The sequence below is a fragment of the Mycetomoellerius zeteki genome, unplaced genomic scaffold (genome assembly GCF_001594055.1).
Source record: "Mycetomoellerius zeteki isolate Tzet28-1 unplaced genomic scaffold, Tzet1.0 scaffold188, whole genome shotgun sequence".
Taxonomy (NCBI): Eukaryota; Metazoa; Arthropoda; class Insecta; order Hymenoptera; family Formicidae; genus Mycetomoellerius; species Mycetomoellerius zeteki.
In genome coordinates this window covers 655,171-727,259 of record NW_017256836.1, presented here as the reverse complement: position 1 = coordinate 727,259, position 72,089 = coordinate 655,171, and the positions used below count along the sequence as shown (strand labels likewise).

The following is a 72,089-nucleotide window of genomic DNA, read 5'->3' as shown; positions in this document are numbered from 1 at the left end:
TAATTAAATAAATTAATTTAGATTAAAAATTTTAATTAAAATATTTATAAAAATTAAAAAAAAAATTAAAAGATATTATAATTTATATAATTTAATAGAGGAGGGGAAACACGTGCGCATACAATGTATATATGAATAAAATCAAAATCACGTTCTTTACTATAATTAAGAAATAGAATATAAAAAAATATATAGATAGTATAAAAAAAATTAATGGGTACATTATGCGCGTCGGCAGCTTAGTATTTTTGAAAAATAATGAAAAATGATATATTTGTAATATAAACAAGACGCAAAAAAAATGCCTCCTGTGAGGTTTGAACTCACGACCCCTGGTTTACGAGACCAGTGCTCTACCACTGAGCTAAAGAGGCTTCAGATTGTTCTTCTCTTAGAAAGCCATAAACCTTTTCTTCATAAGCTAACAAAAATTGCAATAAAAGTAATTTTTGAAAAGATAATTTGATCTAAAAATGCGAAACTACATTAAAAAAATTTTTTCGATAATTTGTTTGCATATTTATCGATAGCTTCAAAAACACTATGTTATTGTTTTATTTTTGCTTTTCTTTTCTTTCTTTCTTTGTATATTAAAACTAAATTAGCATTGTAACAAAAGATTAGCAATAATTGAATTTTATAAAAGAATACATTTCTTAAAATTATTAAGTACGTATGATTCATGTAGAGATAAAAATGAAAGGATTCGCATCTTTAAAGTAAAATCGAAATGTAAAAGTTGATTTTGAAACAAAAGGAGGATAATATTTCTTCCAACGAACTTGATGGATCCGGGCTCCTATAGATCCTCCTGGACTTTAAACTCTAGATTACGATCTCGATAAATCGTCGTAAAATCAGACAGTCCGGGTGAAAAATTTCGTATCCCGAATCAAGATTATCGAGTTGGCGCCGGACATGTTTCGCGCGAAATGCAATCTCCAGGGATTTTCCTCAAGGCCTGACGACTCGCGACGAAGATAAAGCACCGGAAGACGATAAAAGGACTATCGCTCGCGTGCCAGCGGAAACTGTGTTCCCGCCCTCGGCTACGCAAGTCTAGCCCCAAATAAAAGGATGAAATCTCGGCTCTCCATTTATGTCTTCGCCGCGTTTAATTGCGCAAATCCAATTTTATTCTTTGTCGGAAACATCCTCGCGCAGCTTCGCAACGCTATCGTTGTTGTGGTTATTGTGTGAAGCAGCGTGTGAAACCGGAAGTATTTAAAATCAGATTAATTTTGTGTATTATTCCGAAGTAAAGGCGGTGTCTCCACGGTGTTTGCTCTTGAAATAAAATACATCTTTCTAATTGTCTCGGAATAAAATCTTATTGAATCTTCGTTAATTCATTGTGCGCGAGTTACGTACATGCATGTGCATCCCATATATTTGCATAAAGATGAAGTGTTCTTCGATAATATTGTTGCTATTCGCTTTCTTCGGCCACATTATTTGCTCTTGGCAGGTGCAGAGTAAGCAGAAATAATTAAAATAACACGTATTCTTAATTTTAAAAAATTAAAATTTGTATAAAATATATAGGACGAAACAATAAAGCGATATTGTGACTTGCAATGAACATAATAGTTTTTTCCTATAAAATCACATTAGAAAAAATTTTTTTTGTTTTTTAGCAAAACTGTTAAGTTGCAGCATTTCTTAACAGTAATCAAATATTTTATTTATATAACACAAATAATTTAGTTGCTTTTGCGAATTTTTTGCTTTATAAATAATAAAGTATTTGTTTATACCAACAAAATACATACTAAACTGTTTAGTTGGTATAAACAAATATTTTTGTTTATTTATGAAAGAGAAAAATGGCTATAAAACAGAAAAATATATTTTACAGACGCAACTAAATTTTTTGTTGTATAAATAAATTATTTGGTTGCTGTTAAAACATGCTTCAATTTAATAGTTTTATTCAAGGTATTTTTTCCTAGTATAATAACGGGTTGTTTCTTTACAATAATTATTAACGTCCACAAGAGAAATTGATTTTATCGGAGAAAATTATTGTTATATGCTCGAGGTTGAAATGTCATTGCTTTCATACTCGCATGATAAATTTAAAGGCAAATGCATTTAATAATAATAAATTATAGTAATAAATAAATAATAATAATGAATAACTAACTCAATAAATAATTACGCTAATATATAACGTATATTATTTCATTATTATTATGACATGTTTGTTTTAGTACAGAAAATTGTTTTATTAGAAAAATTAATAAGAAGTATTATACTTGATTGGCAGTATATTATAAAATCATACCAGTATTATATAACTATACATTTTTATTTTTGCCATTTACTATATCTTATATTATTATTAATCTTGTTACATTAAAGAATGTTGGAGTTTTATAAAATAATAACCTGAAATATTTTTACATCCCGGCAAAAAAGTGTAAATTATTGTAAAATATGTTTTTATACAACAGATATTGTTTAATATATTTTTTCTTTTTTAATAACTAGTTTTTATGAACATTAAATATACATTTCTATCAAAAACACGCAATTAAAAAACGTCGTATTAATTAAAATCTTTATTTTTTAGAAATACTGTCATAATTAGTTACTTAACATGTTTTAATATTTGTTTAGTATCTATTTACTTTTTTCAGGAAATTGAAGATTAAATTCATATTTATAATGTTTCCAAATACTGTTTAGGAAGAAATTAATAATATACAATACGTGGTAAATAATAGTGATTTCAATTAGGATATAAAAACACTCGCAGACCTATTCTGTAATTCTTAACGTAAATTTCATTACTATTCGGCGAGTTTCATTCAAGACGGCAAAGCGGCTATGCATGCTTACCGAGCGATTGAATATGATTGGTTGGATCTATAAGTAACAATCAATTATGTTTATTTGCTCGGCGAGCTGGCTAGCCGCTTTGTCAACTTGAACGCGCCTATTATTACGCAGTTGTGTAGCTCTTTTACTATGATAAAAAAACTACGCAGCAGCGTTATAACGATAACGAAACTTGCATTAAGAGTTACAGAATAGGCCTGCAGGGGTGATTTTTATGTAAAGAAGAAATCAGGTGATTATATTCTTGGATTAACGGTATTTCGTAATAATAATTCTTTTTCAGGAGGATGTCCCATGATACGATTGAACAATGGAAGAATTCGCATTCGAGGTCGAGGTAGAGTCGCGAGGTTTAATTGTTTCGAAGGATTCACTCTTGTGGGCAACAAATATTCCACGTGCGTACGTGGGCAATGGGACACATCTGTCCCCGTGTGTGTGAGTAAGTAAAATTTAATGCAAGAATAACTGACGAAATTGTTAACCAAATAATGCTAACGGATTTTGTAACGCGACGTACGTGCTTGTCTGCAATACTTCTTGATCGATCGTCTTTCTTAAAATAGTTTAATTTCCAATAATTTAATGTCTAGGTGTGCAGAAATTCTCTTAACAAGTTCTCTGATACTATATACAAATATTTTGATTAGAATATGATAAAATAAAACACGTCTGTACAGCAATGTACAATAATACAAAAGTGTGACAAAATTATTACACTGTAACGGTTTGCACCATTAATATATTTTAATCAGTTTTAATGAAGGAATTATTGATAACAGTAAATATTAAATGCAACGCGTTTTTTAAATTTTAAATAAGCTAACATGATTAATAGATTTGATTTATTTTTTGGTATTTAGACGCGGAATGCCCTGTACCATCAGCGCCTAGTCACTCAATTATAATACAAAAATTGAATGGTGGAATATTAATGTTCTTCTGTGAACCTGGTTACTTCCTGATTGGCAACCCTGAAATTTATTGCGACGGACGTCAATGGAATGGAACAATTCCTTATTGTCGAAGTACTGCAATAAAGAATTAATTTTATTTAATTATTATTGCTTTGCTTGCTTAATCAATGCATTGTACTCTACAATAAAGGTAAAGAACATAAGTGATTTAGAAAAATTAGCAGCAAAAAAATAATTACTTATAAAAACATATAAGCCTTGCAAATTTGCAAAGTAAAAGGAGAATGACAGCGGTATTGGCGCGAAAACAAGCAATAACGGATATTATGCAATAAGATTTATAAATTAATTTATTCTCTGAGAAAATGAAAGAAATAACAAAAACGTTTCGACATTACTTAGTCTTCAATGTAATAAAATAATAAAGTGTGACAAGGAGAATTAAAAGGATTTTAAACCGTAATTTAAAATGAAAGAAGCATAAATTGAAAATGCAGAAAACACTATGTCAAAAAAATAAAGAAAATTAAAATAAAGAAGATAAGAGATTATCAAAGACTAGATACGAAAACAATAAATTATAAGGTATAATAATTATTTATCAATGTCAAACAATAATTTAGTGTATTTTTTGAAGATCAATGTTACAAAAATTGGTTGATAACAAATTCGTCGATCAAAGTCGAGAATTCTGTTAAGTTCAAAGATAAGATATAAAAGTCCGATAGATTGTTAAAAGTGTAAAGTTAAAAGTTAAAGATTAAGTTTAAAATGGGTAAAAAGAAAGAGAAATAAAATTTAAGAATTAAAAATTGAATAAGAATAAATAATAAAAAAAGAAAATAGAAAAATTAAATTTGATGTTTTAATTAACTAAAAGTATCTATAAAATAGTATAAGTTTAAACAAGTAAGAGAGTCAATTAGGATTAAAAACTAACGAACATTGATATAAAAAGTGTCAAGAACTTTACATGTTCTCTTAATATTAATAAGTTACTTATATTAATAATAATACTCGGGGATGATTTAATTATTATTACTGAGAAGCTTATGTCACGCTTGCTCAATTTGCAATATATATTTACTTTTACATAATTGCATGTAAAGCTTTTTTCTTTTTTTCCTTTTCAGCTTTTCCTTTACTTAATTTTAATTAAAATTTTTATAACTTTTTTTGCTTTGTGATGATAACATCACAAGTTTTATTCGCGTTAATGCAATTTTTGTGATAATCTATGGTAAGAGGCGAACGCATCCGCGCCGACACAATGCGATTTTGAAAGCCCGGATCTTTGTTGGTGGGAACAAGACCCACAACACGATTTTGATTGGAAACGTCATAACTTTGAGACACCGAGTTTGCACATCGGTACTGGTCCGACTCATGATCATACTCTAGGAGCTGGAAATGATGGTACGTGTCTTCCAATGATTTCAAATAATTTCAATGTTTCATTGGAATACTAGATTATAAATTGCGCAGAAAGGAAATAAGTTGTTTTTCTAATTATTGCTCATACTCGACAATTTCAGGACATTATCTTTATATTGAGGCATCCGGACGATTGATAAACGATACAGCGAGAATCATATCTCCCCTGTACAATTCTTCATTGACTAATTCAGGATGCTTCTCATTCTGGTAAATAATATATAATGTAAAATAAATCCTTTCGATTTATAAGTTTTTATACAACTTTAATTACTTTCTTTGGATTTTTTTAAAAAAAAAAGCATTCCTATTATAAATTTAATAAATGAAATTTTTTTAATTTTAAAACATTCCTATTACAATTTTAATAAATAAAATTTATGAATAAATTTATTAAATTAAAATGAAATAAAATAAAATAAAGTTAATAGAGAAATGTAACATACTCATTGTGAAAATTTTTATATTTAGCCTATATCATATAAAAATGAGGGATTTATATAATGTATAATGTAGCTTACATATTTCATTTATTAATATTTTACAAATTGTTTCGATAGGTATCATATGTACGGTGCCACAATTGGCTCATTGAATATATATTTCAAGCAAGAGGATACTACGCCACGATTGATATTCACCAAAAGTGGAAATCAAGGAAACCAATGGTTCCATGGCATTTCCGAATTACCAAAAGCTAACGCCAGCTTTCAGGTATATATATGAAATAATTGTTTCTTAAATAATTAAATTGTGTCTTTGATCATTGTGTTTTTTTAATACAATGTTGCATCATAATTAAAATACATTAAAAGAAAATCAGAAATTCTTGTTCCATTATACATTTTAAATGTTTAAATTCGATTTATTTGCTTCGTTAATACATAAACATATAATTATAATTTCAGTATTAACTTCGAATTAAAAAAAATTAAACGTTCTTTACAGATTATCGTAGAAGGAGTGCGAGGTATCACTTATGTGAGCGATATCGCAATAGACGATGTCGCTATTTTACAAGGAGACGATTGTATTGTTAAAAACGATTCTGTCAATGTAACTGTAAGCGATGAGGGTAAATTTTTATTAAAATTTATTTACTGAAAATTGGACATTGATGGATTTTTGTGATAGAGTAATTGCAAGCATTATATAGATTTATTTGACAAAATTTTTTAAAAATATTTGCAAAAAGTAATGTGCAAATTAAATTTTTTTAAATTAATTTCACGTACAATATTTGGAACATATTGCAGTTTGAAGATCACTGTCAACTCCAAACGTCGCAATTTTATTTCAACGATTACCTTGCAGTAAAATAAAATATACAGGGTATTAAATATTTGAACAAATTTTGTAGATATTCTTTTTAACAATATAATATTAATTTTCAGAGAAATATGATATTAATATTCCAGATAAAATCATCATTTCCGTTAAAATTTTTTTTGACAATGTGACAGTAATTTTTATGTATATATAGAAATGTAATATTAATTTCTATGGACATTAATATATATTTTTTATGGAAATTAATATTACATATCTAGAAATTAATGTTATTGTCAAAAAATTATGTATAATAAGGAAAAATAGACTTCATAAATATCTATTCTGAAAAATCTGTTTCAGATCAAATCGAAATAGTTAATGCGCAACAAACCTGTCGAGACAGATGCGTTTCGTCAGAAAGCATTATTCCTTCTACTCCGCCATTTGGACCGGAGAGTTGCCTTTGCACGATCGATTGTGCGGAACGCTCTATTTGCTGCCCAGATTATGCTGAATATTGCATACTGGGTAACTGTTTACTATTTTAATATAGGATCCTCAATGTAGGATGTTTTGATAGGATATGCTTATTGAAATCCTTTGACCAAATTATGTAAAATCACAATAACGCTGAATTCCATATATTGTATATCATTCAATTTTGCAACATTTCTATGATTGGAATCTTAATTATGATTGCAGGATATAGTACAATACTCGACAATATCACAACAGGATCACCCAGTGCAGCGACGGTTGCACCGGTGAAGAATTCCACTCTGACAGGATTTCCTATAAATCCGAAGGATGATATTGACCCAGGTATGTTCAACTTGACGACATCGACAACATCGACGACAACGCTAAGACCTAACACCACAACGACAACGCGAAGACCTACGATCACAACGCCTCAGATGAAGCCTCAAACCAAGAAACCGACCACACGGAGAACAACACCTGCGAAACTAACGCAGCAGACGGAAACGAAAGAAACACCTTTCGTACCCCAGATAAAAACTTCGACAACGAAATACATAGACCTTCAAGATCGATCTGGTATATTTATTTCATTATGTATAGAGAAAGTAAGAAATATTTTATTTGATATTAAATCGCGATGGGACATTTTGATCTAGTTTAGTTCTTGAAGAAAGTTCGAAGTGAGTTAAAAAGTTAAAATATAGACTTATCAATTTTGAAAAATTGCATCACAAATTTATAATGTATCTATACCTGTTAAACCTATACCTGTTAAATATCGACTGACCTTTTTCTTGATGTATATAACTATTGGCTGACAATTCGAAAGAAAAAATGCAAGATTTTTAACACAAATAATACAAACTAATTTAATTTATTTTAAAAAAACTTTAATTATTTATACAGTAATTAATTTGATGATTTAAAATAGCAATTCAATAATCATTTTTGTTGTTAAGATTATGCTGACTGCTCTCTTATGTTATTGACGATGAGAAAAATTTGCAGATTTACATACTGTGGAACAAAATCCAGAAAAGGTGAAACAGGGTAGAGGCATCGAAATACTGGAAATCGTCGCTGCAGTGGGTGCAACTTTGGTCGTGCTTTGTGTGGCACTTGCGACTGTGATTATTGTTATCAGAAGGAGGAAAACTTATAAAAGAGGAGCGAGCGGATCGGCGCTCTCGGAAGACAGCGATGTCCGTTTCTTAACATCAGACGAAATCCTTGACTTTAATTTAGCCCGACCTACTGATAACGATGAAATGTAGCTTTACATTATCAAAATTTCTCCTTTAAATGGAGTTAAATTAAATTGATTCTTTAATTAAATAATTGATTAACAAATTGATTAAGCGAATGGAGTCAGAAAACTTGACGAGCGAAACACAATCGCAGCTGTATTATTTCTATTAATCTTTATCATCCGATCCTTTTATCATTTCCATTAATGGATTCAAACATTTTTATATCGAGGAAACTACATAGTTCCTTGAAATGTTAAAGTTATGTATATTTTTATGACTATCTCAAAAACAAGAAAATTTATGCTAAAACTTAATTTTTGCTCTAATAAGAATAATAAATATTATTGCGAATTTATTATTAAATAATATAGAAGATTTTCCAAAAAGTTAAGATATTAATGTATATACAATTTTAACATTTTGCATATGAAGAAAATAGGAAATTATTATATTTAACCTTTGTAATTATTATTCGATATAAAATTATTATTCATTATTAATAAAAAATAAATTATTTTACAAAATTCAAGATTATTTTCATTTAATTTCTTTTATAACTTTAAAATTATTTTAATTCAATATCAATGCATTGTCATTTTTTTATGCATTTAAGTCACATTTCCTAATTATTTACTTTTACATATTTTTTCTGAAATTCACAATTTCAGCACAGTGTGACCTAATTCTTCGATGATGGAGGTAGCATCCGACAGATTAACCGATAGCATCATTGTGCAACGTTCTATTTGGGAAGTTAAACACGCACCTGGGATTGCTGTCGGACGCATCGATTGATTTCACTCTGCGAGTACGTCATTGCCAAAATATGTATGCCGAGTCACGTAATTTCAATAGCATGTCTAGACAAATGGTAACTAGACAAGTGAACGAATTAAGTTTAGATGCTTAAATAGTTATATTACATATTCCATGTGAGGTGCGAGTAATCGGCATGTATTCACTTCGAAGGGAGGATCTTAATTTATAGTTTCTCGAGAAGAAGAGTTTTTTTAATTAAGCATATTCTTTGTAAAAAAAAAACACCACGAATATCAGCCTGATGAATTATTTATGAAGCCACCTCTGTAATCGCGGCATGTGAAGTTTTTGTGGTGAACTATACAGGTTTGCGGATGGCGCGAAATGTCGCTTTTCTCTCAGGAGAGAGTACCGAGGAAGAATACAAAGTGAAAAGTGAATATCGAATTTAGTACGTGCGTGGTCGATTTGCTGCATGGCGCAGTTTCGATCGCGTTTCACATTTTGATGTGAAACGTGTACATACAAAGACATTGTGATTTGAACTTTTATATTTATTTTACGAAGTATTTTATGCGAGTATAAAAAAAAATATGAAATTCTTTTTAAAAGAGAATGATGTATTTCTACAGGCTATTTTAAAATTCCCACATATCTATATTTAGTCATTAAACCTTTAAATCACGACCTCGACATAAAACCTCGACATTAAAATTTCTTCAAATTTATTTTAAATGAATAAAAGAGAATATTTTTTTATTTAAGAGCATAAAAAAGTTTGGAATTGTTTATTTTTTCATCACTTGTAATTTCACATTACACTGGATGTTTTTTTAGAAATAAAATCCGAATTAATTCCTAAGGTTCCATATATTAATATAGTTAAAAAATATTTTCTAATTTCTGTTATTTTGATAATTGTATTAATATTAAATATTACGTTCAACATCGATATAAAATTAAATTTAATAGAGTTTAATTAAATACAATTTAATTATATTAAATTTTATATTAAAAAATACCAAAATTTATATTAATATTAATATTAAATAAAATATTAGAATTACACTAGATCTATTGCGCGGGATTATAAATTGCAATAAACAACATATTTATTTATCGAAATGTAATTCAGTGGACAGCAAAAATGATGAACTTTGTCCCGACAAGCTGTCTATACTTCTGGCATGCGGAAGGGTCTCTTATTAAAGGGCGAACTGAATTTCCATTTCCATGCTAATCTCCTCGCACAAATGGCCTGTCAGTTTCCACAGTGAGACTTGCGAGACGTGAAGGCACGTCTTTTACTACGAATAGCGTTGGGGTTGAGCGATGCCGCCCTTAGCGGGGGATGAGCGGGGCTTTGAAAAAATATTGGAAATACGTCGCCCGCACCTCGCGATGGCCTTTGCCAGTGAAATTTCGCGCCTGTTTCACGTCTGCTTGCGAAAGCTCGCTCTTACTCTCGGACACTTTCTACGTCGATTACCGAATAGCGCCGTGTGTCATCTCTCACCGTTCCCACCAATCCTCTGTCCAGGATTAGATTTAGGATTTAAGTCCATGTGATGGAGAGAAGAAATGTTTTTTCAAAAATCAAAACTTTCCTTTATTTTAAAATATAAATATAATTAAACAATTTTAATAAATTAATATAATTTAATTTATGAAATGGGATGAGCAAGGAATAAAGAATAAAAGATCTAAAAATCAAATAAAACCCGTTAATAAGAGCCAGCGCGGATATTGGTGAGCAGTTAAATTTTATTACAACTGGGGGATCAACTTTTACAATTCGCAAAATAAATCCGTTGTGAAGTGTAAAAGTTGATTCTGCAGTTATAATAGAATTTAACTGAGCATCAATATCCGCGCTGGCTCTTTATTGGCGGTTTTTTTTAGATTTATTCTTACTTTCTATTTGTTAAAGAATAAAATGTATTGATAATCATGAAGAACGCGATATTTTCCAGAGAAAAAATTAATATTAATCAATATAATTAACTATTAGATAAACACTAATTGATTTGTTAAAACGTACATGTAATTATTTTATTAATTATTACAATTATTGCAATTAATTGCACATTGTGAACTCGAGAACCTAGAAGAGAGGTCTCATTATTTTTATATTTATTATTTTTTTCGTAAATTATTTTTCCTTATTAAGTCTTCATTGTTACGAGAAGAATATTCACATCAGTTTTACTGCACAACAAGATATCCTTATAGTGCTGTAATACCTAAATACGCCAGCTGTATATCGATGATCGCTGCTTGGATTGTCGTTGTTCGTAATGTTAGATTATGATCGCGGCGATGGGCGCGGATTGGGTTTCATTGTTATTCGCTCATCGTCGATCGCATTTCGCGTACTTGTGTGCGTCTGTGGCCGCGTGCGTGCCAATGATTACGCGTATGTATCAGATCGCAACGTAACAAGGCGCGATTACGTGCGGCGGAAGCACGTGTATCGTTGAAAGACGCACCACGTGGGGTACACACGCCACAAAGGAAGGATGAAAAATTCGTTGCGCAGTCTCTCGCTTTCTCCCTGTCTCCTCTCGCGTGCCTCTCTCACTCTCTCTCTCTCTCTCTCTTTCTTTCAATTCTTTCCTCCATCGTTCTACTTGTTGCAGTCGACAGTGCATTATCTGCTTTTCACGTCGCAGGATTGATAAATCGAAGCGACGTCCGCATCATGTTCCTATTACCTCTCCACTTTTTTTTCACTTCCTCGAATTCGTCTCTCTATGCGGTTCTGCCAAGTTCTGTCTATATAAGTCTCATCCAGAGATCTAGATCGCTAATAATAGATTACTCTTTCATGATACTTTTCCTAAGTTCGAAAGCGGAAGAAAACCTTGAACAGGTTTTCTGGAGAAATTGCAATTGTAAACTATTGGCGAACGCCAAATATGATGTTTTAGGAAAGAAGCGTCGTCGCATTATGGAAACATGGTAGAAATCAGAAAATTCGAATATTGCAATGTAAAAGTAATGATTTTAGATATATTTATATAATATAATTAATCTTTTAGTATGCCCAGTTGATTGAGAAGTCCATTTACCATGAACTTCATATGCCTAGCAAAAAAATATCGTAACTCGTGTTTTATTTCCCCAATGAAAAATTTGTTCTTCTTGGATAAAATATAAAGTCAGAAAATATTAAAGTAAGGAAAAGAATTAAAATAACGTTTTGATTGTAGAGATATCTTTTCGGAGCAAATTAATTACACCAGATCAATCTCTTTCCTTATTTAAAGCAAAGCAAACTGAAGAGATTTATAAAGTTCCCACGGAACTTCCACTCAACATGGCACAGGATTGAGCTGTCGCTGTAGTGACGCATGCAATAATACTTCCCGGGTGTCACAATATGGTTAATCGTCCTAAAGCCGATGTTAAGCCGCCCATTCAGGATGCTATGGAAGGGGAGGTGGCTTCAGAATTGCTCTTATACTAGCTGCAAACAGTAGCGAGGTAGGCGAGTCGGTATAAAATCGAACGATTCCTCGATCAGTCACAGTATTCGAACTTGTCTTCCCGGTGTATCGTCATCGTGATCTTTACCACATTGTTGTATTGAAACACAAGGTAAGCGAAACCAGTTCCTAGTATTAAACAGGATCTTGGGGAAAGTACGCGAAATTCTTTGCACGCTTTCCTTGTCGCTTCCTTGTCGATCGCAATTCTGATTTCGATAGCAAGAGACAACACGTAACGCGCTCAGACAAATAAAACAAGTTTATGTTTTAATAAAATTAAACATATCTCAGTGTTACATCCGAAGAGACGCGTAGTATAATTCGTTTATAAGCGAATTAGAACTTATTTCAAATTAAATTATTTAATTTTAAATGTGATCTATTTTTTAAATTAAAATTAATGTAAAGTAAAATTAGAATTAAATTTTTGTTATATGCCACTTAGAATACGTGCATGTACGTTTGTGTTAATTATTTAAGAATAAAAATTTTGTTTATTATTATAAACTAAATTATAAATTAATGTTAGATGTTAGCACTTTGCGAATGCTGTTATATCACTTGGAAAAATTGATGGTAAATATGATATCGATATAAAATATTTGCTTTTTAACAGAGATGTATCACACTATTGTTACCACCATTGCCACTGTTTGTTGTTTCCTCGTATTGAGAGCAACGGCAGAAGAGATTGTCCAACAGAATCAACAATCTCTGGACCTCGGAAATGTCGCTATCGAAGATCAGGTCGATGGTGGCGCGATACTCACCAGGGAAAAGAGAACATTGTTCTTGAAAAAGAAGCTGTTCGGCGCTGGTCTTCTTGGTTTCGGTCTTGGAGTCGCAAAAGGGTAACAAATTTATAATTTATATTCTTTCTCGTTTTGTTTCATTTTTATTTTATTGCTCTTGATTATTAATAAAGATTCCAATTTTACAAAAAAGCAAGATATATATTTCAATAACATATTTCAGCATATTATATGTAATATATTTCACACAAATATAACATAGAGTTACTGAAAAAATTTTGTTCATTTTTGGTCCAATGAATGATCGTTAATCAATGTCTGACTTAATGTAGTTAATTTATTGATACAATAACTGGATTCATTTATACAACTATATATTTATTCTTGCAATGAATTCTAGTAATAGTTTTATAATCTAAATCATTATGAGAATTCATTGGACCAATTTTCATTATTTTTTCATAATTCAATGAATATTTTATTGTATTTACATACAGTTTTGGCTCAGTGTAAGAGAAATAGAGTTTTATTATTTTCTTTTTAACGCTAAAATTCATTCTTGATGTACCGACGTATAAAATAAATGTTAACACAACCTCAAATTAACTTTATTTTTATGCGTAATGCAATGAATGCTTTTCTTAATATTTCTTATTTCATTTTCAGTTACAAAGCTGGTTACTATAATACACCGGAAGTGCATCACGTTTACCTTTCGCCACCAGAGAAGTATGTGGAATTCGTCGAGAAACCCATTTACATAGAGAGAATTGTCCCAAAACCTATTTATAAACCGCATGCAGAGTATGCTGCGCCAATCTGGTCGCAACCAGACCCACCCTACGGGTAAGGGAAACCAGTCGCTAATCTCTTCTGTTCTTTCTAATAATTGTGTGGTATAAAATATGATCTCTATTGTATTACAGTTTAGTTCATATTTTGTGACAGTGAAAATAAAATTTTATATTTAGAGGTATATATTAACGTTTAGAAAAATTCAACACTAAAATTATTTCTATTTACTCAACAAACATTAAAAACATAATAAATATTAAATAAATTGCTTAGATATTACGATAATTATTGGAAAGTCGGTTATTATTCTCGATTATTCTTAGAAAGTCTAACACTTTTTCTGATTTTTCTTTGTAGTTCCTGGTAAATTCGGAATGCAATTCGCATTTACAGCGTATAACAACGTACCAGTCTGATCTCCTTGTTATACCTCGAAATTCTAGGAGCAGCTAATAATTACGGGTGCATTATGTTGAGTCTCAGTCAGGTTACCCAACTTTAAATATAAGGATAATAATAAGAATATCTAGCGGTAGTAATCAGAGAGATTGTTATTTTTGTTACCGACGTTACAGATTAAATAAATTACAGCCTGTAAATATCTCAAATGTTATTATTAAAACTATGTACTCCTCCTATTTCTGCTAAAAAAAAATACAAATATAAAAATCCAAAACAAATATAGAAAACATTATTTTTAATTCAAAATTTTTTCTGGTACAATATTTTTAGATTTTTTAATGTGGTTTATCTACACTTTAATAAAAAAAAAATATTTTGTTGAATTAATAAATGATCCCAATCAGAATTTGGATAATGATAAACAGAATTTCTGATTATGATAATCAGAAATTCTGTTCGGTCTCACTAAAATGTCATTCTTGTTGAATGCTTTTATTGATTTAATAAGAATATTTTTTTAATGTATATGTATGTATAATGAATATAATTAATATTTAATTATATATTTTTATCGTTAAATTTTACTTTATTTTATGAGAATTTCATTTTGAATTATGTTTCGTAAATTAGAAAAATGCACAACGCTGTGATCGACTGTGTTTTCCGACAATAAATTATTAAAGGAAAAGGATTGCTGTTATATATACGCAAGAGATATAACGAACAGTTTTACGGCCGTATGATTATCTTTATTGCCGAAGATGTTACCGAGTAACATTGAAGTATTAATAACGAGTATATAATCGCACGATGCGTCTGAAATATACAAATATCCAATCGTCTTCGATCGATCGCTACGCTAGGTATTTAGATATTCTTTTGATAACATCTTTTAACATGTAACATTCATACGTGTATAATTAAGTTCTCTTCTATTCACACAGTCAGATACAGATGTGAAAACAATGGCCAGTAGCGTAGCGAATATTCTGCAATTTTAAGTACTCAACAGAGAAACATAAGTTCGTATTGATCTGTTAAATGTACTTATTAATATTAGAATATGAGAATGCACAATTTGTCCTTCGACGATTTGAGCCACTTGTGATGTGATTGCAGTTTATATGTTTTATTTTTCTAATGTATTTATCATTTAGAAAAGGATTCTATTAGTCATATTGAACAGATTAATTCAGTATCTTGTTTGTTAATAAATTATAATTAGTTTGCAAAAAATGTGTAGAGAAATTAAGCGTTCTAATGTTACGTGCCGTCATTTAATTATCTAGTGGGCATAAGTGCATATTTGCTACGCCACAAATGATAACAAATGATCATTATAATTCAAATTAACCGACAAGCATCCTGAAAAATGTAAGGTATTAACTCTTTGCGCTTCCCAATTTCATTTTACTTTAATTTGGTTTTAACAATTTTATTATTTTTAATTTTTACCGTTTTATAATAATGACATGAATAAATAGAGTTAAACGATATATTAGATTAAAATTCCTAAGAAAGATACAGTAAATAGTAAGAGTCCTGCTCTTTGATAATTAAAAATTTTAACAAAATTAATTAGAATTTTTATTGACCGTTTAACCCTTTATTTATTCATTATTAATATATATATTATCTATATTTAATTTTCTTGTTATGTTTTGTATTCTGATTGTTATATATTGCACATCTTACGCTATTAAACTTCTTAAAGTGGAAGTAAGTTGGAAGAAAATGTTAAAAGTCAAAATATTTCTGGGTGGAAATTATTAAATATCGAGTGGAAGTGCAAAGAGAATAAAAATTGGATAACAAAGAATTCATCGAGTATTTTCAAAAAGTATACTATCTGTTTGTGTGGAATTCGAGGATGCCTGTAGCATGGAACGCGAATCGCTTCGAAGTACGAACTACTTATATTTATATTTCTAACATTAGTGGGCTACATGACTACATGAATTACATCGAGGTACGTATATCCGTTGAGTACGCGAACCACGTGTACATGTTTTGCGCACGTGTTCCGAGCTAAGGAATATTTATGAACCCAATCTTTTTATTCGCGAGAGCATTATGCGAAACTGTCAAAAGTTCTTTCTCTCGCGCGAACTACGGACAGCCATCGAAAGTGATCGGATAACTATTGTTACGGTGACGTTAAAAAATGTGATTATATCCTTTAACGATTGTCGTCCAGATTAGCACCGACTGCGTCGAAGCTGATTTAGAAAAGATCGGATAGTATTCTACCCCGAATGAACAAGAAAACTCGTCGAGAAGCTAATCAGGCTCGATGAGCGTATTTGATTCGAGACTCATAAACCGCGGATAAAAGAGGAATCCTTTATCGTCCAACGAATCCTCTTTTGATTCGGGAAAATGGTTCATAAAATTCTAACTTGTTTACCATTTCGCTTCGATGAATAATATTCGTGTGGAATACGCAACGCGTCTGTTTCGCTCCTTTTTCGCACATTTATTATTGTAAATGGAGAATATAGTGAAAAGTTGTAAACAACATCGTATACGTATTTGGTATTTGAATTGGTATGGATACAGAATTGTTGAAACTGCCATGTAAAGCGGCGCTGGTATAACACTAGATTGAATCTCGAGATAGGCAAGCAGATACAGAGTTGTGATAGTTTCGTGAGCCGTTTAAAGAATTTAGAAAGATACATTACCACGATGCTCGCGCATTCAAATTTTGTTTGTCGAAAGGTGAAATCAATTATCACTAGAAGCTAAGCTACCTAACAAAACAGACGAAGCTAAAAATATGAACCTTGACACGTATGTAAAGATGGGCGTGGATGTGAAGTACTAATTACATCTTTACATAATTATTCAAATAATCATCCGATACATTCTTCAAATATGTCGGATTTGCGAATGGACATCGATGTTAGGGCAACTGCTTTAAGAAACGGACGAAATTTAATGGACGACATGATGTTCACGGTAGAGCTGTAAATATTTGAGTATTATTATTATCCGGATAAGCAGTATTATCCGGATATTTCCCGAGTATATTTAAATATGGAATTCTAGTTTTTGAAGTGGCTAACCACATTCGTTTTTCGGTTATTCTACAAGCGAATATATGAGAGAATTCAGGTACATGCAAAACATGAATTTGCTTTACAGCTCTGCTTTAAAGAAACTAGTCAGAGGAATAATCCGATTCTGGCGTGATTGTTAGAAATGATACCAAAGCGAGAGATTAGCGCAATGGAGATTGTCGTTCGCGATAAAAGGGTGGCTTTCCTTCCTCTCTGTTATCAGCCATTCGTGCCTGAGAATCGTATTCATCGTCGTCAAGCTTCCTAATTTTCTTAATCTATTTTCGTTTAATTTATTACTGCAATTTATATTCTTTAAACGACGTTAAATCGACCGTGACAAAGCGACTATAATACATTGAGGAAGATTTAAAAAGTATACATTTTGAATATTTAATTATGTCTTTATTATGATTTCTTCGTCTCTTTATTATGTATTGTCAAACGTTAAAAAGTTTAAATGTATTGTTGGCATATTTTAATTCAATACATAAATCTTTTGTATTGAAAGAACGACCTTTTTGTTGAAATAAAAATGGGTTTCTTCTAATATTTACATAATTATAAAAAATGTTTGTTTCACGCAAATTGACACAACCGTTAGAAAATTGTTAAAAACAAAGAACAATGTTACGCTTTTATAAGAACTTTGTGTGGTCGAATTGTTTTGTTCACAACGCTATAAGATCAAAGCAATTTAGAAGTTACATTCAAATGGAGGTGTAGAAATCAATAAACAATTTGAAGCTTTATCGAACAACTCCCATTTCGACAATAAAGTACATCCCTTAGTCACAGCACGTCATTCGAGAAACCGATCGAAGTATCGTCTATTATGATCACTGGGAGATCTCCGGATGTTTACGTCGCACTCCGTCATCCGTGTGCTTGACACGACATTACCAACGTTTATGATCATAAAGTGAGAACCCGTGCCGCGTAGCAATTTCACTTGGCGCGAGAACGTACAAGAAAGTTCTTCTCGTCACCGATCTCGTTTCTATGTCACTCGTGACTCGCCGCAAGATTGATTTTCGTTCGTCGACCGCAAGATTTTCTAAAGCGATGAATCAGGAAAGCCAGTTGAATAATTCCGTTCTGTCATAATTCTTGTAATTACATTGGCTCCAGAGAATCCTTAACGCAAGTGATTAAAAGATATTGTAACTATCTAAGTCTTACAATGACGTATAGATGTATAGATGTATAGATATATATATAGATTGTCCCAAAACACTAATGTCATTAATACATATCACACAACTTATTTAAATGATTAAGCTTTAAATTACAAATATAAACTGTATCTTTTTATCAAATTTTAAGTTAACTTAAATTTAATGTAGAAATTTGATCTAAAAGTTGGTCATAAAAATAATTAATAATAAATGTTACAAAGTTGCTAGAAAGGAATAGTACTTAATCGATTCTTTATGGAAAAAAATTATCCTATTTATTTAAAGGATTTTTAATTTAAAATATTCAAAAATATTTTACTTTTTAAATGTTAAATTTACAAAATAAAACAGAAAAAAATAGGTTTTATTATAAAAATAATTATACTTTATCTGCTTGCATGTAAAATTTTTATTTAAATATGGATAAAGTCTTTATTTATTCATGACTGAATTATCCATTTTTTGCACACAACGCTCACGCTTTAAGAGAATAATGTTTTTCGTTAATCCATTCGCTATTACAAAATCCACCGAAGACCGTGAAAACCTACATCGAAGATTTCATCATGAAATTATTAGGCCGGAAATAACAACAATATTAATCACATTTATATTTACATACCTGCTGATCGACGAAGTACTTCTCTATTGCCATAATTGAGAGATGATAGTTAATTACTTCCTATGTAACTTTCCTATGTAACTTTCTTTCTCGATTGACATTATAGTCCATCGTGAGTTTCGATCGAAATATAATTATTACATAAAGACTATGGTCCGTATTCAGAACGCGCTTTTATCGATAAGAGCGCGCTTTTGTCTCCGAATTGCTATAATATGCGTAAAGTATAGCATGTTAGCGCGCTAACATCGTTGTACGCGCGTTCTGAATACGGGCCTATATACAATATATGTGTGTGTGTATGTACGAGAGCAATATATTCAACGGCTCTTTCTTGAAGAATAATTTTTATATCGAGATATATTTAGCAAAAAATTATAAACGTCTGATTAATTAATTAAATACTTTTCCTTTTGTATATAATTATCTTGCTATCTGTCTTGCCTTTATTAGTCTAAGATCCAGATTTAAGTTTATGAAATTGGAACTTTCTTATATCTTCCACAAAATACGTGGAATGATTTTCTAACATTAAAATTCCACTCAGTAAAATCGATTTTAGATTTTCGCTTTAGGGCAGATCTGTCCAATTTGAGTTCCGGATCCAAAATGCAAAGCTATCGACGTAAAAAAATTCAATGTGGATAAAATTTGGAGAACTGTAAAGTGTTGATACTCATCTGAGTGACGCTTATCAACACTTTATAGTTCCTAAAATCTTACTCACATTGAATTTGTAGCTTTGCGTTTTGACTCCGGAGCTCAAATTGGGCAGGTCTGCTTTAAGGAGATGTTTTAGGGATACATCTAGCGAAGGTATACGCTCGTTGACGACTGTGGGAGAGAGGACAAGTTTTCATTTTTGCAAGGTAAAAAACGATTATTCTTACGCAGTATTGTGAAAAACCTGAAAACACGAGAAGTACATTACTTGTTTAAGATTTCGACGTTCTATTAAAGGAATCAAGTTATATCTAGTTCATAAATTTAGACATAAAAATTTAATGGAACCTCTTGGACATCCAAGATATTCAGAATTCTGAATACTGCATACCATTTGAACGTTCGATAAATGTCTAATATAGATGTCTAAGAGGATCCGTTAAATATCTACTATCTGGGCTACTAATAATTCAGCATCGAGGATCGTAGATGCATGACAGCGTCGTTGAGCGGAAGTTATCGATGAAACATGTTATCGTTATCGTTGAAGCATGTAAAATTGATAGATATATACAGACACGTTGGAGAAAAGAGCAGATTACTCATAAGTTCTAGGGAGTTTTTCTTTGCACCAACGATTATTTGTAAACAACATATGCCTAAACCATTAAATCTCTATCTCGGATTGCATTCGTTCGATCCCCTGCCTGCGGGTATTATCAAACATCAATACAATGTACATATAGATCAGAATACGGAGCAGCAACAAGTCACAGCAATCGTATCCTATTACGCATTCTCGTAGAAAGGTATGGATCCTCAAAGATAAATTATTGCGATCAAATTTCCAAATCAACATTTCTTTCTCGATCGTCAAGGGTCGGTGTCGTCAACATTGACTAACTTCTAATTTCAATTTAACCGAGATCTCTTGTTTTTCTCTAGAAATAGAGACCTATAGTTATAAAACTGTATTTCAATCTTTCGTTTATATGACTTTTTGTCAATTAATCGTAAAAGCGATTCTTTGCGTGTCATCCACATGAATCGTTTGCTGCTCCAAATGTGATACGTTCGTACGCGATGAACGTCGTATTATGTTCGGTTTTCTACTTGTAAAACTTTTCTCAACAGGTATTTTAACGTAACGATAGGGACTCGACGGAAAGGGATACGGAAGCAGCGTGACGATAATTTTGAAGGAGGGGCTTAGGAGTGGCCGGTGGCACTTCCTCGATTCTCTCCAAGTCGTTGGCCGCGCCCGCGCTATTTTGCTTGTAGAGGCGAGGAGTTGACCTCGGCGGGAGCTGCTCCGGGATTATGGACACCGGTTCATCCGGACGGTCCAGGCTGAATTGCCTCTTGAGCATTCGGCATCCGGGGCCTTTCGCTGAAATCAGAAAAAGTAATGTGATCTGTTAGGGACGCAAGATCAACGTCAATTGCAAATCCCATATATTTTTATAATATTAGAAATAGTACAATTCAATATTTTTTCAATAAAAAGTAATAATCTAAATGCAGATAAAGGTATACATATATACAGAGTGTTCAGCGTAACGGTAGAAATATACGTATTTATGCACCTAGAGAGCTGGGATGCCACCAAATATTTGATCTAGCGTGAACAATACTCTAAAATTACTGCGAGACCTTTCATTAAACAATGATCGGAAGTACTTTCGGTCTATGTAAGATTGTGCATAACAATTATTATGTCGTAAAGCTAATCTCTGCGAATGAGAAGTTTCCTAATGTGTACAAAGAGCAGCACAGTCGAGACGGAGTGTAATTGTAAAAATATCTTAAATTGACATACGGGAAAGATAGCGATGTTGTATGTATGTGTATATATATATATATATATACATACATATATGTATATATATATAAATTTATTAAATCTCATTTATACCTATATAAATAATTCAATCACCAAAATTAAAGTCAGATATCTTGAAATATCTTTTCTTCATATGTTTTGAGACTTTCATCTTACAACTAAAAATTCTCAAATTCAGAAGACAACATTTATTAATCAATCATTGAGTTTGATTTCGAATGAATAATTAATTTTCAGACTTCAAGTTTCCAAAAATAAAGAATTAATAAAAGATTCTCAAATTTCTTAACACCTACCGTGATACTCGTTGGGCGACAGACATCTGTAATGATTGTACGGTGTACTGAGATCGTTCTCATCAATGCATCCAGGAGCGAAGCGACGATGCCTGGTCAGTGGCTGTCGATACGCTGCCGAGCTTGCGATCGACGTAAGTGAGCTGGTAGAGGCACCGAGGAGAACCGTGGGCGGATCAGCACTAGACACCGAGGATGATACGCCGAGGGAAGCCTGGTTGTCGCTGGACGTGCTCTTGGTCATGCCGCTATGAATCGCTTCGCTCGTTCTCGTCACTGTGTCCTGCTTGCCCTGTAACACCTCGCTGAAGTCGTTGGCGGACTTCAAAGAATAGCTCGGCAGTAACGTGCGTTCGTCGTGTACGGACACGGCGACTTTCCTAGTGCTGGCCTCCTCGAAAGACGCGGCTCGACTACTGCCAGTAGTGACTCCGCTGCTGACGGACTCCTGGCGGTCGGGTTTGACTTCATCAGGGCTCGTCGGTTCTTCGTGCGTCTCGTCCTGCGACGGGATTACCGGTAGCTGGGGGCACGCCAAGGTACCAACTCCGTTCTGGTGGCTGTCCAGCATGAGATTTTCGTCGAGCCTTCAGAAAATTCAGGAAATTCAGAGGGAAATGTATGAACCGCTGGACAGAATAGTCACTGTAAGCTATTTCTTACATTTTGAAGAACGAAAAATAAAAGATAGAAGATACGTTTGTGAAAATTTAATAAATTTAAAATGTAATTTTTATTACAGTTTTTATGGTTCTGTATAGGAGAAAAGAACTCAAATTTTATGTCATCCCGAAGTACTAGTATATGAAAATTGGTATACATCGAAAGTTTATGTTACTTCTGTATACCGCTATTTTCCGCCGAACGGTTCATATGCTGGAATGCAGGATGTTGAGAATTTTTCGCGTAAATTGACATTTCGATGCAAACGGCATTTTGACGCTGGTGGACCCAGATGTTTCGTATGGGTGTTTATTCATGAACGTGGCGCCGCGCCGTTTTAGTGCCGGTATCGCTCGTGGAGAGCTGACAGAAATGGGAAAGTTATAAAAGTGATTATAGCTACATCCGAGGAATGATATGATTACATCACGGAAGGACAGACTTAACTTTAGGCGATGAAGGATTAAACTTCTAGTAAGGGCCTGAGAAGCAACTTTTACAGTAATTGACATTTTGACGTAAACGTCGTTTTGATGGTGATGGTCTCTGGTATATGTTTATTCATGCGCTGCATTTTTACATTCTCATTTTAGTTTACGTTGCTTGTTAACTGACTCATAAAAATTTGTGCTGAATCGTTTTTATAAAAATTTCGAGTTTTTTAAGATGATAAAAAATTTAATAAATAATTATGGTGGAAGATATTAGGCAAATAATACTGAAATTAATATCAAAGCTTTCGTTACATTAGTGTGTTTATCATGAAAAAATATTTATCTAACGTGAAGCAATAATATGATGGATCTGAATGTTGAATAATTTATATGAAAGTCTACTCACCCATGGTTCTCCCTAAGTGTGGCAGCAGAATAACAACAGATAAAAGCATTAAATATCTGGAAATGAAATGATGCAAATAAAATTGTATGAAAAATGCGCGAAGAGAGAAAATGGAAATAAATGGAACGTCTTTTTATCAAATTTACTCATGGCACGCATTCAAATTATTATGACGCATTATTAAATAAATAACGAATTCAATTAATTTAATTTGTGATGCATTTTAAATAGTATTTTGCTATATAAATATGCATTTCAGTTATATTTAATTTTATAAAATATGTCCATTTATATACAATTATATATAAGATTGTATATAATTTTATATAATTTTATATAAAACATTTTTTTCCCGGGGAACAATTAAATTTTCGCGTCCATTTGAAATTAATTACAGATAAAACTTCTTTTTTTATCACTTGTACATAAATTATAACAGGAGTAAATTATTTAATTTCTTCTCCGCTTTACATCATCGTGCGAAACATAAAACTTCCTTGAATTTTGTGAGATAGTTATTTTTCTTAGATTCGCGGTTGAAAGGTTACACGTCAGATCGGAAACACCCTGCATAATATAAACGTTAATTTTCAGAATACCAGACTTTTCTACCTTATACGCTTATACGCTTGTACGCACGTTACGGAGTAGGTCACTTTTTGCTCCCGGGTGTTATAAAAGAATAGTTAACGTACGGGAGAGAAAACTTTGTTATATCACTTTCGCGAGTACGTCGAACAATTATAAGTAATAAAATATGAGGTAAAAGTCGCGCGGTTGTTGGGAGGATCTTAACGCACATAAAGTACGGGTAACCTGCAACGCGTAACTCATTGTTACATAATTAAAAACTCTCGAGCGCGTTCCTTGGTGTTCTCTGACACTTAATCAAAGGAATACGTGCTAACTTTGTTGATTAAATTCGATCCTTTTTTTTCATGATACCTAGCGCGATATACTTCGTAAGCTGAAGGTACCCGGGAACTTATTTGGAATACCTTCGTCACGTTACATTTCGAGCGTGATAAAAGAAAGAGATAACATCACGAAAGGGAAAAGACTTATCGCAATAAATTGAATTTAACAAGGCCTGCCGGATACACGTAAAACGTTAAATCACGTCCCGAGTACTTTTAGATGACCCGGGCTTGTAGGAACTTGAGGCGTGCTGTTGAGTGGGATAGGACATGCTGGTGGGGTGGGAATTCGGAAAATGTTTCCGATGGAATGGCTTACCTAAGGGGTGGCGGCTTGGGGAGCTCCTTGTCGAAACCCTGCTTGCCGAGAAGCCAGTAGGTCGGCATCTTGCCTTTACCCTTGACATCGGTGGGCCCGCGGTATTCGATGTGGTATCCACCAACCTGCGTTAATCGATCCCTTGTTGCCTGGCTTAGATGAATACGCCACGGCGCCCCAGTCGATTCCATCCTCGACGCGGTATTCACGGTGTCACCGAACAAGCAATAACGCGGCATTGTTAAACCTACTACGCCGGCACAGCACGGCCCTAACAAGGAGGAAAAGTGAATTCCTTTCTTTAATATTTCGACTGAGGAACATGAAAACGTTTTCACGATAAAAGAAATGCTGATTAAAAAATGCATATCATTCGGATTTGCTTTGTCAGCACTGATTTGATCAGCGTAATGTTTAGAGACAATATAAATCTACAAGTAAGAAAATTCAATCGATAATTTATTGAAACTTGTTTCCATCGCAAAATTGTCAAAGTTAAATTTAATTAAGAGTTAATTGATTAAATATTAATTAAAACAAAAAAATAAAAGTCAATTAAAACAATAAGACCTTAATTGTGATCATAATGAATTATAGTATATCAGCTTTTTAACAGTCAAAAAAGGGTTGAAAATAAAATAAAAGTGTCTAAGATAGAAATTCTATCTTCCGATTATTCTACTTTTAACGATTATGAAATGATTACGAAATGATAAAATTAAGTATAGAAATTATTTAATTATCTAACCCGTATGAAGACCAATGCGTAATCTAAGCGGAGTGTCCGGAAGGTGTTTTAACTTGAACTTTCCACTCTGATGTAACAGGTCAAGCGCCATGGTTGCTACTTGAGTTGCATGATCAGGTATTCTTACTGGGCAACCGCCTACAACCATGTAGGCATCCCCGATAGTTTCCACCTAATCGAATATGCATTCTATAATATCGGAATCCGACAATCTTCTGACAAAATAATTTCTTAACTTTAAAAAAATTGAAGTTTTGGAAAAGTAATATCCAAGTACAATTTTTATTTAAAACATATTTTTTCCTGATAAAATTATGTTTAATATTTTATCATTTTACATTGTGTAATGTATTCTCTTGCACATATAATTACGCTATTTTATCTTCATATTAAAAGAATTATTTATAAATAAACTTGTCGAAAAACGATATGACTACAACATTCATTCATTACGATTACCTTGTAAACCGTGTACGCATTAATCGTGTCGTCGAAGCAAGTATACAGATCATTGAGAAGATCAACCACTTGAAAAGGCGTCGAACGCGCGGATATCGTTGTGAAGCCAACGATGTCCGAGAAGTAAATGGTAACTTCGCGAAACTCTTCAGGATCGACAGGCATGCCGAGCTTCAGTTTTTCGGCGACCAAACTAGAAATATCGAGACAATTACACTAATTTTCTAAAAACATTAAAATTAAATCAATTTGTCAATTAAAAAAATTTTGAACGAATCATTAATTTTGCAAAAATTTGTCAATTTTCAGTTCTAATTCTTAAGCAATTGAGAAATGAATTATTAAAATTTAATATCAACAATAATTGTATCCAACCAATTCTGACAACATTATTTTTATAAAATAATAAAATTTTTGGACGTTTCCATTGTTTACCTAGGTAACATTCTATTCAATAATTGCTCAGTCTTTTTTTTCTCCATGTCAAGCTGTTCCGTACGCTCACGAATAAGTTCTTCCAGATTGTTCGAGTACTTCTCGAGCATTTGAAACATCGTGTCCACGAAGTTTACTTTTCTGAAAATAAAATGCGATGTCTAACAACAATATCTTTTCAATTATTATCAAAATATAACTTGTTTTGTTAAGTTACATGACATTAAAAGCTAAAAAATAGATATTTTTTTTAAATTGATAAAAATCTGTTTTCTAAATATATATAATAAATCAATTATTTAGTTACTTATTATTTAGTTGCTGAGGTTTATATTGGCGCAAGTAAAAATTTGTAACTAATATTATTAAAAATGAAATCTTTATCTAATCGGAACTAAAATTATATTCAGTTTTATTGAATTGTGATTAGATCTGCGAGAATTGGATTTTGACAGCACAGCTTTTGACTGGTCGAAGTTATATCGAATACTTCCATTCGAAAGACACAAGGCATAGTGCCTCAAGGAAGTATGGTCGAATACCGATTTTACCTCCCATGATTTAGCTTCTTGAAGAGGTCATGTACGTCATCAAAATCGGGCCTCATTTCAGCGGTTTCTGCCCAGCACTGTCGCATAATGTTTATGGCTTCTGGTGGTGCAGCGCCTTTGCTGACTGATGGTCTTATCAGGGGTGGTGGCTTCATTACTTTCTCGATTATATCTGCGAGACAGGTGAAATGCCTAATATTTCAGTCCTCAAACATAGTGACTGTAAAGCGTCAGAATTTCAAATCGCTAACAATCGACTGCACGGTTGCAAGATTTCAAAGAGTTCCACGTTTGTGAAATAATTCTTAAATAATCAATATCGATAAATTAGCGGATACATATTTAATTTGCAGCAAAATCTGAGTTCTAATTTGCCATTAATTATTTTATCGAAAAACGATACGTGCGAAGAATTGATTTATTCTTAATTCATTTCTCATTCATTTATTACAATTCTATTTTTTCGATAAATATAATTTACGTAAATGTAATATGAGACGTTTGCGGAGTAATTATCGTATTAAGTATCATTTGCATCCTGACCTTTCAAATCAATAATTTATTACGATTAGAAATAATTGATAGAAAGATATAAATACATTTTTCCCGATCTATCTTATTATTTCAGATTTGAAATAATAGAAAAAATGGATCTTCATGTATCTTCAAAAGTTTGTTAACATTTAAGTATAATAAATGCTCACAACACAAAGAATAAAATTTCATTTTTATAGTTATATTTTTTAATTGCATGTATAGAGTTAAATTTACTCTCTCAATTCTTTGGAGCGAAATCTCACTCTAAATAAGAGTGAAAATTAAGCCAGTTTTGAAAAGAGTAGCTCAATTTTCATTCTTTAAGAGAGTGAGATACTTTAAGTTTCAGAGATTACGTTTATAGTTATGTCATTATGAGATAAAGGAACGTAAATGAATTTTAAGCTTTCTGAAACGTAAATGGATTTTAAGCTTTCTGGACAACACTTTTCAGTTCCTTTCCTAGAATAAGCTTTTTAAAATAACTATACGTGAGGTGCTGTGACCATCTACTTACACATCGCACACACATTACCTTCCGGAGATAGGGCGAGCATACAAAATGGTTCTCCGCGTACAACGACTTCTTGCATGATAATTCCGAAACTGTAAACATCTCCCGGCTGGGTTCCCTTTTTCTGTAAATTCGGATGCCTAAGCAATTCCGGCGCGGTCCATAACAGATCTATTCAACAGTAAGCCGATAATCATTAACAAAATTAATAGCGGCTCGCTAATGTTAATTTTATTTTAATTCTATTTTCACTCCCCTGCTATAATCCTACCTTCTAAAGTAATGCGAAACCCTGATTCTCGGTCTGAATATTAGTATAAAGCATGCAGTTTAACTTTTAATTAGTGAAACTTTATAACTTAAGTATCTCAAATAGTATCTCGAAATTCTAAACAGCGCGCAAACACTTAAATAATAGCGTCTTGATGAGTGCGAAATGCAATCTTCATTCAATTCAGAAAGTAAATCTAAAGATAAATTTATAATAATATGATATTCTTGAGGGACTGTAAAAGATATTACAACCTTTTTTGTTTATCCAAGTTTTAATTAAAATTTTCCATGTTACGAAAAATCACATTGAATATACAAGAAGAATACACATGAAAAAGGTATAATGAGTTAAAACAGAAGTCGAAGCATAGCAAGCTTACCTCGAGCTGTTTTCACTGGCGGTACTATATTCTGAGCTTCATAAAATGCAGGCAGACCGTAATCGGTAACTTTTAAGACCCATCTCGCATCGATCACGCAATTTCGCGACGTGAGATAGCCGTGGACGCGTATTGGAGTGCTGTGAAGATATTTCATACCCTGAAGCAAACAAGCCATCCAAAATTATCATAGTTTCGGAGTATACACAGAATCAAAATTATCATAGTTTTGGAATGTACCCAGAATCAATTTTAAGTTCGAAACTCTTGAAATTATTAACTTATCATCGAAATAAAAATTTAAAACCTTATTTGACCATTTTATATAATACAATAATTTTAACATTTTTAAAATTGTACACGTGTTGAACATTCAATGTTCTATTTTAATCTTTATATTATTCTTATTATATATATATATTAATTAAAAATAAAATGGCAATGAAATATATATAAATGTATCCTTCAAAATTTTTCGGTTAATTCTAATCTTTTTGATTTCTCGGAATCTTCTTGGCAATACTTATATTTAACGTATCATGTTCCAGATTGTACTTACCCGTACAAGATCGGTAAGTAAGGATAATCTGAAGGACCAGTCGAGTTTAATCTCATCCTGGACAAGTACGTCCTCCAGGGAGCCCCTCGAGCAGTACTCCGATACTAGACAGGGTCTCGTAGGTTCGTTAAGGCATCCAATCAGAGGATTGAGGTTCTCGTGTCGCAGTCCGTGGATCTGCTCAAAAGTAGAAACGTGGAAGTGGAGAGAAACTTGATCGAATCTAACTCAGAGGAATGAATAAAAGGATGTGCGCCTTTACCGTGACCAGCACGTCCATGGCCTTGCTCTTCAGTTCGAACGTACCTTGAAAGGGCAGCTCCTTCAATTGAACCAAGTCACCCTATCAGAAATCAAAACGGATTGTTAACTCGAGCATTAATATATATAACATTATATCCATTGAATCTTGTAACATATTGACTTATATCACCCAGAGAAAAAAGAGTTTGACATTGAAATAATCGAAGATTAGCTCGCAGCTGTTGTAACGTGTTTTAATATTGTCTTATCAATCTTCATTAGGTTTAAAAGGTTCTTATCGCTCCGATCGTATTCCAAAACTTACGGCATTAATCAGTGTCACCGTATGACTGATGTCTATTACGCATGAAAATAAATATCGATATGTGTCTCGAGAATATATATTCTTAGCGTTGTCGGATAATATCGTGCATCATGTTAAGCAGAAAATTCTCGGAAGTGATCAAGGGTGAAATTGTTTGCAAGGGTGAAGGTATACAATGTAGAATACCGATAACGCCTTGAAAGTAGATATATGGGACATCCCAAGACTTCTTTTTCCCCACTGATTCTCGTTCTAATCTCTTTTTATATACACACAGGAACGGTATAAAATTGGACACTAGAAAATATTGGTGAACTATTTTCACGATCTTTCATCGCACTCCTCGTGTCGCTCCTCATAAATTATATTAGTTAGTAGATCCTAACTAGATCAACACGGGAACTCGTTCAACAAAGATTAAAATCTGTAGCCAAGATAAAATCGAGATAAAGAGGATCGAAGATGTAGCGTTCGAGTTTTGCAGACGAGGAGGACGCGAAGTGTATCCGGGCGTGATTGTTAAATGGCACATCGTGTTACATACATATACTCACGTTATATCTAGCGCGAGGATCCTTGAAGAAGGTATGCCTCGGCATGTTCCCGCCGCTGGCCTGCAGGTATGGCCTCAGCGAGTTCACGCTTCCGAGCTGGAGCAGATCCGGTTTCTCGACTTCCGGCCCGCCAAACTCCTGCAACTGCTGCAGCCAGCAGCACAGCATCGCCTCGATGCCTTCGTCTACCTGAGAACACGCACGAGTCGTATGTGATAAAGTGCGTCTTATCGTGGAAGTCACTTGAATGCAAAGTAAGATGCAAAGTAATAGATTCGAGCATATAGAGAATATTTACCGAAATCTCAACTCCGCGTAGTCTTTGACACAAAAAAAAAAAACTGTACCTAAGTATAGAAACGAGAAATCGAAGCTAGGTAATATAATACTTTACATGCTTAAATAAGCTATGCAGAATGCTATGTAAAGCACTCATCGTTTTTGTTTTATGCTTTACAAATATCTCTTTTATGTACATTTTTTATAGTAATTTGTGAATATAAATTTTTTTCTTTGAGAAAAATCACGTTCTATAAGAAATATGAAATTCACATCATTCTTTTATGTCAAGCATGTAGTCGTTGAATAGAGTCCAAATTATAAAAAAATATCACTTTTTAAAGTGAAGATTACGAGTATTCATAACGTTTAATGTACTAGTGTATAGAGGTGCTTAAAGTCCGCTCAGCGGTTCAATTAAGTCGTGTGAACTGGTGCCACGGTGTGACATTTAGCATTTTTATCAGCTATTTCTACTACGTGAGACAAATAATTTAGGAGCTCATATAGCGACCATTCTCTCTCGGGTAAAATATATATCCTATCAAGACCTTGCAAGCCTTCTCGTACGGAACGTTCTGTTGCGTCATATTAAGAAGAATTTCTCCCGCAAAGTAAAGTTAGTCCGCAGTGCTAACACGAATCCACAATTTCAACGACAGTGAAAAATTGTTTTCACCATATAGGACGTCGGCTTATGATTTTATTTAGACGTATAATACGTGAACACCACATAATTTTTATAACAACGTAAACTTATCGACAAGTTTAGTAACAGATATTAATATCTTTCACGCCATTTGCGGAATATTTCACAAAGGAACGATCAAAGACATTGATAAAAGAAGCAACTAAGGAACTTCATTAATAACTCCAGTAACTCTACGCGAGGATTCTTTAATCCTTTTTGCGGCACTGAAAGGAAAGGATTAAAAGCTCCTGTCATGTCGTGAATAAAATTCCACTCACCGTTCTGGAATCTACTGGAGGCACTTGAGGAAAAACGAAATCCGACGTCGTTAGAATGATTTTGTACGGACCTTTGGACATTCTTTTCTTAAGCAGTCGCTTCCTACAATAAATTTTCAACGTATCCATGTATTAAATTTTAAGAATTACAAGGATCTGAGAATTTTATGAAGTATGTATGTATATAAATGCTTGGAAAATCGTTGAAAATTTCAGGAATATTTTTATTGAATGCTTTCTATTTTGTATATTGACATTTTGTAGCGATAAATAATTTAAATCTGTATTAAGTAATACTGATTTAAATATATCTTAATATATTTAGTAATATATCTTTTGCTTACATTTATTAAAGTACATTGAAGATACAATTTGTTAGATCGAGAAGATTTCGTAATTTGTCTGTTTTATTCAATAAAAATTAGAAAAACGCTAATCAATTTCAAAAATCAAAACTCAGGACATGCCCTTGAAAAATTGCCATTAATTCTAAAACTGTACATTTACGCATCAGAAATAAAGAAGAAGTATTTCTGGTGATTAGGGGAAATGGGAGCGTTGACGCATTTTCTATGGTTTGACTACGGACTATAAACGATGTGATGTATAACGTGATAAAGTGATCGCTCACCGGATTATAATCGCGACGGCGATGGCGACAAAGGTGAACAGCAGCGACCCCAGAATAATAGCTACGATATGTGTGGTACGGAAAGACATGTCGGCCAAGCCATCTGTTAAATAATTAATGCACTGCATTACCTCATTAGGGGTTATCGGGCGATATTTTCGGAATCGAGGGAGCTGTCTATTGATTCCGATCAGTGGTGAAAGGTACAAAGGAAGGACCCTTCCTTAGAGCTTTACCCTATACCGCAATTACCTCGTCCTATTTTTGACAGTATCTTCCCCGATCATATCGCAACGCAGTTGTATCAGCATCGTGCATTGTAGATAAAAAACTCAATAAATAATTTCTTTCTTTTAATGTCGCTTCCATAACATGTACATTGCATTATTAATTGTACATCATCCACAAAGAAACTGGTTTACACCGTTATTACGCGATTTTCCATTTGAAATATAATATTATTGTTCTCAGTCATATTAATTATACGATAAAATTGTCACGTAAAGAGACAGACGCGAATGTGTCTATTATTGCATTTCCTGTGAACTTACTCGGGCAATCGCCGTCGATGTCGCAAGACGGCAAATCGGGCGCCTCGATGTTGAGAAATGCTACCGCGCTTGGCGTCAGCTGTTGGACCAGAAATTGCTGATGCCGTTCGACTACCGCAAGGATTGGCTCCCAGCCGACGTCACGCCAATTCATCAGGGCATACGTGTACATCTTGTTGTTGTGGCTGTCAAGACTGCTGTTATCACGTGTTAACACGGTCAGTGATTCGTTCAGTCGATCGAACAACGCCAACGTCGCGTAATCTTGCGTGCCGTTGAGGACCTTCTTCACGTCATACCTGCATAAGAAACCGGGAGAAAGCGTCTCTTGTGAAGGCGACGCGACGTCGCGACGCTCTGCTGCGCCGAGGACACTGGCTGTTCCCATAAGTTAATCACGGGGCGAATTACATGGATCGACGCCTACAATTAACTCGGCTCGATGATTCAACAGGCGCGATTTGTATTATAATTCAGGACCGTCAGAAGGAATTTCGTAATTACGGCCTTAATGCCTCGACCCAACAAGGGAGGTCTTTCAATTAAGGTCGACTTCTCAGCTGACTTCTAGACAATCATGTGTATATTCCATTCGAATTCTGTCTATTAGATTTGTGTTAAACAATTAATGCAATTGTAAGTAAAAATATGACTCACTTTAAATAAATTGTCAATATTTTCAAACTAAAAGGAAACGAATAATGTTAGAGAGAATTTTAGTAAATATTTCACAACAGTTGTTTCATCATATTTTGCAATCGTATTTTTTTAATACGTTAACATTAATTTACCGCAATATAGTTTCATATGATGTTTTTGACAAAGTTATACATTTTTAATTATTATGAATACATACATAAGTGCTTCTAAAAAGGTAAAAGCTGTTGCTTGCATTACGGTATGTAAATATTTTTTGCGTATATTCCGAGGATCTATAAAACTTCATCTTGGAAGGATTCTAGGCAACATGGAATTTTTGCCATTATAAATCTTCTTTAGTATTAGTACTTATATCCCTTCTTGTTAAGTATACGAAGAAAATAAGCTACAAATGTTCTCTGAAGAACAAGTGATTAATTACATAATTTTGAGGACGGAGTTAATTAATTTGCCAACGTGACTGCAGAATTATTCATAATCTGTTGCTACACTCTTGCTCAACTACGACATTTGCGGATGACTTAATTGCAATTATTAATAATAATTAAGACTTGAGTCTTAATTTGTTGATTCATTTTGCGAGGTTTCTAAAAAAGTATTCATGACGCAGAGAGAACTTTATTCATCACGAACGATATATACCTCTAATAAACGGTGTATATCGTTTACTGTGAGATAATGCAATGAAAGCAAATTTGAATCCAAGAAGGAAAGCTGAATTTATAAAATTTATGAATATTATATAAGACCTTTTGCATTGTTTTCAAAATCAATTAATAAGAAAATTAAAATTGATTTTATTATTTATGTAATACTTATATAACATTTTATTATTTATGATTAAAACTATAACAAAATAGTCTATATCTTTATGTTAGTTAATATTTTGAAGAGTCTAATTTTATATTCCGTGAAGAAACTGTAATATTTCGCGGCTTCAGAATATCCCAAACTCGCAACTACTCACGTCAATAAAGTATCCCCGTTAACGTTGTTAATGATTGATTACCTCTGATCAAGCGGCGCAACCACAAGTAGATTCTCTATCATGGTGCTGCTGAGATTCCTTGGTGGGGCGAATCTTCGTGCGGTATGCTGCATCCTCTGCATTCTCTCGTCTCTCTCCGGCGTCGCATACGGGTCAGCGCGAGTTACATTTGAGGTAGAAAAATTGGAAGACTGAGTAATCGCTGAGTGGACCAAGGTTGATGGATCAGTGGGGAGCGACGAGGGCGGCGAGTCGTCTCTCGGTAGAAAGAGGTCGATATCCTCCGTGTGGATCATCAGAATGACGGAATTCTGGATGTGCGTTTGCCATGCGACGTTCAATTCGATCAGAACGCGACTCGTCATCTCGTCGAGCAATGGCAGACAGAGCACCGTAGCTGGCACAAAAAAGAGATAAGGTTTGTGTGCCTGGACATGCATGACGTAAAAAGCAATATGAAATACTCGCGAAGGGGTAAACAAATAAAAAGTTCAAACGAAAAAGAGTTTGGACGGGCAATTTCCAATCATAATGGAATTATTTGTTGTTTGGTATTATTACTTGCGATGATTTATTGGATTTGATTAATTCAATTATCATGGATATAAAGAGGAAAAGATAAAAAATATATCTAATTATCTATTTTTAATCCTTTTATAAGAGTGGCCTTCGTGAATATCAATATATAAAAAAATCACAGTGATATTAATCACATTAATATTATTTGGGGAATTATATTTCAGATCTATTATAGCATTTTGATCTCGTTAATAAATCAACCTTAATTTATTAGTAAGTTCTATGTGCTTAGCATTAAGGGATTAGATTCAGTAGTATGGTAACTGCCATATATACATATTTTAGACATGATCACAAAAATGATCCGTTGAGTACATATATCTAATTGGATAAATATTCAATAAAAATTCCATATATTTTCGATAAATTAATAATTTTTTATAAAAAGAATATTTTAATAGTCAAAATATATTTAATCAATACGAGAAATGAGGAAATATTAAAATCCATCTTTTTTTATCACAATTTTACGTAAAATTATATATTTGCCTTTACGTATAACATACTCTTTACTGTGAATATATATGTACAGATGATAAAAAGAATAAAGGGATGAACAGAGGAAAAGGACACAGCGAAGAGAAGGGTAAATCATAGAAAATGATGTATTAAAGCTGACGACCAAGAGATGACCAATCGAATGGAGAAATTTATAACTGTATACCTTTATAAAAACCCTTTTAGAGATACACATTGAAAATTTTAATTAAAATGTTATAGGGAATATTGGAGATGAAGCACTGTATAAGACTAATTAATATTAATTAGCAATAGGAAGAAAGAGCGACAAAGAAGCATTGCCTTTTATGAAGTATAATCATGACTCTGATATGTATATTGTAATGACGAAACAAATTCTTGAAATAATAATAATTGAACGGACAAGATCCTCTCGTATATAGGAAATACCATTCCGCGATTTCCTGCCCTTTACATTTATGTTGACGATGTGATAATATAATAATTATACCTTCCCCAGATTCGCGATAGGTCGTGTTTATTTCAGGGAAACGCAAAGCAAACCGTTCATTCATGAAGCTGAAATTAATTAATACGAGCTTTAACTACATCATATCTCATATGGAGATATACGTTCGCTCGGGCTTGCTTCTGAATCAGTCACATCGTGCCATTACTCGATTCATTTGCATTCGTAAGTACATCGCCAAGCGTCGTAAATTGTCGTTAACTAATTATAAGTTGGGGAGATGTTGAAACGCGTGATTACGCAGCAATCATGTAATGTAAAAAATTACAATAATCTGTGACAAAATTTCATTTCGTATAATGATTTTCGGATGGCACACACAACGTTCTTCTTTTTTCATACATATTACAGTTGGGAAACCTGTAGATTGGCTGCAGGTGGGTTTTATCGCCGTTAAGCTTGGCTCAGCAGCAGGATATAAGTCTCGCTACGTCTTTTATGTACGGAGGAAACATTTAGAAAGACGTTGTTAACTTCACGACCCTCTATAAACACATACCGCATACATGCGAGAACAGTTTTCTTGTCTGTTATTTTTACTCTGGGAATTTCACTTATTGAGCTGTCTTCATCCCTACAAAAAGTGCAGAATAAAAGATTTGTAAAGAGATTCAAAAATAGATTTCTACTTAGATCTAATTCTCAAAGAGCATATAAACAGCAATAACTTGCGCCTATCTGTATCCATTTATCTTATTTTATTTTAATTGATTTTATGAGCGATTTTAATTTTCAAATTAATTTACTTCGCAAAAATACAATAAATCTGCATATTTATTTTAATGATGGATTTTGTCTTTTTTGACGTTATTCGCTTCTCGGAAAATGATAAAACTTTATCACTTCCTTGCAAAAGCTAAAAGATCGTTCAATATTAAAAGACCTTTGGTATCTCTGGTACGTATTAGCGAAGAATATAAATCAACTTTGAATCAGATTAAATCGAGTAAAAGTTAAAGGTTTCGAAGCACCCTATGCAAATTTACGTTATTTAGCGACAAAGGAAGGTAATTAAAGGATTAAGTCGCGAACATCATTGGAATAGTTCGGAGCTGTTGGCATCGTCATCAAATTGCGTCGTACGAGTCGTGGAGCAAACTGCATAAATGTTCTCGATCACGAAGGGCTCTCACGAAGGAAACAACAGGAAAGGATGAAAGGGACGCGTGTACACGTCGTGTCGTTCGCCATTTAGAATGAAGATGCGTCAGCTCGCGCCATTTAATCCTCAATCCAATAGTTTCGGTAGTTACTTCAGCGTAGAAAGGGAGGGAGAGAGAGAGAGGGGAGGAGGAAACCCTCAGAGTCGGAGCTGTAAGTGCCGAGTAATGCCCGCGAGTTTCCGTGTAATGGGATTAAGGGTGCGTTACTTACCACGACGGGAGACACTGTGCACGGACCTTAGAATTCTGCGGATCTGCTCGAGGGTTGCGCGATGGGGTAGAATCAGATGATATCGCAGGACGACACCGATCCGTCGGAATGCATTGATCATGGCACGGTCCAGGCTGGACCACGGTTCGCGATCTGTGGTATTAATCGTATATCTCTCTGTCTACGTACATTAAAATTCAACGCGCGCATCGCATCGTGCAGCAATCGCGTTTTAATGGACAGTCGGGCAGTCAGGTTGATTCGGTCTGTCACTGAGTGTTATCGTCGTTATCGTTCCGGATCCTTTCATATTGTTCGTATTTACAATTTAATCCGTAGCTCGACTGAGTCAGATCGGGCTGTGACATCGAGGGTTGAAGAGCCATACGTAATTTTTTCATGCAGCGCACATTGGAATAAATGAGCATTTTTGCGTCGCACATTTATTCTCGCATCGTTTGACGGAGACGGCTTGCAAAATACGTTACGTAATTCTCAAGCTAAGTCGTGAATTAATAAGGACTGCAAATTTTAATTAACTGTTACGAAATACATTTTTGTTGAAAATGCGAGATATATTTAGGTTAAATTTCATGGAATTTTGAGATGAGAAAAAAGCGAAAAGAGAATTGTCGTCATGTTTCGAACAAGTTAAGATGATTGATATGACTGCATTGATGAATCAAGAGTTTTAAGCATAGCTTATCACATGCAATCTCTATTAAAAATCCATTTTTATAAATTATATCAATCTATATTATATTTTCATATTTCTACTTATCTACAACATATTTAAGTGAAAAATATCGCACAAAAATGAAATATCTCATGATAAATTTATTTTTAATTGAAATGCCAAACATCAAGGAATACAACAGTAATAAACAAATGTATCTTCATTAATAAAAAAAGTTCTAGCATAGTAAAGTAAAAGAAACTTCGGGGTTATGCACACTAGGAATAGTACCAAAGAGTTAAAAATAAAATAATTTAATTTAGTTAAATTAAATAGTACATATACTTTTGTTCTTTACACCTTAAAAAGTTATTTTCTAATATCTTTTTTAGGTATTTTATAATACTTTAGTTTCGAAATAATTTAAATTAAATGGATAATGTAAAGAAAATATGTAATGAATAGACAATAAAAAATTGAAGTCAAACAAAAATTGAAATAATATCATTTTTTTTTATCACTAAACATTATTTGTTTAATAAAATTTATTTAAAGCAATTATATGTACGTGTTATTCGGGAACTTACCTATACTGATAACAGCCGCCGTTTTCCATTGCAAGTGTAGAAATATTTCCGCTACGGCATTTGCCATTGACGGTAATGACGGAGAAAGTCTAATGATCGAAGATAGATCCTTTTCCTTTAAATCTCTCTGGAACATAAGTTATCGAGATAAATATTCGCAATCTCAAATTTTAACGAGATGATACTGAGACGTTTCATTTTCTGTCTACGGCGTATCAGTTATATTCGAAATCAATATTGTTTCATAGAGAAATATTGTAAAAATTTTCAAAATATTTATTTTTACGTTTACTCTCTTTGAAAGCAATAACACATACGTATATTTGTTTGCGTTTCTCATAGTAAAATAAAATCTAAAATATTCCTTACAGACATACTCTGCAATAATAATATTTTAAAACAATTTCTATTTTGCTTTTTTTGATTCCAGAAAAGGGTAAATAAAAGTTAAATAAATATAACGGTATTGCGAAGTTCAATTGTCTTTTCAGACGAGTCAAGGAATATCCAAAAGTATATTCGCTGGAACGATGACATAACTGTCGCCTTGGGGAATGTATGAAATATCTAAAAGTATATAAAGAAAGTTTTTCATGGGGCGACGATTTATTTTGCTCAAGCAAATGTGCTTTACCAATGACAAAGTTCACGGTGAATTAAAGAAGGGAAATTTGATGAAGCTCTATATTATTGCCTCGTCGAGACATCCGATGGAGATACACTGCAAGTTTGTCGCTTGCATCGGGTAGATCCATAATTGAACGCCAATTAGAAAACTAAATAACAGGAAATAACCATTTATCAGGTCCAATTCAAATGAAGCTCGCAAGTCGGTATTAAAATCTCTTTCAGCAGAATCAATTGCACAGAGACCAAGACAAAATTTACGACCTTTCCAATTTTAATTCGGATATTACGTTGTATATAATAATTTACGAGCACACGCATTTTCATTATTTTAACTTTTGCTTGTTGGGAAAAAATACAATGTCGCTAAATAACGTCGCGTCATATTTTACGGTTTGCTACAACGCGTCTTGCAATAAACATCGCAACATTTGTAGATATTTGATATTGATTTGTAGATATTTCCTTTCGTCGGTCGTCTCGCGACTTAATTTTTATTATTTTATTATTCTATAGAGTGCGATTTAATTTTTTAAAATAGTAATAACACCCGGTTAAAGTGATATTCTAATATTTCGAAAAATATGTTGTAATTTATTTATAAAATAATTTACATTTATTTAATTTAAATACAAAGTGAAATATACGGATCATAAATATCACTCGGAAAATTAAATAAACTATTTAAATTTTGAAAATAGTCTCATTGGGTTATATAAAGTAATAAAACGTTAAATTACCCATAAAGAACAGCTTTTTTGAACGAATTAGTGATACAAGTTAATAACAGTTAAATATACACGAGAACGCTATATTCTAACGCGATTAAAAATTTTACATCTTTTTTCTCTTTGTAATTGCTTTTCCAAAAAAAAATAAAATATATCAGCTTTGTTTTATATCAAATATTTTCGAAAGATTAATTGTTCCCCAAAATATATATATACGATATCTTAATTACCGTTTAACGGCTCCGAATAACTGTATAAGCTACGAAACTCGTCTGCAAGTAAACGTGATAACACTCACCAGCGGACAAGTCCAAGTTAATAGCAGTTTATTCCCAAGATGCGCGAGTTTGGCGGCAACCTCGCAGATCGAGCTGTCGAGCGTGGCTATCACCGCCTTCGTATTGCTTTCGCCGAGAGCGTGCATCAGCGTGCCGAGGCCTCCAGTTACCGTCTCACACGTCACTAAAAGTTAATTAATCATGCCATTTAATTCTACGTGGGCGGACGACAATCAAAGAATTTGGAACTGGGCCAGGCGATCTTCTACCGCGCAAACTTGTCACCAGCAACACGTAAGAGAGACGCATTACGGAGCGAAAGAGGGTGTGACGTACTTTGATTTAATGATGCAATTTTCAATAGGTTCGTGGGTCAGCTATCGATTCCGATAAGCTCGCTATCCTCTTTCATCTAGGATAATAACGAGACAAACCACCGCTCTCGTACTTCCTCATTACAGTCGGTACTCAACACAACATCGAGCCCGGTGTTTGGCTCATCGCATTGAAACACAATTCTGTTTAGACGAGAGTATGTACCTCTCTGTACGAGATACGTATGCGTATCTATGCGGCCGTTGGCGATTGTATAAGATACAACGGTGCAAACAATACGATGGAGATGCTATTAGCGGCGCTTTCTGAATGCGGATCTCTCGCAGGAAGATCAGATTTGCGACGCCGGGGAATCGCCTGAGCCATTCTCGAGCTCGACGTATCAACTTCGTGCCGCGCAAATCGCATTATATTCTAGTCGCGTCGTCGTGTACTCCAGTTTCGCTACGTTTCGCAAGACACGTACCATTTACAAATGGACAAACGTCACACAAAAGCTGGGCTCTTTACATTTCACCAGCCCGGCACTTATGCCAAACGCATAACTGACCGAGTTTCGATTTGAATGCGTAATTGGGTTATTGAATACCGTGCGATTCATGCGTGTGTAAATTTAGGATCGGCTTGATAACACTTAACAGAGCCGTGCGAATCATTATATTACGCTCTATATATTATATGAATATATGCGTAATACCATTACTCTCGGTGAGGAAGGCGTGAGCGCTAAAATTTAATGTTGCTACTCTGGCATGCAGTAAACATGTAGCGAGTGTAATTAATTACTCGGGTGAGAGAAATAACCCTTAAATTAATTAATGTATTCGAGATTACGATCCTAGGTGCTGTGCGGTATGTCTAGGTTTCATTGTCTTCCGTACATGAATCTTCCTGTATAATTAATTATCACATCGTTAAATATCGTCGCCTACTTGTACAAAATTTCCATTGTTCTTTTACACGTTTAGACTATGTTCTGCACTGAGAGAAAAGTATATCGTATTTGTGACTATAATTCATGCATAATAAAATAATTATGATCAGGAGCATCATTTTTATAGTTATTATTGCTATAATGTTACACGGAGAGAATTTTTCTTAGAGTTTACCCTGAAAATATGGTAGTTCTGGGACAATGTATTTCGAAAAATTTTATGTAAATTTCTCTCATTCATTATAAAACTACAATAAAATATAAAATAAGTTTGATTAATTTTACTAAAGTGCATGGTAAAAATATTTAAAATATTGTATTGTACCATATTTTCAGAGTGAATTTTAAAAGATGATTCTCTCCGTGTAGTAACAATAACCTTATATGTATATTTACAACATTTTATAGTACACAAAAAAAATTCGTTTTTTTTATAACTGAATTTCGGTTACCGGATAACCGAGATTTTCTGGGGACTAGATGAAAACTCGGTTGTGAGAACAGAAAAATTCCTATGATAGGTTTCTGCTACTCAATTGTTTTCAGTCATCTCAACCAAATGTTAACGCTGCCTCTGCTAAAAATCTAGTTTGTATCAATCATAGCTCGGTTATAATAACGAATGTTTATAGTAATAAGAAACAGACATTCTGCTGTTCTGATCATTCACTCTCATTTGTAATAACTATAGTATGGCTCGCGTTATCGGGTGTTTTAATTGCTAGAGATAAGTTTTCGATTACCTTTACAATTAATTTCGTTAGTTAAGTTATTTTGTTATTAAGTTGTTTATGTCTTCGGCTTCTAAGAGCAGGAAAGCTTCTTCATCGATTCCTGAGTCTACAAGGAAAAGAAAGAGAATGAGGTTATGCAGTATACATACATACAATATGCGGTCACGTTTTGGTTTGTGCCTCTCGATGTTATATTATTTTGTCAATTTTATATTGGCATTTGCATCACTTACTTATGTCCAAGTAAAAGTCTAATCCCCACTCTTTGAGGTAATTTTCGACTTTCGTATCCATTATGTTTTCCGAAGTCCGATTGTTAAGTCCGATGTCCACAATGCTAGAAATCGATCCGAGGTCTCGGACAGAGAAAGAATTAACAAATCACATTTGAACAATTTGGTCGCATGACCAATGCGATTGGTCAATTCTTTCTTCATCCGAGGTCTCGGATCGATTTCTAACATCGTAGACATCGGGCTTTATAATTTTTCCGACCTCAATTATTATAATCGATATATTTTATAAAAAACTAATCAAAATTTTAACCAATGTAACTGTAACTCACCTACGTTATTGCCGTTAGGCGAGGCACAAGCTGCTATCAAGCGCCAAACTCGTCGGATTCGTCTGTCAGATCTTTTCGTTTGTAGTAACAGAGAAATCGTTTCTTATCACATTTCACTACACTTCATTTCGCGCATGGTAATATAATAAAATAATTTTGTGCGGGTAACCAAATGGTTCGCTACGATGGCAGCATACTTGAGACGGAAAATTTCGGTTCCTCTAACCGAAAGCATTTGTTAATGTAAACAGCGCTTCAGTTAATGAGAATTTACATGTTTACAAGAGCTTACATGTTGCTCTAAGAGGTTACATGTTGCTCTATATGGTTTCAGTTATAACTGGAACTTAATTAACTGAATATCTCTGCTTGCTACAGCTGAAATGTTTTTCCTGTGTATAATTTACTATATGCAAATATAATTTATGTGTAAGATAACCATACAATTAGTTGAATGAATACACATTATGATCGTTATCATAATTCAGTATTCAGATTACTATAATTCATATGGTCAAAACAATTATAAATTTATAGTTGTCCCAAAAAATGACTATAAATTATACTTAAATTATGGTTATTCCATTTTTTTCTCTCAGTGTAGTTGCACATCTCTTACTGTAATCACATAAAATATCCAAGTAGTTTTCCAATTAGATACGGCGCATAAAATTTGCAACACTCGCACGGCTCTTCTCTAACATCGCATCGTTATTGAATAAATAGTATCGTCGGATAAAATCGAACGCAAGTAGTATACTCACGAGATCTCGGCAGCACGCTGATCGAGAGCTCGCTGGTTAGATCGGGCGCGCGCTCCAAGTGATCCTGTATCTCGGTGATGTTGATCTCCCCGTCGCATCTCTCGCCCAGGAAGATTATTACGTCCGCGTCGGACCGCTCGTCGCGCGATGTCTCCGCGGGATAGGTGGACGTGCACGAAATACCGGCTTCGATTGCGGGGGGGAAAAAGCACCCGGATAGGACCGCGATCGGGAGCCACCACCAGAACCGGCGAAAACAATTCCCGGCCATGGGCCCCTGGACCCTGCCGACCACGATGTCACTGCCACCAAGGCGGGGAACGGCGAGAAAACACCCTGTTCTGCCGATTCACCCTCGCCTGCGGAATACGTAAACGTGGCTCGTTGACCTATTTAAACGTACATAACAAGATTAACTCTTTTGCATTCGGGGCTCAGAGTGTCCCTTCAAAGTTACTTCATCATGGCGTTAAGTTCAATGCATATGTATACATAATACACATAAAATCTACATTTTTTTAAAATAATTAGTTCTTGTGAATGCATCGTATGATTTTTGATACACGACACCTTTATATAGATCACATTGTAAAACATCTTATAGCTGAAATTTGCTATTAACAATCTCATTTTTTATACACTTTTTCTAATAAAATACTACTTTCTAAATCTCTGTGAATCAGTGAATAATCACTAATTACCCAGTGGCATACTTGGCACTGATATCAGTGATTATCCACTGATTCAAATTTAGAAAGTATAATATTAATTAATTTCTCATGTTCGATTAAAATATTATGATAACTCAATAATGAATAGAAAGCCTCTGAGAGTCGACGCAAGTTATTGTTGCGAATAACTTTGTATCTAATAATAATAAATTCTTATTCGCAACAGTAACTTGCGTCGGCTCTCAGAGGTTTTCTATTCATTACTGATTTATATCATTAGAGCCTATACAATTTTGAGATTATGATAACTAATCGATAATTTCTTACTATTTCATTTTCCAAAAACATATTTGACTTTACATATTTATTACAAAGACATATTACGAAGCAAACCATCCGCATCGTATGTGAGAAATTGCGTGAAATGACTTGAAGGTAGATACCGTGTAAGCCAACGAAATCGGGACAAGCTCTTTGTTTACCGTGGAATATGTGATCGTGTTTTCCTTCCCTTTAATGCTGCAAGAACAAGGAGTTCTGCGACATAATTAGCTTTTTGAGATGAACAAATGAATCCAGGAACAAGGTAAGATTTTTCTAACAAGTCGCGATTGACGCGAGTCTGCTCTCTTATTGCTTTGTGTGGGAAAATCAGAGTTTGGTGATGAGATGAATACTAACATGAAAAATGCGAGCAAAGTTATATAAACTTTCGTAACTTTACAAGCAACAGGCAAACAGTGCCCTATATTCAACGAATTATTTCTACAACACAAATTTTTTAGTATTTTTATATACTCAAAATGAAAGAAAATAACGAATGAAAATATTGAAACGCATAGGTCATTCCTAACTCGCGCCGCTTCTCCTTTCATCTACGATAGTTGAATTAACTCAGACTTTTCTAAAAAAAAAAAAAAAGAAGGAAAAAGGTTAGAAGGGTTGTAAAAGCGTGTATGAAAGAGAAACTTTGGAACTTTCATTTCCAATTATATCATTTATCGTACTTCATGGAATATAAAAGTTGAATGTTAGAAACATTTATTGTTTGATAAATGTTAGAATAATTATTTTAACTCACGTGTATTACGCTAAACTCGTAATTCAACATGTAACAGTTAACGCTATCATCGCAACAAAATTTATGGAGCAACTAAGAATAAGTCACAGAAAATACTGTAAAAACTACTGAAGTAAAAAATAGTCGAAAAAAGTCATTTTCTCTTCGTCACACCTGCTCTTCGGTCCATCGGCTTTAAACCTTTTTAATACGCGCGAAGTCGAACAACAGAGATGTACCCTGGTTTCATCGAAAACACACTGTTATAACGTTATCGCGCCGTAAAAAAAGAAACCGGACACTAGCTATGTACAATTTTTACAACGTTAGTACACGATCCAAACTACACGGTGCACTGTACATAGTTTTTACAGTATTACTAAGAGGAGAACAGAAATTGCTTACTAACTCTGTTTGCACAGCTATCTTTTTGATAATAACTGGATAACGGTTGGTCTATGACACACACGAGCGCGTTAAAAGCCACGTGTGAACTTGTAACATTTATCGGCTTAATTACGTTTAGTGTGATTATCGAGTGCAGTTGATTACCGGTTCGATCTCGCATAGGATAGGATCTCAATGATGAATGGGGCACTTTCAAACGCGCGTCCGCCTCTCTGATGCTTTCAGATAACATTAGATTCCTTTGCGCGTGAGTAGATTTGCGCGTAATTCGGAGTTTGCGTTTTACTTCGCTAGCTTTCTCTAACATTATCACTGCAAAATTGAATACCGCTCTCACAGAACTTCTCTCTCTCTCTCTCTCTCTCCATGGATTTCCAGAAAGAAGATCCAAATTGGAAATAGGAGTATGTCATCGGTTTAAAATCTCCAACATAATTCGTTTTTAAAATTCGCCAAGTCATTCATAATGCGTTAATTGATTATTATTACTGGAACATAATATAATTCAAAGAACAAAGATGTAATATTAATTGATGTATGTTAATAGAATAGCACATGGAAATTGAAACAAAAACAGAAATTTAACATTAATTATTTAATTAATTTGGATTGATACGATATTAAACACGTAATGACATATTACAATGTCAATGAGTTGTAATTTAGAATATAAATTACAATGATGTTCTCCGAAATAAATAATTATATATAATATATGAACGTATAACAAATTTACATTGTAATAAATTCCTAAATAAAGTTTTTGCGGCATAAATTTCTGTGAAAAATTTTATAACGCTTATCACGTTCATATCTATTGGCTATGATAATTACGATATCGTTATTCTGTATTGAGAGAGAAGAAAAGCGCACTTTATCTATTGAGACGGAATATTAAATTGGTTCTCAAACCCGATATCGATGGAGAACTCGTGGCGAATGAGCGGCTATGGAAATAAATATATGAATTTTTCTAATAGAAAGAATATTCGAGAATAACATTCTTTCAATTCTTTCTTTAAAAGGACGTAAGTATTTTCAAGTCGCATTTCTTTCGTATTTGAATGTAAGGGCTTTTATCCTGGACTTTGGGAAATCCGACAAGCTGTAAATTCACTTTGAATTTATTTAAAAGTTCCTCCGAATACGTTAACTTGCGCAATACTTACGTTGTCGAACACAAAAAAAAAATTATTTATTTTTACGTAAACCTCTCCTTGGAACGTGACATATTGGAACACGATTGGAACACGTCCTAAAGTTTCGTCTTTCACGAGGTCGTAATCTGAGACATTTAAGACAATCCGATACTAGTTTGTTGCGGGTAATATCAGACGTTGGTCTCATTTTACTTGGACATTTACGATCGATTACGAACTTGTTACGCGCTGAGAAAATTGCCGTGATGTAATTACAAGACAAGGTAATGCCGAGTTATTACCGTTCATGCGCTCGGTATTGATTAAAGAAAGTTGTCGTGGTGCAATGCTTAAGATTCGTATTCTCTCTTTCTCCCCTTAGCACGGTTTAAATGTCAACAACGGTAATATGCTAATTAACTGGGGAAATTCATCTTAACATCTATGAAGCACTTCGAGAGGATGATTTTCCTGTTTATTTAGCTTGAATAAGTTTCGAGCGCATGTCGAGAACTACCATCGATGAACGCATTGAATCAAATGCATCGGCCCCTGATGGGTACTCATAACGATTTCCGACGAGCAGCTCGACGATACCCGGGAGACATACGAGATAATCATAATTCTACATTCTAAATTGGAAACGTGAGCAGGGGTAATAAAACGTACAGAGAGAAGATAGAAAAATGTGGAAGATGTCGAGTGATTTTAAATGAAAATGGTCAGTTAAATTTTACAGTCACTCGTCAAAACATCGTTTTGATACTTTATGAACGATGCTAAGAATGGAGAAGTAAGATCTTAAAACATTCTCGAACTATTTCACTGTAGAAATGATTCTCTTCGTTCCAGCACAAACTCATCGCCAAATTCATCTTCATTTTTTTGTACTAATCTCTATAGATATTCGAAATATCTCTTATAGATGTAATTGTGAAACTGTCTGATTAAATGATATTACCAATTCCTATTAAATAATAAAATTTTTCTGGATGAAGCAATTATAAAAAAAAGCATTAAAAATGTATTATCGCGTCTTAATTTAATCTTTCTCAATATAATATCTACATCGGTGCTTTACGTAATTCGATATGTTACTCATTATTTCATAATGGCGTTAAATTGGAATCACATTATATCATATATGCGAAGTTATCGATTCTATTTTATATATATACATATATGTATGTATTATATTATAGTTAACTTCACTTCTTTTCATTGTGGATGATTCTTAATATTGCATTAGCTAGAATTCCACGTTCGCTAATTGAAAATTCCATTACTTCTTTCTGTGCCTTTTAATATCTTTCTATACAGATCAATATATCATTTGTGTTTATTATCGAGTTTAAATTATTCCGTCATACAGTCTAATTGCCTTACGTAAAATTTAGCGTAATTATTTTTTATTGATCGTGTGTATTCATTTGATAAAATAAACTTGATAAAATTATTGTAATCTTTGATTAAATTTTATATTTAAATACAATAACATTTTTTATATAAAGAGATAATAAATATCTCTGTAAACAAAGATATGACAGATTTTTAATGGATTGTGTTAATAGAAATTACGTGTATGGGAATAATTCATTATATTAGTAAAATAATTAATAATAATTAATTATATAATAATTATATATTGATATTAATTATTATTTTTAAATGCAATTTTAAAATTATTATTTTAGTTTATATTTCACTACATATGTCCGGAATTTTTCTTTGTCATATCTTGTTCTTTCCAACGAGATGTTTTAATCTTTTAAGTTTATTTTTAGAAATATCACCATTGCTTACACACGTGGTCTTTACAAGAGAAATTCAATTTCTCAAAAATATAACGTACTTTTGATCAAAGCTGTGTGATATAGTAACGCTCGCCTAAAGCAACGAGTCGATCGTTCCACTTGTCGATCATTTAATTCCTGTTGGATCATAAATTTCGAAGACTGACGGTAGGTTGGCACATTAAATCCCATTCAATTTGCGTCAAATACAGAAAGAATGGGATCAACAGGTGATGAATCTGCTGTGGCATAGAGCACGCTAATTTAGCGGACTTGAGAAATTTAACATCACTGTCGCGCAGCTTTCCGATGATTCGGAAATAAATTGTTGAGTCGAATATGGTTCGTTTACGTTGACGCAAATTTTTACTTTCTACGAATAAAATTTCCTGCGTGTAATTTCTCCATGGAAAAATTTCTAGGAAAACGTCAGAGATGATCGAAGAGCTTTAAAGTATTAAAGCTAAAGTTAAATTTAAAACCTACATCAGGAATTAACCTATTTATTTTTTTATCGATTTATTTTTGCATGGTGCGATATTCTTTATTTTAGCATTATTATTCTTAAATTTTTCTTTGCTTTTAAATTTTCATCTCAAAGATATTGATGAATTCAGTCCGATTTCCTTCTTCATACGCATAGCTTTTCTGAGAAGAGGCTCTAATCCCATGGAATATTAGTTCCGAATGTTATCAAAGAGGCAAGAACAAACAAGGTTCGCCGATAGTCGTGATGGCGTCGTACATTACAGTTAGAAAACGGGTCAAGTTATATAGTCCTATGTAACTTCGGACTTATAGTATTGACATATCGCTAAAATAACAATGAACATCTAGTAGCGTCAATATTATATTGGTAGAAAACGCTATAATTTAACGATTAAATATAATTTTTAATACGCAGAAGTTTATAATTAAAACTTAAAAGACTTTACAAACGATAGTTGGAATCATTTAACGTTAGACTAGCGACATGTAGAAAAATTAGGAATTGATGCTGATGCTTGTGTACATTTCGTTACTCTTTCTTGTAACTTATATTTTCTTCTAAAAGTTTCAGCTTTCTAAGGTGCTGTATGTTTTCTTGGAAAATTCGTGTTCTGAGTTGTTGGTAAATTTTATTTCAATGGAACAAAACACAAGTTCACATACCTGCAAAGCACTACACGTGGCAGAATCGTCGATTGTTCGGGTTGACATCTTGCGAACTTTTGCTTTTACATGACGGCGTTCGCACGTCACGCCTCTTTCTTAATAAAACGTCCCTTCGCGTAAAGTGGTTAAAACGGTTTCTCTCAAAATGGATATCGTGCAAACCACTTTCGCGCTTACACATTTTGTCGCACCGTCGCCGCGGGGAAAAACACTGTGTCACGCCAGTTTTTAGTCACGTTGAGTTTAAAGCCGCGTTAGCGGAACTTGCACGCGGAGATTGAACAAGAGATTCTGAAACATTGACCTAATTTATGGCAGCAACAGTTACACCGCTATTTCCATCCGTGATTTTTGTCCAAGGTTTTGTCGTGACTTTCAATATTGTCAATTTGCGATATTAAATATTTCCTTCTATTCTATTTGACATTCACAGAGGCCGATAATCCACAATGCATTTTAATTTTCCATTATTATCCAGAGATAATCAGATATTTATGGAACTATATAGATTGAGCGTAGTGGATAATCCAAATTTCAAAACATATTTTCTGCCAGTATTTTAAAGTTTAGTGAATAGAAACATTTTTGCGATTACAGCGATCTTTTGTGCTCGTTGAATTTGCTCATTTGGCAAATTTTAAATTCCCACCGATTACTTTCTATACCATTTTCATTTATAAATGCGATTCTATCTCTGATACTTTCGTATGTAGTTCTGTTCGCAGAACGTTCACATTTACATGCCAGACGGTCGACTATTAAATTATACTTTACAATCGCATCCACTTATATAAATCGTAAACCAAATTCCATTTTCGTTATCCCCATTCCTCCAGGAGGATCGTTGTCTACACGATGTTCACATTTACAGTCGCAATATATCTGTCCAAGTTTCAAATAAGAGATAGCTGGGAGTTAGAGCTAAAGCTCGATCTTAGCTCTTGGTTACTGCCAATCAGAGACAATAACATACGCTCGCTTTAGCCAGGAGCAACATATACCAGGAGACGATATTGAGCGTGCTATTTCCGACTACGTCTGTCCACGATTCAGATATCGGTCTGGCGGAGCGGGATGGCCGATTCGACCTTGACTCTGATCTCTCGCACACTTTAATGCGTTGCTATATACATATGCATGAGATCCGCGTTCCGGAAGCGTCTATCTGCAGAATATATCGATCCCGCCGGAACGATGGTGGCGCGAGAGCGAGGATCGAGGTCGTTGTTTTTCGGGATGTCCCCCTTGGAAGGGTGAGCCACTTCAAGGGGCGAGTGTCCGCGTTCGATCGTCGGCGCAGCTTATTCGTCCCAATTTGAAAGTCCGTCCGGTGCCGGCCGTCCAGCCGCCACCTCGTCCCAATGTGACCGAATCGTCGTTGATCGCACGGCGCAACATCTAGCTCGATAACGCGCGTCAAATGTCGGTCCTCGCATTTCGCCGCGGGTTATCAGGCCTGGTTGACGATACCAAATTGGGTGAATTAGGGCGAGTTAGTTCGATGCACCTGTAGCCTCACGAAATCACTGGCAAGGCTATATTGCATCTGAAGCGATTACGTACGAGGCGCGATGATTGGCAGGCGAAAAGGTCGTGCGTGTTTCCAGCGTGATCTGTAACAAGTAATGAAAGCCGGTAATTATGGACTGCCAATAATTTCGGGTTAATCCTGTCCTGTCGTGCCCGGAGATGTTACGCGGCGGAGAACAATGAATCCTTTTGGACATTGTTTCGATATTAGAGGCGTCTTTATCGAATCTATTGTACATGAATTTATGGAAGCCATTTATTATGAAAGTTAACGATTAATATCGATATACACGTATATATTTGAAACATCGTAATCGGTAATAAAAGCTAATAATTTTGCTTTAATTCTATCGATAATATTACATGTCTTGAGATATTACATGATGAGTACCTAATAATAAAGTTATTTATCGTAAATAAATATTTTCTGATTAAAGATTTTTTTTATTAAAGATATATCCATTAAATATCTTGTAAACGAATTTATGGAAGCTGCAAACAAGAATCGATATGGCGCGTTCGTTTTTGAAGTAACACGATTTGCAACAGTTGATAAAAATCAGTCGAGTACTTATAAATTATAGAAACATATCAGATTAATCCTATCACATTTAGTCAAGATATCATCTGATGGATGATATTAAATTCATTCATCAGGAACAGAATTTTGGATTTAATACCAATTTGGCCATTATCAGTATGTTGCAAATATGTTTATTAAATTAGTTAGGAAAATCGGAAATATGTATTTATGGAAATTACGACTGAAGATTGATATACATGTAAATGCATATCATGCACTTGCAACGGCTAATGGAAGCCGTTTACGAGCTGTTATTACTTTTGACTTAATCCTATCGAGTTCTGCGCTCGTGGACTAAGAATGAGATTAATTATCGCTCAAAGACAAGTGCAAAGACATTCATTAAATATCAAAAGCGGATCAAGGGTCTCAATTTAATACATCTAAATATAGTTGTGACATTTGTAAAAATAATGGACTGATTTCACATTCGAATTTGCAATAGAATCAATAGTACACGATTAATATCTCGAGGGACAATTAATTTTGACTATTACAACCGAATAAATGTGGCTATTACGACCGAGCTGGGGGAAACCTATTATATTTGAACTATGGAAGAATGTGATAATTATTATTTATGTTGATATTATTAAAGATACTTTATAATTTAAAACGTGAGTTTTTCAGTTTCATCAGATTGTAAATTACGTTGACAACATCTATTTACATAGATAAAACTACATCATGTACTCGTTTTGTGCGATAATGTTATATATGTTTAAAAATTTTTTTTAAATCATATTAAAAAAAGGAATTTTCATTCATTACAATATCATGCACATAAAGCATTCGTTGAAGATAGCAAAATAACGTTTGATATAATCCCTTATATCTGATATACTCATATATGCATAAGTTATTCATATTTAATATTAATGATAGGTATGTGCGAAGAGATGGGTTACTGGGTCTGGCTAAACAGAAAAAAAACAAAAGATCGAAAATTTGCAAATAAAAACGATTATGGGATTCCCGGTTCGCGATAACGAGTAAAGTTTTTCGATTATAACTGAACGATATGCCCATCAGAATTGCACAATAATAGCTTATTTTTTGCTCTTTTTATGTAAAATATGTATATACACAGCAGATGCATTGCGTTGCGCAGTTACGATATTGCGAATAAACGTGTAATTCTCGACCGAAACCGTAGAATCGAATTGATCTTCAAAAGCTCGGATATCTCGCGATATCGTCTCAACTTCCATCCGTATAAATTTGCTTTTCCGATCCAAATGACTCTACCGTTATTAAACTTTAGAAATAGATATATAATGGTGACGGTGTATTCATGAGAATTGTGCAAGAGAATGTGCCTGCTCTTTACAATTTATGCGCCGTAGAGAAAATTCTTTAAAAAAAAGTATCATCCTTTTACTAAAAAAAAAGTAGCGTCTTAATTAATTCAGTTGTAAATATAAATTACGTAAAAGAGGAGCAATGCGTAGATAATCCACCTTTTAACATAAATTATACTAATGGTGCTATACACGTTGTCCACTTGATCTACCTTTTCATCCCAAAGTCAATTAACTCTCTGAAAGATTAGATGATGTATTTAATCTTTTCTTTCAACCAGAAATCAATTTAATGTTAATTTGAAAATTTTAATCTAAGTCGCATGGGATAGAAAAGTATTTTATGCATATTTCTTCTGTTAGATAATGCACTTCTCATTAAAATTAAAGAATCATTTTGAATCGCAAAAATGAGGTCGCTCGAAGTAGAAACACCGTTAAGAAAAAACTCGGTAGAATTTAAAAGACTCCTGGCTTTAAAATACTTCTGAACGTCACTTTACGACCGTTTTTTTTTAAAGTTACGTTAAATTTGTGTTTCATCTTTTTTTTCCGTGATTCAAAGCGATGGAAAAGGATTGTTTAATTTTATCGAAAAGTATTACGTACATTTCCTGCTACAGATTTAAATTGCGTTATCCTATTTAAGGATTGACAGCTACATTAATTTATTAAGCACCAAATTATATTTTTCAGGAAATTTACAGCGTTTATATATATTATATATATATATATATACACAATATTTCTTCTATAAAGATCATTAAACCGTATATTGATATTTGCTGTATTTATTTGATCATAATTATACCGTATAAATTGAATTTTACAGGAAGTAGTAAACGCAACAAATTGAATTTGTAAGTATAACGTTTACTTGAAATAAAAAAAGAAAGTATTTCTCTTTGGTGTACACAGATAAATCCCGATAATCATCAAAATTATAACGGTGCTCGCGTATACGAGGGTATCGATCCAAATAATGAAAATTAGTCAATCACATGTGTTTGCGGGGGATAATCCTTCCATTACGTGGTATACAAGGTGATGCGCAAATTTATCCCATCGGTTTCCTGCCCAATTTCCGTTGCCACTCGTCCGCTGCCGGTGGTCGTAACTTGTTAGCCTATATAACTTGTTAGTGGTCGGATTGCCCAGACTAAATGTGCGAAAAGATTGCGGCCGACATAAAACCGATCAACATACATAAAAAAAAAATCTGTTTATCTTGCACATTTTTTTTGTGTCGCGCACATTTCCATTTATATTCGTCTGCATCGACATGAAAATATCTATTTCCTACAAGATTCCCTGCTGTATTCTATACGTGTATTCTATACGTGTGTCGCGTCGCGACGGCATAATCGTTTAACGAACGCGTTCAAGAAATTCTCATTGTTTAACGAAAGCTGAACACACTACATTGTTACAGTTATAATCTTAAATTATACTTCATTTAAGTTATTTTTAATCATTTCTATAGACCGCCACTGTTTCTCAATATATAATTAATATAATTAAAATAATAATTAAACAAAAAAAAGAAAATTAACTCAAGAAAATACATTAAATTTGACTCAAATTTAATTAATTATTTACTAGATACATACATTAATGTTATTTAGTCGAAATTATGTTACTGTTAGGGCTTATTAGGGGTTATTACGAAAACACGTTTATACGTATAATTAATTAGCATATCCGTTTATTAGAAACGTTTTTCCGAATATACGTGTTTTAAGTAGAGCTCGCTATTATACGTTTAAATGAAAATATATTTACACGTATTGTATATTTAGCACATACATCTATGATAAACGTCTTTTCGAACATTTTCACGTTTCTATAATAAACATTTATTCCTTTATTATGGAGTTATCCTAGTGTGACGGGTTGAAAAAATCGAAATTTTTTTTGGGTTAAAAAGACGTTTGAATGTATAAGCAAAAATGGAAAAAATATGTATATAAAATAACATTAAAACAGTGTATTCGGACAAACGTTTCTAATAAACTAATATGCTATTTCTATGAGTAAATCTTTACATCGGTTTGTGTACAACGGCTTTAAAATGCGACTTAAAAATGTTAAACTATAAGAAAATGTAAAAAAGAATAAAATCGATTTTTAATTTTATAAAAAAAAAACCTTAAAATACTCGACAAGACGATTTTCTTAGAAGGATGTGCTAAGTATACCTATGTGTAAATGTCTCGTTTAAATATTATGTATAATACCAGGCTCAGACTTAAAACACGTATATCCGGAAAAACGTTTCTAATAAACGGATATGCTAATTATACGTGTAAACGTTTATTATTTACAAGTAAACGTTTTTCTGAAAGTGAATATAAATGGATAAACGTTTCATGTTTATGTCTTCGAAAAACGGAATAAAATCAAAGCCTTATTATTTGCCCAGTTACTATTGCCCCTTTGATATCCAACAGTGCCAATCAAGTAAACGCAAACGCACAAGACTTGTGCGTATATAAGTGCGTCTGACTAATTGCATTTTATATATTCTCTTATTATAATTAAGAAATTAACGAAAATACATTATTACAATCTTCTTGAGGCTTCCACGGGTGCTTTCTGTATGAAGGTTATATCCGTTTCGCGGATTTTCTCCGTGTCCAAATCCATTTTTGGAATGCCAACGTTGATACAGTATCAGGCATTCCAAGAATGAATTTGGACACGGAGAAAACCCGCGAAACGGATAACCTTAATACATTATTACATTATTAAGACAACAATGATAACAATCACATTTTTTTACCTTACCTTGTGATCTTTTGCTTATAATTAGCAGCAATGTTATATAATACATGACTGTATAATCATTTTTCTATAAATGTTATTCGTCATTGTATTAAAAAAATTCCCTTATAATCAATTTTATTTTACTGATTATCAGAATATTAGAGCATGATGTTACGTTTACAATTTGTAAAAGTATAAAACGCTCTGCACAATTGTTTACAATAAGAAAGAGTCTTTTACGTATACTTGCGAGTTAAAATAGAAATCAATATTTAGCTCGAGGCACGTTACATATGACGCTGCAAACCTCGGTAGCAATTCCGTCCTCTCGTATCCCCGTGTCCGAACAATATCATACGTTTTCCTTCAATGTTCCCCCGCTCCACATTGTCGACGGGAAACTTTGTACATCGCTAAGAAAAGAGTATCGATCTTTTGATGCCAAAACGACAAATTTAACAAAACTTTATTTAAGAATACGAGAGCAAATCTCCTGGAAGAAGGTATTACGAAGGTCGTAAAATCTCTCCCCTAGGACATAATCCTCTCTTAATTGCGATCTACCCCATCACCCGACTATCCAACTATCGCTGATCGTCTGTAACTTCAAGATCAACAGCGATTTAAGTGTAAAATGACCGGTATCAAAGCGTATCTTATATAATTCGAATGTATATAATAATGTGAAAATGTCAAGTGGCACAGGTGGGTTTTGCGTGGGTGATAGCGTGAGTTTGCGAGATGTTGTTATGAAAGTCGGAAACATCTTAACACGTTCGTTGATGTTTGATATTGTAAAACGTTTTTCCTTAGGGAACAGCTTCACTTCAGGTAACAAGAAATAATTAAATACCCGATATAAAATACACTGCAAATAAAAACAGCTTGAAAGAAGCTCTTTTTCTAAATTATATCTTATTTATTACAGATAAAAAAACGTTAAATAATTTATCAATTTTTCTAAAAAAAGTGATTTTATTTATCAATTTTATTTATTAATTTTCCCAGGAAAAGTAATTTTTTCAGGAAAAGTGAATTTAACACACTAAGATATGCTTTTTAGTGAAGAAACAATATATTCGATAAGTGTATTATAATATTGAATAATCATTGAGATGTATTTTCCGGCACTGAATTCCCTACAAAAGCGTAAACAATCAAAGATTTGCATAGGTAACTATTAAGGTCATTGTTTTTGAAATATTACATTTCCAAAATGTAATATATGGTACACAGAACAGCTGGTACAATGGGGAATAGCATTCTAAAATTACACCGACAACACAGAGTGCGGTGTACGGATGATTATTGATTTCGTTGCGTTATTGTGACCAGTTATTCAACCAGTAGCAAGTCAATCATTTTATATAACGTAATCAGCTACCAAGCGCGAGTTCCTCTTGGTATAAAGCTACCATACAAACGAATAAGTTCTGCGAAATCGAAATACAGAAAAACGGAGTTGAATAAAAAATGTCTATAATTGTCCTGAGAGAGGTGATTGAGACTTGTTGTCGTGTATGTGGTAACAAATCGGAATGTTACACGAAGCGATGTACTTTTGCACTCGCAAATGAATTTTACATTTGCTATCTTGTCAATTGCAGAATATAGAATTAGTTAACTATTGAATATTAATTAACCTATTTTCCTGAAATTTGCAATATACATTTGTTTACATATTGCTACATTGTAATGCAACACAAATAAATTTTGCACATTTATCCTCACTTATAAATTAAAATCAATTTTCGAGTATCAATTATTTGAATGAATGATCACCACTTTTTTAATGAAAGTATCCCAATTAGCACTTATTATCTTGGTAGCTGCTTGTCTGTTAGAAAAATTTATTTGATATTAAATATAAAGTTTTCCCATTTAATAATACCCGAATCTTATTCGTTTAGTTTGTTAAACTGACATCTGATTTTTTATGTCTCAAGAATACTCATGTATTGGTAATAGGACGAGAGTCATTTATTTCAATTTACAGAAAATATGTGACATGTAATAACCTGTTAGTAGCGTCGGTGAGTCACTCATGATTTCAAAAGACATGCGTCAAAACCACTGAGAGAATCCGTGCAGTCTCTCGCATAGAAAATACTTGCTATTCCCAGGGGACTGCAACGATGCAACAAGAACAGATGGATGTTGTATCTCTTATTGAGCAGGCACACTGTATGCCCAAAGGTGAACATGCTGTCGAGAGAACAAACGGAGAAGAATGTACCGCGGGAAAACCACCATCCTACGGGCTTGTCTCTACAGTTTGACTCATAAATCATATATTAAGCAATCTAACGAGCTCCTGTCCGACATGCAGGTTTAAAAAGATCGTTCATTTGAAGGGTAGAGGGGTCTCACTTTTACTATTGTTAGGTCATATTTTATGCATGGCGTACTAATGACCGAAGGTTTCTAAGATCGTAAATTGAAAATGCTTAGATTGCAGCAAATCAATGAGACGTTTTTAATAACGAATGCCTTTGGAATACAAGAAGAGTTTTATACGTTATTCCCTCGTTAATTCCCTCGCTTTCGTGTGTTCTAATCGTTTATTGTAAAGTATTCCAGCGAAAATACAGCGTTCTTGGATTACCGACTAATGCTTTATATTCGGCATTTTAAATTCGAAATTGAATGTGAGAGCAAGACCTTTCCATTTCCGTACGTTGAGATAAATTTTTTATTAGTTCAGACAAGACCATTTTATGTTCTTCGCTTTGTAATCTTGCCCTAGAGGAAATCACGAAAGTACTGGCTTTGCTTTTAATTAAAAGCTTCGAGTTTTAATGATCTGAGTATTTAGTGAATTTATTAATAAGCAACTCCTTTTCCGGCATGGACATTATATACATTCTACCATTAGTAGAAGTTAAAATTTAAAATCTATGTATTACAGTCAAATTATCTTTGATGATAATGGAGGACAAATAGTATTGAGAGATATTTTAATTATGAATTTTGAATTAATTAAATTTTGATTAATTGCAATTAATTCAAATTATAATTTTAATTAGTCAGGCATCAAAAATATATTTCAAATTTACTTCATTCCCATACAGCACAATAGTTACAGCAACAATACTGTAATATTGCAACAATATTGCATATTGCAGCAATATTGCAGCGTTATTGTAACGATATTGCTGCGCGTTCTATGCTGTGTGGGTTAGCTTTATGTAAGAAATTATTTCAAAATTGAAAGCTCAAGAAAAGCGTGATTGATCATAAAACATAACTATATCCATTGAAATTGGTTCATCCAACCTTTACTGAGTAAATAAACCAAATTTAAATTCATTTTCTAACGAAACTCTAATAGGAAGTGATTACTAGTCAAACGCTTCAAATTTACAATCAATTTTGGCAATTTAGCTCTGAAACTTCTGTTGAAGCAAAGTCAAATAAAATTAACTGACAACAAGATTTTACATTTACACTACAACATTATTTACTTTCGGATTTTAATTTGCCGAAACACTCTAGTTTTCATTAAATATTGCCACTTCTCTGTTCTTTGTTCTCTCTTCTGCGGTTGGATGGAACACATTCCAGCAGTTACACTGTATAAACACGAGCTTACATTCCCAGTCATGCGATAGTCTCATCACCATTACGTCTCTCTTACCTCTAGCTCATAAGATTGTTCTGCGAATGTGGAAACAACTTCGCTGGCTTACCCAAATATTTGCAGGCAAACCAGACCGCTTAAGTTAAGACGGAACGACGATTGCAGCCGAAGCTACAGTTTCATTCTGATGGCTCGTGGCCTAGTTGAAGAAATAAAAAGTAATAAAGAGAGACAGTGATGTTCATCGACAGCGAGGCAGGTTTTCCATTTCGGCAGATATTGTCTTCCGCACGCGATATATGCAGCTATTTGTATTTATATAAAATCGACTTTGTGCCATTCAGTACAACGATCGTACATTCTCGAAAGCAATTAGTTTTCGATTGAGCGTCGCGTGCAACATTTTAGATAAAAATGTTTAGTCACCGAGACATTCGAATCACTTGACCAGCCTGCATCAGCGTGGATACTGCCTCGATCCAACTTAAAGACCAGGGATAAACTTGGATAAAACTCAGGACAGACGCTTTAGATAACTTCCCTTACACATCCCCTAAAACCTGAACCAGCTTGATGCAGAACAATTTTAGCGGTCAGAATCATATACAAAGGAAAAAACGACATAATCCTATTATTTTCACAAAATACAGACTTTCACGTTGTTAATTGTTCATTACATGCAAACATTATAATCAGTGTTGAACTGTGTATGTAATATCGTTGAGTGTCGGGAATTGATGGAAATTTAATATCGATAAAATGACAGTTGTAACTTTATGGAAGTTTAATATCGATAAAATAACAGCTGTATTATTTAATAGAATTTCAATATCGATAAAAAAAAACTCGCTGTCCGCGTAACCATAAAAACAGAATTTTCAAATTCTTTATGGGTAGGGGATGAAAAAATTAAAACATCGACGAGTTCCCTTCCCTTCACATTTTATTCTGTTGACACGTTTATCAACTTTGCTCCAAGCAGCTGTAAACCAACCCCTAAATCCGCAAAGAAGAAAGAATAGATAAAAAAAGATACTGGTCTCTTACTCAGAGCTACTTCGAGCGATCGTATCTGAAGCTCGTGAAAATCGGAGAGGGACGAACGAGCAAGCGTTTCCTCCTTGTTAATCACAGTAAGCTGCTGCGCTGTAAATATTTTCCAGCAGATCGGCCGAGAGGGACGTATCATCGACATTAAAAATACCTATAACCAAGCGCATTCAATATTTCTCCGTCGCAGATAATTGCCGGCTCATTATATAAAATGCCGCGCTGTATTTTCCGATAGTCGCAACGAAAATACGATCTGTCACCGTCACCGGCTGCTTTATCGTTGTCTACATCATATCGGCGACGACGGGACCCGAGACGCTCTTTATTTAAAGCGTTTTATTAATCGATACGGGTGCTTTAAACGCGGAAATTAATTCCTCGAGGAATATCAAGACGATCATTCAGATTTCACGATTAACTTATTCACGTGATAAATACAGGGCTATTATTTCGTTATTGAAATGATACAATAGGATGCCGCGATGAGATGTTATTTTTCAATCCACGGGCTAAATAAAATGTGTGCATATTTAAATGCCCTTATCATTTGCGTTGTTTATTTTCTCTGTACTAATTTTGTATACTTCACAATGGAATAATCCAGCTTTGACGGATTGCACACGTACATTGCAGCTTAATGATTTAAATCTCTTTTCATCAGACAATTGGAATTGTCTATTTTTAATTTTTCGCTATAATCAAGGATTATAGACAATCGCGGATTGTCGGAGAATTGCTCCGTGAGTAGTCGAGTTTCCATCAGAGTTTAGTTTAATCCATTTTTGACGATGAAAGCTTTAAAGTCTAAAGTGATTAATACATCAGAATAAAATAAGGTTTAGAAATGAACAAAAATTATATAATTTACTAAAATTTATTATTATCTATTAATAAATACATAAAATAAAATTTTTAAACTTATTTAGCTTTATTTTCATACTGAAAAAAATTACTAAATTTTAATATATTTCTTTAAATAATAATAAGTAAACATTAACTTAAAGTAAATAAATATATTTAATAAAAAAATAATAATAATAATCTCATTTTTAGACCGTATATGTGAGAAACACAATCGATAAATTAGAGCCTTATGTCGAAGCTAGATCTTAAATGCTTAAATAATTCAATCTTGAATCACTAAATATGATATATATGTACTTGACATCTATACCACACTTGTAGTCTAAAGTTCGTTAGACTACAAGTGTGGTATAGATGTCAAGTACATATAAAAAAATAATAGTTAAATCAAATTAATGGTTTTTGTATCAAATAAACTTACGTTTAGTAAATATTTACTTAGAACTATTCAAATAAATATTTATTAAAATTTAGTATTTTTTTCAATTAATCTTTAGTTATCGCAATAAATTAATACATAAGAGATACACGAAAAAAGTTAGATACATGAAAGACATTAATAACAAAGAATTCACATAAATTTATTTTTTAATCCATATAAATTTATGCTGGGCAGCACAAACGCAATGAAATACTTCACGTATGACCTTTTTCACAGACTCCGAAATACTTCACGGACTCGAAATCACGTCCGGGTACTTTCGCAAGCACACAAATTTTAAAACATAATTTTATTATGGTTCCTATTCTAACGTTGAAACGGCAAGTTGAAATGATTTGAGCATTTGAATTATTTTGCTCGAATAGTCGAGATATTAATTATTATATAGATTTTAATATTAATAGTCACAAGGAGTAAAGTTTATTTAATCACCGAATTGCACGCCTAAAAGTCGCGTCGCGTAATTATAATACTTAATCCCGATATCTCTTCGCCGTCGCGCGATTTCCGCTATGAAAATCCTGGTCGTCTCTCTGGTAATGGAGTTACATATAATAAGCACGAGCATATCGCCATGGCGAGCCACTTTCATTTCGTATTCCGCGCAGGGGCGATAATGGTGGATCAACGCGGCTTCCGGACGTACTCTAATAAAGGAGATCGGAACTTCGAGTCGACCTTGGAGCATTATATTCAATATTATACAGAACGAGAAAAAGGCTCCTTTCATTCGAGGGTCCGCCTCATCGAGCATTTTTTTTTTCACTATTACATATAACGGCGTTTAACTTTGTTGTTGGTTTCTCTTTTCTTTCACTCGTTTTACCCCGTTATCATGTGTGGTGCTTGAAAATTGAAGATAAATATCGGAGCGTACCATCCTTATTAATGTAATGACAAAAGTTTGGAGAGATTTATATGTTCGAAGGACCTCGTTTTCGAGGTACAAAGCTCTTTTGTACCTCCGTCGCGCAAAAAATTTCAGTGGACCAAGCGTGCAATTTTGACTCTATACAACCTCGGCTTTATCTCCTGAAACTTTCAGAAGTGAAGAAGGATTTATAACGTGAAAAAGAGGCTCTTTCGGATACATGTCTTTTTCGCGCATATACTTTCACTGCTGTTTTAAGAGTGATCTTCGCGAACGTCGAGATCTGTAAATATGTATATTGCTTTTTTTTTTATAATATTAGTTATAATTTCCAGAATATAACAAATTTTTGCCTTTTCCCTTTCCGCCTCTCTTGTTTCTGCACATTTGACTCTTATTTCAAATAGATATGGACATAATTCAATGCTTCCCATTTTATACACGCAGTCTTTTTACCTACCGCGTATGTGAGCGAGAATTCCTCTATTTTCCTTTTACTGCGGCAGAAGAGTGGTTCACTTGCGAATGCAGGACTTTCGTAATTCTGATAAAACGCTGTTACTTCGCTGTCCGTGCATCCCAATTTAGAGTGTCCTGTTTGAAACAAGAACGGGCAAGTCATGCTAACACGATGCAAAATGAGCCGCGATTATCAAGTATCTGGAAAGTTTTTCTGCGAGTTTTCGCTGTATGTACAGTGTATACGTTAATGCAAGAGAAATTTCTTTGAACGACGCTTCGCAATTCTGCTGTAATTTACGAAGAAATTAAATTACGTTATATATATAACATCGAAGTCGAAGGAATAAGGAAAGAAAATGGAGTTGAAGTGTAAGTAATTGCGACTGCGTAAATTTTCTCTGTGAATTAATAATATGCATCTTTTAAATAAAGAAAATTAAATTGCGAATTTTGTTACTTTGAGATAGCAAATTTAATCAAAAGTAATAAAAGACTCTTACAAAGTTGTCTATCTAAGAGCTCTTGTTTTAAAATTGGTTCCTCTTTTACGGATTGATGTTTTAAAGTTCATCAGAATCTTTTCATAAAATAAAAACATACCGTAATTTAATATAATTTTTAATATAATTTGGTCCTGCGAATGATCCCCCGAATGCATCTCTTACGCAAGCAATTGTAAATCGTCCTATCGAAGTATGCATCAATTAAAAAACTAAACAACTTTAGACTTTTCGTTTAACCTTAAAGAGATCAGAAGTTCCTGTATCTTAATAAATTTTTTGCAATTAATGCTTGGAACGATAAAAAATCGAAATAGTAAAATTGTGGATATTTTTAGGTAGAAAATATTTGAATTAAAATATTTCTCTCAAATCTGCCATTTTTCTACACTCTGTACAACGCTTGAAAAATTTTATTACAAAGTATTATAATTCAACTTGAATAATGGCTGCAATGAAAAAAGTTATTATAGCAATTGTTATATAACAGATATTGAAAAATGTCCTTATATAGCCTTATATTTGTGTCACTAAAAAAAGTTAATACTTCACGAGATAAGTATTTCATCTCTCAAATCAGAATGTAATCGGGATTTTCCAGTATTATATTTTTTACAAAATAATGGAGAGGAATATGGAAGAATCGATTTATGCAAGAAGAAGTATTTGATTTTAGTTTTAAAAAATGCGGAGAGCTGTCCTCTTGTTTTCTTGGAAGTTTTCTTCGAGAATGATACTTTCTGATTCGATAAGAAGGCGCAACAACATTTAAAAATTACATTTACATGTTTTTCTAATTCATAGCATTGAAAATAAATCAGTATTATAACTAACACCTGCAGAAGAAAAGTTTGAGTTTTATACCCAAATAGTACTTAAACATTTAATACGCAAAAATATTTTTCATTTATGTCTCAAACTGATGCATGGTTTAACAGATTAAAATACCTAAAAACAAAACTAAAAAAAAATAGATGGAGAATTTTATTTATTTATGTTTTCTTATGTTATTATCTTCAATAAATTGCTAAAAACAACCGGTTCTAAATTATGATATTTCATTAATCTTTTAACAATGGATACGTATACAATCGTTTGGATTTAATGCTGCGCACATCAAACAATCAGTCAATCCTTTCTCCAATATCTGTTGGCCAAAGCATCCCCGATGACGTTACAGAATTGTTTTGATATCCGAAATCGCATCGCTTAGCGGCTTAATTAATAGAACGAGAGACGCGAGAAGAGGGTCGATATGCAAAGTGCGTGGGTTATGCTTACTATGAACCATCCCGCCATTTACGGTATAAGGCGGAACAAACCGCGCATACTCTCGTGTGTAGTGTATTACCCGCTACATTCTTCCGTGCGGTTCACTTCCTCGAGAAATTGTTAATTTTCCGCGAATCATTCCAAACGCGTTTTCTAACGAGTATAATTAAATAAATCCTATCGACGCGTGCACCAATTAAGAAATTAAACAGCTTTTCTTAGAATCGCGTTCACCATGAACGGCGTTTTCTAACGGAGTCATTAAAACAATCTTTAGATTAACTTCAGCGACGAGAGTTCATATTAATAACCAGTTTTGAATAATTGGTATCAAGTTGCTCACTGCGAGCGTATTTTCCCTAAAGAGAAATTCACGCATGCATAGGCGACTAACTTATATTTTGCCATCTCGAGGGAATTCGACTTGAAACCGTCTTCCCCATCATATAAATAATGCCTGTTACACGTTCGAAGTAATCGCCGGGATGTGAAAAAGAAGCTTTAACAGGTAGTGAAACACGCGATGAACCAAATATATAGTACTTACAAGGCGATCGCTAATGATGGCATTTAAATTGCGTTTTCTTCTATTGATGTTCTCTCATCCCTGCACGAGGATCTATTGAAAAAGATCACTGGCCCCTCCGCGGTCTCATCGCCGCTCGCTTCGGCCCGGGAATTCAAAAGCTCATTCACAAAGCGAAGCCTCTCAAAGGTGCACATGGTCCAAAGCATCGTCCCACACCGGTTCGACACGTAAGTGTCCCGTTCGTAAAGTGGTAACTTATTTTTGTCGCAAAAGAAAGAATGAGAAACCTTTCTCGGCCTCAATCGCGAAATGCTATTTTTCAATTTCGCGGATGATCTTTTTTGGTCCAGAAATACTTTATAGCGGCTTTTTTAACTCCGCGGAGCGCACATGTTCTGTGATTCACTTTCGCGTGTCACAGGCAACCCCGCGGCGCGCTCCGTGCCTCGTCAACCCCCAGTCAGCGCGACGGTACCCCAGATACGGGGGCCCGTCCAGCGCGCGGATGTCCTCCGGAGCGGCGTGGTAACGAGATAAGAAGCGATAACGACAACAACGCACACCGCAATCGGAGCGAACCGAACGCTTCGGCGCTCGGTATCGAACTGACTGAGCAAGCCAGCAGCTCTGGCCAGCTCACTCCTACTCTTACGATACGTGCGACGCTGCGCTTGCTATCGCGACGAAGAGAGAACAGCGACGAAGAGAGAGCGGCGGCGGCGGGCGAGAGCGCGAGTCCGTCCCGGGGAAGTCGAAAGCACCAGCGCGCACGCCAGCAACACCAGAGGGTAGGCCAGATCATCCCTACCTACCCCCTTGCATCCAGAGAAAGAGTGAGAAGGAGAGTGAGAGGGAAGAGAGGGAAAAGCTCCTCGTCGCCGCAGACTTTTCCCCCGGCCTCGTCGTCCTACATCCGAATTGTTCTCTCTCTATCTCTTTTTTTTTCGCGTATGCCCTCTCTCTCTCTCTCTTTCTCTCGTTCACTGGGACATTCCGCGGATCAGAATTGAAACCGGACTGGAGCTTGATTGGGTGCCTTCGCCCGTGCGAAATGGGACGTGCATCTCCCGGCGCGGTCTCGTGCGGTCAGCGTGCACCTCTTTGGGGTTTCCAACATCGAGTGGTCTCGTATATGATGTACAATAATTTCTCTTATTTAGTTTCTTACATGTATTCGGATTCTATATAATTCATAGGATTTGCGAAAATTTTTAGAACGCTAAGATGTTGACGTATACAAATTATTCGATATGGAGAAGAAGACAGAAACGTGAAATATTTCATACATGCGCATATTTCTTTGATCCATAAAATTAGACATTTACCTTTCTGTTATATTTGTCTTTCGAACCAACACGGTTCAGTGATATAAACGCATATTGTGCGGACCGTCACGCAACTACATTGCAAATTTTGCATCTTTCTGAAAATAATAAAAGTCACTTCTTAGTGTCTTGAATTTTTATTTTCATTTCCTACTTCACATTCCTCCCTAATACCAAACTAAAAATTGCAATAAAAAATTACAATACAAAATATTATTGAACTTATTGTTATGTAACTTTTACAATGTAGATAAAAATATAATTATTAAATTTATTGTTGTTACAATAAAAAATACTGTAAATTTATTATATATATTATGTATATTATTAACATAAAATTGTTTATGTTACCCTTCTTTATATTTAAAAATTTTATTATAATTTTTTTAATAATAAAGAGTATGTCTAATTCATTTATGTTCCAATAAATGTTAAAATATAAGAATTTTTTTCAGTAATGTGTATATTATAATGTCGAATAATTTATACTTATATATCCAATTTTATTCATTATTAATTACTTAATATTAAAACTATTGTTTTAATAAAATTTTAATGAAAAGATATTGATTTCTTTCATCCATATCGAGAATCTAACGTATATACGTTAATTTCGTTGATGCCACTCTGATGAGAATCGAGATAGGATCTTTTCTCCCATTTATATCTTTATCCACTGCGAAATCCGGAATTTTCTGTAGATTGAAACGCGGATTGAAGCGAAAGTTGCAAATCCAATGAGATGGCCCTCGACCATGTAAAATCAATACACACTGGAAAGTCAAACTGTTAACGTAAGCATGAAAAGAGTACGAAGAATCGGAATAGTTATTCTTTTCACCAGTAACCTAGATTACCACGGACTAGACGAAGTAAATTCAAACAGAAGGAAGTGTGGAGTTTACCAAAGTACGCTAGAATTATAGACGATCTTGGTCAGAAGTATGGAGCTCTTTCGCTAAACTGTACTAACGCGAACTAGTTAGCGTCCGCAAATTAAAAGAAGCAGCAAATTCTTGAATTACTTTAGTAATAGTTCCTCTCAATATTCATTTCTTTAGTATTCATAACTTGACCTACAAATCTTCCCTGTAATCGGAATTATTGTTGCGAATTATTAAACTTCAATTAAGATCGATTGTCAATTAAAACAAAATTATTAATTTTTAATTCGATTAAGCGTCACGGCAGCTTAATAATTAATAATTTTCAAGCGATTACTTCAACGGGATGATTGCTTCTTTCAATAACATAGACAATTGAGAAATAAATTATGCTTCTACGCTGCTATTTTTCTTTCTTCATCTCTTATCGCTGAAAGACCCTCCGTTTATCGTAGATATCCGATGAATTGGAATTGAACCTAACTGATTGGGCTCCATCGATCGTACGAGGTAAAATGTATGCGAATTCCGGTGATGTGTATAATATATTTCAAGTGAGATTTTTAAACCCGCGTATGATAACATTTAAGTAAATCGCGCCTAAGTGATCCGCAAAATTTGAGAAAGAAGCGAAACTCGTTTTTGTATTAAAAACTTTCGAGCTAACTCACCTTCGGGATTTAGCCCTTATTTATTACTGTCAGTTATGCTGTCACTGAAAGAATTGAGATTGATACTTTCATTCTGTATCTACTTTACATTCTCGATTTCACCAAGTGAGATATGTGCACGTATTACACAATTCTCGAGAATCAACACGAAAACTATTTTAAGGATTAAAATATTTTTCCGTAGGCTCACATAACTTTCCATATAACAGATTCACATATAGATACCTAGATATTCATTCCTTGCTAAATGGCGTCTTTCTATGAAAGTCTTGTCGTTCCAAATTTTCCTCCTGCTTTTATCCTGTTTTTGTTTTCCATTGAATCTTTACATTAATAAATTACGAACAGTGCAATCATTAATTTTATATGCATTATGCGAATGTGACTGAAAACTTGATGATACATTTCAAAAGTTTTAATTACAATAAACATCATAATATTGTCATTAAAATAACTCGATTTAATTTATCTTGTCACAACGATATCATAATAGAAACTGTTATTGTTAAAAAGTGAGATTCTGTTAGCGTCACAACAAAATTAAATAAAACGTTGATTATCTTCTCGTAAATGAGAAACGCTTATTAGATTACAGCACTACAATGTGTATTCGTTGAAGTAACGTCAAGTTTAAGCTTATAAGTAGAATGACTGGCTAAAAGTATGACGCTCCTTTTCAAGAATCTCGAACGATCCATCTTAGCTCCGCACGACAAATTTTTCGGGTCTGCGAGCATGGTATGTACAAAGACGAATTTAAAATGTTTTCTTTTTTCTTATTTTGCTCACCAATTCTTTGACAATTCGCTGCCACTCGGTATTTTTCATTTATTGGGACATTTTTCGTAAATTGAAATTGAATCTGATGATGATATTGAGCTCTATCGACTGTACGAAATAAAATGTATCCAGGGAATGTAGAAAGGAGTGGGTGGAAGATTCGCGTGTACGAAATATGGGATTCAGTTCTTAAATAAATTATCAAGCCACATCAAAAATAACCATCCTCTCTCTGTGCAAAATTATCGTGAACGTCACACAGACATTATTTTATTTAAGTACAATTGAATGTAATAATATAATGAAATACATTCATTGAAATAAATATTTTTTTGACGTATCAAATTTAACATTACCTACTTCAAAAGTTTCCAAAAACTTTGAAAATAGTAAGTAAATAATTGAAGCTACTATATTACGCAATATTCAATGAAATATTGAGAACGTTGAATCCGCAATATTGAATGTTTCACAGCTACTCGTAAAAAAACAATTTGCAACATTCTACCGTCGACGTGTGAAATTGACAATTTCGTTTTTATTAACTTAGCGCCGAACGATCTCGCCGCTTATTTCCATTCTCTCGGGTAAACACGATTTGAAGTTCGGCCGTTTTCGATGTCCTCCGTGCTCGTTAGAGAATGTGTTTTCCACACGTTTTGAACAATTGGATATAGTCACCAGTTACGTACATACGTACGCCAGTGGGAGTTTTCGCTAAAGTTTGCAACCATAAAATTGAAACATTGTAGTTATACCACTTCTAAATCAAAGATATTATTATTATCATTATTATTATTTTAGCTCGATTACGTAATATTTCTTAGAACAATCTCGACTATAAATTTTCTCTTGAGGCCATATTTTGACTATTTGAAGTTAATTTATTCGATATTAACTTTCACACTTAAACATCAATATAAATAATATTTCGAAATATACACAAAACCAAAATTCATATATTTCTAAATATGGCTTGATGCTAATAGCATATATTTAACGTTCTATTGCGCGGTTTACGCGTGTTGTCTGTATAAATTGACTTCGTGGCTGACATTTCCGAGACCGTCATAGTGTAAGCACTGTCCCTATTTACAATTATCGCAGGTAAAAGCATAACACCTAATAACGGTGCGTTATGCTTAGTCGTGAACATGCATATACGCGTGTTGGATTACGGTCGCATATGCGCGTAATGCAAAACCGTGCGGGGGTGTCCGTGCAGTAATTTGCATACGTATCTCCACTGTAAATTAAGAGTGATATATATTGGAAACTTTAACGCAAATTTTTGCATAATTGCACAGACCCAAAGTATTTAATACTTTTATGTATTCAATATTCGTGTGTGGGAAGTATCACTATTAACCACGCAGGTTAACTTTTATTAGCGAACTCATTCACGCAACATGGAGCTTGATTAACGCCAATGTTGGCTCTCGTGTGAGAAAGAGTAATTGGAAATGTGGGAAATCCAAGCAACTCTCTGTGCGGAGTTTACATTTCCAAGTGTAAACTGTAATGAAACAAACTCTCTAGATACTTCAATTACAAAGCAATCATACACTACGCGAAGCATGTCGCTAATTTCTTGCAATATCTACTATACGTGTTATTGTATTTGAGAAATTTTTGCATATAAGCGGTGTAAAGTTATATACGTAAACATTTGTACGATGTAGAAAATAGAATATAGAATTCGTGAACTCATGTGAGAGCGTAACAAAAGTTCTTATGTCAAGAGATACTCAGGACTGAAGAAGGAAGACAAATAAGAGAGCAACTGCGAAAAAGAAAAAGAATTTAAGAACAGAGGGAGAAGAAAAGAAAGAAAAAAGACAACGACAAGAATGAAACGTCATATAAAAAAAATTAAGGTTTATCATCTGTACCATTTGCAAGTCGTAAAGGGCATTACGCTTTTACGTATAATCTTTTTAACAAGCAGATTTTGATGTAAATTATTACTAAGTTTTTAAAGAAGATGAATAAAAGAGAGAAAGAAATAGAGAGAGAGAGAGAAAATACAAAATAATTAGAATCGATATTATTTAAAGAGTGACGGGTAAATTAAAGAAAATTGCGGCTTTATAAGAAAAAAAAAATGGAGAGCTTTCTTAAGTATTCTTGTGGGATTCCGTAAATATTAACTATGCTAGTCGTATATATATTTAGTGCCAATGCCAAGACAATATTCTTCTCGATGTGTAAATTGTTTTGTCAGCGAGTCGAGTGCAACGCTCGCTTAGAGGTATATAGAAGGTCTTACTATGGAAATAAGAAAAATGAAAAATTGCCTAACGTCCCTGGGATCATTGTATTACCAATTTAATTTAAGAGAGTTCGTGGGAGAGGGGACTCAGAAGTGCGAGTAAAATTATTTCCCGGATGGTATGAACAATGCTTTACGAAGTTGAGTTGAAAAAAGCTTTCTGAGAAAAAAAGGTGACATTGTTATCCCCGGTGACAGCACGTGGCAATTAACTTTCTGCTCCAAGTCAATTAATAGAAATAATAAATAATTAAACAGTATATTTTACACACAATAAATATTCTATAATTATGGACTTTAATGTCTTTCAAATATTTAATATAATAGAAGCACGAAAGATAAGCGTTAATTATAGTATAATGTAAAGAACTTTTAAGTTTAAATAAATATAATTAAAAGCTATTTGGTAAATTGTAAATAACCTAATTTACAGCTATTCCGCAATAAATTCCATATTTAACCACAAATATCTTATTAAACGCATGCTTGTACTGTGTGTGCAGTGGGTGACCACAAATATCTTATTAAATGCACTAGATGTACGTGC

General features: G+C 33.6%; 2 protein-coding genes and 1 non-coding gene across 7 annotated transcripts; 1 reads left to right on the top strand and 2 right to left on the bottom strand.

Annotated features, from left to right (window-relative positions):
* Positions 1 to 302: 302 nt before the first annotated feature.
* TRNAT-CGU (transfer RNA threonine (anticodon CGU)) lies at positions 303 to 374 on the bottom strand. The gene has a single exon. It is a non-coding gene; the product is annotated as a tRNA-Thr (tRNA).
* A 717-nt stretch (positions 375 to 1,091) lies between these two features.
* Positions 1,092 to 14,583, top strand: LOC108721885 (MAM and LDL-receptor class A domain-containing protein 2). 2 transcript variants are annotated; one of them, XM_018446671.1, is made up of 13 exons: positions 1,096 to 1,475; positions 3,128 to 3,286; positions 3,708 to 3,872; positions 5,007 to 5,177; positions 5,297 to 5,405; positions 5,756 to 5,909; positions 6,144 to 6,270; positions 6,828 to 6,995; positions 7,170 to 7,526; positions 7,959 to 8,152; positions 13,069 to 13,301; positions 13,869 to 14,048; positions 14,355 to 14,583. In XM_018446671.1, exons 1-13 carry the CDS (start codon positions 1,376 to 1,378, stop codon positions 14,362 to 14,364), a joined length of 2,127 nt encoding a protein of 708 aa, XP_018302173.1. In that variant the 5' UTR covers positions 1,096 to 1,375; the 3' UTR covers positions 14,365 to 14,583. The 2 variants fall into 2 exon arrangements, with proteins under 2 accessions (XP_018302172.1, XP_018302173.1); XM_018446670.1 differs by lacking the exons at positions 13,069 to 13,301; positions 13,869 to 14,048; positions 14,355 to 14,583 and having other exon boundaries at positions 1,092 to 1,468; positions 7,959 to 8,398.
* A 5,430-nt stretch (positions 14,584 to 20,013) lies between these two features.
* On the bottom strand, positions 20,014 to 65,884 carry LOC108721947 (retinal guanylyl cyclase 2). Of its 4 annotated transcripts, none has more exons than XM_018446785.1 (24): positions 65,629 to 65,884; positions 60,921 to 60,923; positions 49,855 to 51,470; positions 43,632 to 43,990; positions 40,319 to 40,482; positions 38,663 to 38,789; positions 37,400 to 37,552; positions 34,480 to 34,855; positions 32,811 to 33,109; positions 32,260 to 32,362; positions 31,629 to 31,731; positions 30,381 to 30,569; positions 29,521 to 29,601; positions 29,259 to 29,435; positions 28,700 to 28,859; positions 28,068 to 28,217; positions 26,996 to 27,167; positions 26,445 to 26,585; positions 26,010 to 26,202; positions 25,551 to 25,722; positions 24,803 to 25,073; positions 23,567 to 23,578; positions 22,064 to 22,650; positions 20,014 to 21,314 (listed from the first exon to the last, which is right to left on the bottom strand). In XM_018446785.1, exons 4-24 carry the CDS (start codon positions 43,900 to 43,902, stop codon positions 21,064 to 21,066), a joined length of 4,152 nt encoding a protein of 1,383 aa, XP_018302287.1. In that variant the 5' UTR covers positions 43,903 to 43,990; positions 49,855 to 51,470; positions 60,921 to 60,923; positions 65,629 to 65,884; the 3' UTR covers positions 20,014 to 21,063. The 4 variants fall into 4 exon arrangements, with proteins under 4 accessions (XP_018302287.1, XP_018302289.1, XP_018302290.1 ...); XM_018446787.1 differs by having other exon boundaries at positions 22,064 to 22,623; XM_018446788.1 differs by lacking the exon at positions 20,014 to 21,314 and having other exon boundaries at positions 22,503 to 22,650; positions 23,567 to 23,622.
* Positions 65,885 to 72,089: the final 6,205 nt, after the last annotated feature.

Coding starts and splice junctions, on each gene's coding strand:
- LOC108721885 (XM_018446671.1), top strand. CDS start 1,376: ATGTGCATCCCATATATTTGCATAAAGATGAAGTGTTCTTCGATAATA. Junction 3,873..5,006: donor AACAATTCCTTATTGTCGAA/GTACTGCAATAA, acceptor ATCTATGGTAAG/AGGCGAACGCATCCGCGCCG. Junction 13,302..13,868: donor GGTCTTGGAGTCGCAAAAGG/GTAACAAATTTA, acceptor TTTCATTTTCAG/TTACAAAGCTGGTTACTATA.
- LOC108721947 (XM_018446785.1), bottom strand. CDS start 43,902: ATGGCCGGGAATTGTTTTCGCCGGTTCTGGTGGTGGCTCCCGATCGCG. Junction 34,856..37,399: donor GCACAGTGTCTCCCGTCGTG/GTAAGTAACGCA, acceptor TTTTTGTGCCAG/CTACGGTGCTCTGTCTGCCA. Junction 25,074..25,550: donor ACGCATTGGTCTTCATACGG/GTTAGATAATTA, acceptor CCTCCTTGTTAG/GGCCGTGCTGTGCCGGCGTA.